We start from the raw sequence: 72,089 nt of genomic DNA, 5'->3' as shown, positions 1-72,089 counted from the left end.
CCACATTTTTATTCACTAATTTGATTGTTTATTATAAAATAGTAATTTACACCAATCAAATTAGTGAATAAAAATGATTAAAATGCATGAAAACTAACAAAATAAAAAAGTAGTAATCTAGCATAATTGAAAATAAATGCATATTTTCCAAAAAAAAACACACATAAGGCAATTTAAGTATGAAATATATAAACTTTTTAATGAAATAATTATGTTTTGACTCCCATTTGAAATAAACATTTAAACAGAGGGTGTAAAAAAAAATAGAAATATAATACATTATAATACAATATAAGACATTATAAAGGGGTTAATAAAAATATATAGGCTAATAGAAATGCATATGCAGAGCATATATGTAAAGCAGCAGTCTAAAGTTTACATCCCCTTGCTGAATCTGCAAAATGTTAATTATTTTACCCAAATAAGAGGAATCATAAAAAAAGCATGTTATTGTTTATTTAGTGGTGACATGAATATCTGAATATGTTAAGATATTTCACATAAAAGATGTTTACATGTAGTCCACAAGAGAAAATAATAGTTGAATCTATTTATATTTTGCAAAACTCTCCTTTCTAGAGCAAAAAAAAAATGAAAAAGTCTATTATTATCGGAGTTCACAAACATCGAATGAAAACTTTCCATCATGTATTGCAGGAAAGATGGATAATTATTAAGTACTTTTGTAATCTTCCAGCTATAACCTGCTCATTTCTACACAAACTACATCAAATCATGATCAAACTGGTGTCTTTGGAAGTTGACTTCATAACTTTAAGCAGCAATAGAAGTATGCCAACTTTACAAACAGAAAAAAGGGATCAGAGTTGCACCTTTTGGGGTAACTTAACAACAGCTTGTCACTGGATCAGGACATATTTGTACCTTTTTTAACCCTATTGGGTACATATTAGTTCCTTTGGTACGTGTTGTTACTTCTCTAAAATACTAATGTGTAGCTATTAAGGTAATAAAAGGGTACAGTTATGTGCTTTTAAAAGGTACTGCTCCAATGACAAGCTGTTGCACCGCAAAAAGTACACTTTGACTCTTGGTCCCCTACAGAACTTCAATATCAAATTACAGCAGTGACACACAATGACAAGTTTACAAACAGTACCATAGTAGACTATTTTTTTTATGTATTATGTTTTTATTAACTGTATCATAATACTGAAAGACACTTTTACCTGCTGGAGTATTTGAGCAGCTCGGCGTTGAGTTCCTCCTGTATTCCGGTGCGTTTCTTCTGCAGGTACTGCGGCGGCAGCGCGATGTGTTTGCGGCGCGAGTCAAGCACGAGACATGAGTATCGCGCGCTCAGCAGCTTCACCGCGTCCGCGAACGACGGGATGAGACACGGAACCTGCGCGGAGACTCCGTCACCTCTGGCTCCGACATTTCCACTGGATGTCGAGACATCCGAGGAGTTTGTGACAGGTTTCGGTGCTCCGTCCTCCTGCGTCCAGTTCGCCATGCCGTACTTGTGGAGGAGCACATGGTGCGTTCGCTCGCTGGTTCGCATTCGAAAAGTGCGGAGTGATGCGCGACCACAGGCGGAGAGGAGGAGAACTACATTTAGAAAAATAAAATAAAAGCATTTTAAAATAATATTTATTTATGTTTTTTTGGTTAATAGTAAGGAACTATTTAAAAGTTAGAAATAATAAACATTCTTAATTATAATTATATTTAACTACGCTGAAAATAAAAATTACAATTAAAAATACAAAATCTAAATAATTATAAAATAAAATATAATTCGATAAAATTAATCTCTTATGAATTTGTTTAGATTTTTCTGTTGTTTTTGCAAATAATACAGGATTATTTAAAAGTTAAAAGTTAAAAATTACAAATTAGCTTGATTAATTACACTTAACTAAAACGGAAAAAAAATTATATAAGTTGTAAATAAATAATTAAAAATAAAATAAAAATGTAAGCAATATTTTTATGTTGTTTTGATAAATAGTAGGAAAATATTTAAAAGTTAATAATTAACTTTTTTAATTATAATTATAATAAAATAAAATAAACAATAATTAAATATAAATTATAAATAATTAATCAGAAAAATAAAACTAAATAAAATTAGTGTCATGATTTTTTGATTTTTTTCTGTCGTTTTTGTAGATAGGAATCTATTAACTTCATGAATAATAATCATTTAAAATGTACAAATATTATTCAATATAAATTACTAACTTAATAAATAAATAAAACATGATTTTACTTGAGTTATTTCAGCTGTTTTTGATAAGAAGCTTCATTATTTACATGGTTAATAGTAAAGAATTATTTAAAAGAAAAATAAAGAATAATTAAAATTAAATATAATTTACAATTAATGATAAATAATCAAAAACTAAGAAAGGACTCTGTTTTTTTCTCTTTATTAATGCAATAAATAAAAAAATGGATGAAGGGGACATTGAATTAAATTAAATAATGCATCACTTCTGATTTTTTTTTTTTTTTTTCAGTTACATTACTGTGCGTTTTGGAGACATTACCACAGCTCTTCAGGATTGGGTCTGTCTCACTACAGAACTACACACTACAGAATGCACTACATATGCATAACTGACTTAAAACCATTTTTTGTTGGTGAAAATACTAGTGACCTAAGACTTTTGCACAGTACTGTATTTTAAAGATGTAGGCTATATTAAAACAAACATATTTGGTGTGTGAATTAAAAGTGTTACTGTGTGTTAATTGCTTAATCATCAGTCATAATGCCACAAATTACATTTGACATCTTTATTTCATTTTAATATGAAGCCTCTATATAAAAATACTGTCAATTAATAAATATCTTTACAGGCATCTTGCAGTGTGCATTTATACGATCAGGAAAAAAAGCATTCAGTATACCATACAATATCAGGATTACAATTTCAGATTCAACATTCCCTTTATCTAGATACAGGGAGAGAGAAAGAGATACAGAAAGAGAGAGAAGATTGTTTGCATGCTTTTTTGTACTCATATATCTGTTTTCTTTACGCTGGTCATCAAGGTCATCAGCTCTGACCTCTCCTGAGGTCATCAGGTAACTGGACACTGATTGGCTGTCTGTCTGCTCAATACTGTTATCTGACGCTCTGTCTACATTATGTCCTGTGAACGCCGTCTGTGCTTCTACTGTCAGCCCGACTCAACCAATCAGAGTGTAGAACTGTCAGCCTGACTCAGCCAATCAGAGTGTAGAACTGTCAGCCTGACTCAGCCAATCAGGTGGAAGAACTGTGCTGTTAAGAGTGAGTGGGAAGCGAGCTGTCATGGCGAAGCGCTCCGTCCGTTGTAGGAGACTTGAGAAATGCCATTGCTGGTGCTATCCAAAACCTCCTGCAAACAGACAAACACACGAGCGAGTTTGTGAGGAGGTTTCGCTATGAGATACATTCAGACAGACAGGAGAGAGAGAGAAAACCTCCATTTTTAGCTACTGTATGAGCAAGATGAGCTTGTTTCTGCGTCAGATTTGGAGGAATGTTACATTGCATAACTTCTCACAAATGGATTGTCTGCAGTGAGTGGGTGCCGACAGAATGAGAGGCCATTTGTTTGTGAGAAGCAAAGTCATCATGAAGACATTTTTAATTTCAAACAATTGCTTCCTGCTAATCAATAATAACTCATCTTACAGGGAAAAAGAGGTCTGGTCTGAATCAGGAGAGAAATCTGCACAGATCAAACACTGTTTACAAGCCAAACGAGTCCAAAACAGCTCTAAACAAATACGTGTGTGGATTTTAAGGTGAGAGACAACAGGATATGGACTTTTTTCACACATTATTATGGGTTATAGAATCGTATTTTGGATAGGTTTGATGTTAAAAATGTTTTAATGATAGATTTGTTTCTTAAAAACATTCATCTTTTGGGTTCTCAAGATGTTAACTGATGGACTGGAGTGGTGTGGATTATTGTGATGTTTTTATCTGCTGTTTGGACTCATATTCTGACGGCAACAATTCACTGCAGAGGATTTTTTGATGAACAAGTGATGCAATGCTACATTTCTCCAAATCTGACGAAGAAAAACAAACTCTCTACATTAACCTACATTAGCAAACAAAATGAGATGTTTAAAACTGGCTTCATTCAATGTTCATATTTCTGTATTAAGTATGAAAACTGAGTCAGTTTTGATGTAATGTTGACTGTGGGGGTATGAGATACACCGGCACACACAGACCGCACAAACACACCAGCTCCTAGCTTACCTTCTCTGCCATTTCTTGCGAGTGATGCAGTGAATGTTCTCTCTCCAGAAACATGCGCTGCTGTTCGCTGCTGGCCAGTCTGCAGGTCAGCCATGTGGAAAGCGTGCAGCTGCTGACGCCCAGACATGCTAGAGACATGATGGCCAAATGAAGAGAGTGCATGCCATCTGAACGCTTGACCAGTGCACGGACAAACTGGAAGTTCAGGATTCCACCGATTAACCCACAAATGCAGCAGGAGGAAAATAATATCATCTGAGAAAGAGAAAATCATACATAATGTTAGCTGTTAGTGTATGCATATTGTGTGCATACAATATTCAAATAATAATATTGCATGCATATGTCATTAAAAATAATAATGCATATTGCATGCATATATCAAAATAACAATGCACAATGCATGCAAACATTAAAATAATATTGCATATTGCATGCATACAACATTAAAATAATAAGGCATATTGAATGAATGTATCATCAAAATATTAACACATTCCATTCATCATGAGAGAGAAAAACAAAAACATACATAATGTAAGCTGTTTGTGTATGCATTTTGTGTGCATCATTCAAATAATAATGCATATTGCTTGAAAACATCAATTAAATAACAATGCATATTGCTTGCATACATCATTAAAATAATAACACATTGCATACACCATTGCATGGATGCAATATCAAAACAAATATGCATATTGCATTTTTAGAGTAAAATATTGCATATTAAATATTGCATCCATACATTATTGAAATAATGTATATTGCATGCATACAATACAAAAAAAAATAATGCATAAAACATGCATTTAAAATTGAAAATAATAATGCATATTTCATGCATTCATCATTAAAATAATGTGTATATAGTATATACACTATATACTATAACAAATGCTTTAATAGTTTAACTTTTTCTGGTGGTCTGAAATCAGTAAGTAAAATATAATCAGTAAGTAAAAATGCCTGTGTAAAAGTAACAAACAAAGTGCCCGGGGCGTTGCTATTCATTTGCTAAGGTGCTCTGATTGGTTTTCATGCTCATAAAGGTCAGAGTATATTAATCGGGAAGCGTACAGCACAGCAGAAATACTGTATACGGTGGATGAAGATGAAACCATTGTGTACTGGGAGAATGGATTGTGCTGCTCTGTGATTTTATAATTGGTCAGACCTCATCCAGACAGTGACATTATCTGCCTGCAGAAAACTGCCACCTCAACACTTCAGGACATATCTGACCTCAAATTACACAAGAGACTTTTGACTCCTCAGCACATTATCACGTTATTCCTGGATGGCACACTCCTTTTTAGTGCGCCATAACTCCAACTGTCACTGCTCGGTATTGTGCACTGCAGAAATTGTAGGCTCCTATGATAAATTACTTACAATAATAATTGTGGGCAAATTACTAAAATCTAAATATACTGTTGTATTGGTAGACACTTTGATAAAAATAGCATACCATCATACCACTTGTTTTTGAAGTATATACAGTACACTAGGAAGGTCTATAATAAAGCAGTTGCATTTCAATTCATATAAAAGGCCATTCAGCTCATCATTTATAATGATTATATTGTAAACATCCATTATTTGTGACTTTTAAAGGCACTACAGGTAAATAGGGTAAAATCTAAACAAACACTGTAAATATCACAGTACATTAAGATAATTATTTTGCATTACAAAAAAATAACAAAATATACAAATTAGGCATTATATTAATACATATGCACTAATTTGCATAAATTTCCAGACCATACATGCATACATGCTGTTTTCTTTGGGGCAACAAGCATGTTGACATACGTCTTTTACTGTAATTTACACATTAATATTGTAAAGCCAGATTACAAAATCTTGTTTCATTTTGTTGACAAATGAGAGTTAATGATTTTTACTTTAGCTTTTATTACTCTACTAATGGGGAAATACTATCAATGGGTAGAAAAATATACATTAACCATATTTTTTTGGAATAAATGTTACAAAAAAGCTTGTAATGATGGTAAAGTGGTAAGGTAAAGTGCAATTATAAAATCAGATAAATAATGTATGAACAAACCCCTCAGTAAACATTTTCAGAACATAAATAGGAATAAAACTAAATTTTGGTGTATTTAAGTGTTACTGAAGTGGAGATAAAACTCATTTTGAGAAACCGACTATAAAGATATACACTGTAAGCGAAACATGTAAAGTGCAATTATAAAATCAGGTAAATAATGTATGAACAAACCGCTCAGCAAAAACTTACAGAATATGAATAGGAATAATACTGTAAAATTTGTTGTATGTAAGTGTTACTAAAGTGGAGATAAAACTAATTTTGAGAAACCGACTTTAAAGATATGCGTTGTAACCAAAACAGGTAAAGTGCAATTATAAAATCAGATAAATAATGTATGAACAAACTGCTCAATAAAAACATACAGAATATAAATAGGAATAAAACTGTAAATTTTGGTGTATTTAAGTGTTACTGAAGTGGAGATAAAACTAATTTTGAGAAACCGACTATAATGATATACACTGTAAGCGAAACAGGTAAAGTGCAATTATATAAATCAGATAAATAATTTATGAACAAACCGCTCAGTAAAAACTTATAGAATATAAATAGGAATAAAACTGTAAATTTTGGTGTATTTAAGTGTTACTGAAGTGGAGATATAACTAGGTTTGAGAAACCGATTTTAAAGATATACAGTGTAAGCGAAACAGGTAAAGTGCAATTATATAAATCAGGTAAATAATGTATGAACAAACCTCTCAGTTAAAATTCTCAGAATATAAATAGGAATAAAACTTTACATTTTGGTGCATTTAAGTGTTACTAAAGTGGAGATAAAACTCATTTTGAGAAACCGACTATAAAGATATACACTGTAAGCGAAACAGGTAAAGTGCAATTATAAAATCAGGTAAATAATTTATGAACAAACCGCTCAGTAAAAACTTACAGAATATAAATAGGAATAAAACTGTAAATTTTGGTGTATGTAAGTGTTACTGAAGTGGAGATAAAACTCATTTTGAGAAACCAACTATAAAGATATGGACTGTAACTGAAGATGCAAATAGATGAAGTGCAATAATAAAAGTAGCAGATTGATATATGAACAAACCCCTCAGTAAAAACCTTTAGAATATAGATAGGAATAAAACTGTACATTTTGGGTGGGTGCAGGTACTGCTTTAAGAATATCATTGTAATTGAAATCTACAGATGTAAAGAGTGTAAATAAGCGATGAAAAGTGATGTCAAGTGTCATAAACACTTAAATGTGTGATTTGCATGTTTTCTTTCCATTAGTCTGAAAGAAGACATGTCCAAAATAACAATGGTTTTGCATGTAGAGTCTTGGCTTCAATCACAAAATTAGATTAAAATTAAAAATTGAAATGCATATAACCTCATTTATTTTGAAAATAATTATTGCATAATGTTTCAGATACAGTTTTAAATTACATAAGGGAACAAGCATATTCATTCCACCATTCTGTCATTTCCTTAAATGACTGCATTATCAATTCTGCTAAAACAGAATACGATCTCTCATATTTTACTATAAAAAAAATAGTATGCAGAACATACTCAGCATACTATTAAGCAGGTATTCCATTCATACAGCAGCCCATATCATGTTACACACTGAAGAGAAACAGCCAAAACACCCTTTTTACAGTATGTTGGCTGTTTAAGTATCTAAACCCTGCTGAGATGAGACTGTCCACTGGGACTACAGATAAAATACGTAAAGTGTTCTTGAGTAGCTCCTGACATTACTGTCAGGAATTCAGAACCATTACAGGCTGATGGGGAGAGTTTCCTTTTAGCCGTACAATAACATTACAAGCAAGGCATAGAGGACGGTGAAACAAAAATCAATCTGCAGGAGAGATCAAGAGATAAAACGAGAAACAGTAAAGCGTGTTTGAGGAGAAAGCTGAAAGCTTGTATACAAGAAATGAAAGGTAAACAAGGAATGATATGAAAAGAGACAAATGGAGAGTATTATGGGAGAAACGTGAAACCTCTCAGACTAGTGTTTCACTTCAGTATGGATTTGTGATTAACACTCTCCACTGGGGCGGCTCACTCCACTCGGAGGTGGCTAATTGAATCTCATCTCTCCAGTGAAGTATCCTGGGATATTTACACAAGCACACACACACACACACACACAAACACACAAACACACACTCACTATGAGCTGTAACTGCATGAATATTGCATGCATTTATAGTTAAATATGCACTAATTTGTATACATTTACAAAACAAAAATCATAACATATAAACCAGGTTCAAAATTCTTGTTTAATTTTGTTGATCTATTAAATTTTTACGGTTTTTAATGAGGAGATTGTGTGTATATAAATATTATGCTAAATGTAATATGTAACTGAAATTAGATGCAATGTAGACAAATGTGCATGCAAATAAACAACTACATTATTATTTTGGATGTTTTATTTTCACTATTCTGAAATAATGCATAGTAAGAAAACGAAATCTCAAAATTAATTAGTGCATGAAAATCCCACTGATTTTGTCTGTATAGTGTCTTGCATTAAAATCACAAATTAAGATTAAAATTAAAAATAAAAAAATAAAAAAATAAAAATAACCATGTTCATTTTCACGACATTTTTTGCATTGAATTAAACGTGCAATGTATTGAGGTCTTGACAGAAAATATAGCATACTACTGTTTGAAACATTTGTTTCATACTGTTTAACATGAAATTTGAAATAAAGAATGCATGTTGTTAACAGTTTATATTTTACAAAAACTATCTCTAAATTAAAATAGCATTTAATGTGAGTTTTTACATTCTACTTAAAAAAACACAAACAAATCATGAATATGTGTGGTGAAATGCGTAAGTACACTTAAGAGTATGTTTTAGATCTTAAACTACAGTTAAAAATCTTGTATTTCTGTTTTACATTTTAAAATATTTTAATTTGAACCAAAAACTGATTAACTTCCATTTAGACATTTTTATTAGAAAAAAACACATATGTTCTCAAGCTATAAAGACCTCAGAAACCTAAAAGTGATCTGAAGAACCTTTAAAATATAACAAAACATCATATAGCATATACAGTAAGTGTAGGAGACTAGAGAATGTGCATTAACAGTTTACAATCCTAACTTTATTGGCCGTGAACAACATTTAACATCCATGCAACCTTTTCTTTATGTGAACCAAAAAATTTTCTTTTATGGTACTGATGCAAACAAAACCCCTTTGGTACCATTTTAGGAGGGTACTAGAGTACAGCGTGTGCTCTAGAGTAGAGTATACGTACTTGCACAGCAGAATGTGTGTATGACGATACTTAAGTGCATACTCACAATCAGTCCTGTCCTTTTCCGTGCACACAGCATGCCACACAGTCCACAGACAAGAAACTATGAAACAGAATACATCATATTTGAGCATTTTACCAGAAATGAACTGAATAAAAAACATGCAGAAAACAGGGGAAATGTGACCCAATCATACTGAGTTCAGATTTAGAGTCACATCTGAACACATCTGAACTGAACTGAACACACTAATGAGGTTAAGCTATATACTGTATTAGTCAATGAAGCAAAGATCTCACATGCACCATGAAAATGTGACATATTCACAAAATAACAGATTTCTTTACAGTAAATACTGTGCAGATATAAAAATGCATTTTATGGTATTTCCATGGTACATCAAGGTATGGAATGGTATGGAATTAAAATTGTGAAAGTGTACTTAATTGTTTTGAATGTGCACTTGTAGTTCAAATCTTAAAAGTATATTTTAAATAACTTGCAGATTATATAATATTAATGAAATAAAAAACCACTTAAGTGACTTAACACTTTCATCACTATGTTTCTTAACATACTTAAGTACACTTTCAAATAAAGTGCACTTTGTAATGTCAAATTGTTGTTTGTTACATGTTATTTGATTTTACATTTATAGTTATTATATTTTTTACATTAATTATAATAACATTTCAAAGACAATTAAAGCATGAAATTACATATAAAAACATAAGTCCTATTTAAGTGGGTCAAAAATGCATTTAATGTAAATTAAAATCATGTATACGAAAACAATACATGTAGTTCTCACATTATTAACATAATAAGTACTAATTTTAAAATTAAGTACACTATAAGTACATGTAACTACATGTACTGTAAAATAAAGTGCAACCGACCTATGCTAAAGTATGATTTACTGTTTTTTTTTTTCTCAAAGGTATGTCCCCACAGAACTATCCCCTAACGTTCATTATTAAACCAAACAAGAACATCCGGGCAACGTTGTTTGTAGATTATTTTTGTAACCAGAAACTAACCTTGCCAGAACGTTCTGAGAATCAAAAATTATCAGGTGGGTAGTACATTTTAATACAAATACAAAGATTTTTAAATAAATGCTGCACAAAACTTTCATTGCTTGATTCGGATCAGTTGTTTATGCTGAAGAAGAGTAGAAAAGTGTGACGTACGCAAACTCCGCTCCATAAAGGAGAAGCGTCGCCCTGCTGGGTCTTGTGCTTCGCCTTCACCCGGAAGATGCCCACCGTGCCCAGGGCGATGCTGGACACCCCGAGCCCTATCTCCAGCACCGACAGAACCAACAAACTCGAGATGATCTTCCGGCTGGAGCACATCTTCGCTCGGACATCCTTCCTGACCGGTGCGCAAACACTTCACTCCATGTCTTCACAGATAAACCAAACGCATAAAATCCAGGAAAGTGTGCAGATGAACATCAACTTATGTGATTTCTCCAAAACACACCAGTAGTTCATGAGTCAGTGCACAGATGTGTTCTCCATCAGTTTAACTTTACCCTCCTCCTCACTCTGTTTACCATGCTCCAGCTCCTGCTCCTGCTCCATGCGGTTTCCTTCAGTCTGACGGAGGAAAAGCTCCGCCCACTGTCACCATCGAATTTTATTTTTTACAGTGCTGCAGTAGAATGGCTCTAAAATAGTTTTACAATCGTTGTTTGATCATATACCTGACGGAATTCCTTAGAACGGTAATTGTTTCAAATGTTCCAAATCTAATCTGGCGGGAAAAGTTTCGATTCTGTCGGAAAGCGGAGCAGGTGTCCTGGCGCGGTTGTGCGCAATGGTGCGTAAAAGCGCTGATTGTGGTAAACGCGCCCCGGTCAGTTTATTGCATTAAACCAGAGAGACGGACACATAACGGCACATGCCAGCACAGCGCGTTAAGACACTCAGTCACATTTTATTAGAAAGGTTTTGAGTGGAACGGATCCATAATAGTGCGCATAAAAGTTCTTTATATAGGGCAAAGCATGCTTTTTGCAATGTTTGGATGCTCTGTGATTATATTAGTGGAATTTCCAACCGGAAAAAAATGATTCCTAGAAACATTTCCAGTGACACTTGACCAAGAAACATGACCATCCAGAGAAATCTGTGTAAAAGCTGATGGAAACTGCTGTAGAGCCGAGCATTCCAGTGCATTCCCAAGAGCAATAATGAACATGATCAAGAGCATTTATCAAACTCACAGTAAATGTTTTGCTTATTTGTATTACAATATCACTTCCTCACCGACAGGCAGGAAAAGAAAATTGATTTTATTGTGGAAAAATAATCATTATTCTATGTACCCAGCTATAGTGCCTCTCTAATTAATTTATAACCAAGTTTCATATGGAGAACTTTGGAAGAATAGTAAACAAAGCATTAAAAACACTGTGCAACACACACACACACACAAATTTGTTTTTGTGACAAGTTGGTTCATCCCATAGGTGTAATGGTTTTTATACTGTACAAACTATATACTCTATGGACCTTCACCAACTCTACACCTACCCCTAACCCTCACAGGAAACTTTGTGCATTTTTACTTTCTCAAAAAAACTCATTCTGTATGATTTATAAGTGTTTTGAAAAATGGGGACATGGGTTATGTCCTCATAAGTCACCCTCTCCTTGTAATACCTGTGTCATACCCATGTCATTATACAGAGTTGTGTCCTGATATGACACAAAAACAAGAGCACACACACACACACACACACACACATACATGCGCACACACACACACACACACACAGTATATATACATATACAATTTCAATGGAATTATTTTTCCATTAGCATAGAGGTGTACATTTTAAATTAAAATATTAAAGTATATTAAATATACAACTTAAATATCTAAATTAAAAATGTTAATAACTGTTTATAATCTATTTACAATTGCATTATTTTGCAGGCATCAAACAGACTTAACATCACGCAGGTTTCATTGAGTTCAGAAATGCTGATGGTGCTGTCAGGATATCTGATCTGTTTCCTGTGGTATAATTCATCGCACCGCACATTGTCTGTGAATCAGCTCGAGAACATCAGCTGTCTGTAATCTCGCCCTTGATTCGATAACAAGACGCCCCCGTCCGTCTGCTGAGTCATCAAACTACTGCTTCTTCCCTGTCTTTCTCCCTCTCTCCCGTGTTTGCAGGGTTCGGGGGAAAGTGAAAGAGCTGGACTGATTGTCAGTTTCAAGATCTAGAAATAGCAGGAAAGAAAAGGTGGAGGTATTTTTAGGACCTGTGACCATGAATAAAGAAGGAGGAAAGTACAGGGTGTATTGTTTGCACTGCGGGTATACCTCCGTACTCTTCTGCTAGTACTGTACTGTTCAATAGTTGATCACTTCTTCTTAGTCAAATTGCCATTTTCAATGCCTTAAAAGGGTAATGAATTGCTTCTGATTTTTTATATTGTACTGTTCTTCTAAAATCAAGATTTTTACATCACAAAACCCCATAATCTAGAAGTAATAAGCTATTTTCTGTCCGGTGTTTATCCCTTATTAGACTCAGATTTCTTCTTTTTCTTATTGTATCAATATCAGCTGTTTTAGACTACTTTAGCCTATCTGTAAAAATGTGCTTGACAAATGCCTTCATCTTTACGTTTATAAAGTCATATCTTTAACAAACGAATGCAAGTTCTTTACTTTGACATAATGATGAATGCGTTTCCAAAGCAGTGCTTCGTGAAGCTTTAAATCATTAGTTTCCAAGCAGTGCTTCAGAGCACGTAGGCCATCAAACTACAAAAGTCATGTGATTTCAGCAAACCAGGCTTCATTAAGAAACACCTGTTACGAAATTTTAGTGGTTCGCCATGGGGGATCGATCTCTTGTGAACTCATGAATCATGCAAGTTCAATTAGATCACATGATTCAATCGAAACAGTAACAGGATCTTAATAGTTATAGTTTTAGTAAAAAATCACAGCACTGCTTTTAATAACCCGACTGATGTGGTTACAGCATTTAACATTCTTGTGCAGAGAACTGAGCAAAGGATTATGGGAAATGTAGTTAAGCAGTGCAAGCCTGTTGCCTCTCAATGTGGCACAAACTGCTGTGCTCTGGCACGATTAATCACTAATCTTCTAACTCCCTAAAACTACATTGTGCTGGTCTTCACATGCAATCTGATCAAATCCAGCATGAGTTGAGGGCAGCATGATTGCTCTTCAGAAAGAACAAGGAATCCCTTACAGTGCTAAAGATCAGAATGTTTTTTGGGAGGGTGTAATTTGCCTCCTGTGGCAGTCCTGTCGTGTCGTTTGTCCTCCTGTGTCTCAGTTGCTCTTTGCACCATATTACCTTCCATTAGCATCACTGCAGAAGAGCTGCTTCCTATACACACGCTCTCACATCCTCCGTCTATTTATAACCACAGCAGGGCAGTCCTTTTTCTTCCTCGCTCTTTCTCTTCATGTGAGGTGGAAGGTTCTCATACTGGAATAAATCACTGTGTTCCCATCCACTGGCAAACTCGGCTCCGTTCCAACACATTGAGCTGCCTCGCTGTTTGCTGCCTATATAGATGTCTACTAGGGACTGTAGATACTGATACTGATATTATGTCACTTTGGATGTTAAACAGGCCTACATTGAACACGATTAAAGAAAAATAATACAAAATATAACTTTTATAACATTTTCATAGAGATTGTAACTTTTTATTAATTAAAAGAACTTATTAAAATTATGGAAGCATGTTTCTACCACGGAATAAAAAAAAAGGATATGCAAATTTTTAATATAAAAATTCAGATTTAATTTAATTTGATTTATTAAAATGTATCATTTTTATCTTGAACTTCTTATTTTGCCATGGAATAAAAAATAAAAAGGTATTTTTTGTGAATCTGTAAAATTTTGTGAAAATGTGAGAAAAATAGAGATAAAAATCAGATTAAAAATACAAATTTATTCATCTTTTTAAAAATGTAATTCGTCTTTTATAACACGAAGAAATTAAGAAAAAAATACTGCCATTAATATCCATAAATATTTATTTAAAAATATTTCTTACAGCGGTTCAATAATTTTTAAATTTTTGTTTTATATATATATATATATAATATATATATATATATGGTTATAAAATTCCAAAAAAATAATTTCAAAAGTTATATACATTTAAATTAAGTTTTGATTTATTTATTTATTTATTTATTTAATCATTTTTGTAAGCATTTAACATGCTTTACACATTATGCAGGTTTCATTCATTTGGCCAAACACTGATTATATTGGAAAGTATAATGTATAAAGCTGATTATCAATCATTTGTTTGCAGATGTTGTATTGGTTTAGTTCTATCATCTAATGCAATAGCATCCATATATTTTTTAGTGTCTAAATATGGTTATGTGCCCACTGTCACATTATTTGACTGTATCCCCATGATGTTTGGTTTGGACTCTTTGCATCATTATACAAGAGCTGATTTTCAGTTCTGTCAGGCTGGAAATGTGCCCATGTCACGGATCGCCCTGGAGCCCTGTTTAATGGTCCACAAGGGAGTGCTTGAATCCGAAGGGGTCCTGCCAAAGTGTGGTGTTATTGGCACATAGTGAGAACATCAGCGCCTGTGAACGCATGGGACCCGGTTATAATGATTTGCTGCTGCTAACAACCAGGCTTAGAGTTGTAACTGTAATTTTAGTGAAAAATGGATTGGTGTATTGTATTGGTGTGTGCAATCCATGATTGTCAGTGCCTCGTTATAAAGTGAAGCTATTTCTGTGTCACTCCCAGTGGTGGACGACAACACAAACACTGTACTAGAGTTAAAATACAATACTGCAGTAAAAGTCCACTTGACTCCAAGAACAAAAGTGATTAGCCTATTATGAGTTATGTTTATCTGTCATAATCACATGCATACAATGAGTTTCTAAACAGCTCGCTCTTTCACAGCTGATTAGCACATAACCGACTTGTAGTCATTTATAACCCTTAATAATAATAAACTATACTCATTTTCAATTTCTCTTATTTTGAATTAAGCATGGCCAATTCAGTGAGTCGACTAAGATTGATTCACTGAGTCACTAATCAGATCGATTCACAAATGAATCATTATGTGCTTGGCTGTTTGTGAACCAGATCAACCGGTTCACTGAAGAATCGATTTGAACGATGAAACAAACAAATCGAAAATATGTAGCCTAATGATGTAGGCTACATATTTTTTTCCGAATTCAAATTGTTCATTAATCAAATTGGCTCATTTTTAATCGGCATAGACTCAACGAATCGCTGATTTCTTCAAATTGAGAACTGCAGCATTGAGACCAGTTCAATGAATCACTTCGTTCGATTTGTGAACTTCGATGTAAAAGAATGATTCATTTAGAAATGGACATCGTGATCAGAATATATATTTCTAAATATAAATTGCTCATCACTCAAATTTTGAATCATACTTGGTGGTTCAGTGAGTTGTTAACTCGAACTGGATCACTGAAACGAATCAAAAGAATGATTCATTACGAAATGGAAGTAGTACGTGTTAATTTCTTAAAGGGTTAGTTCATTTTTTGGTGAACTAACCCTTTAACTTTTGAAATATCAAGTATGGGATTATTGTTATTATTGTTGTTTTTCCAGCAGGGTAGTTTTATCAACAAGCAAGTAACGAGTTTTCCAGCCAAACCTGACCCAACATAATCATTGCATAGTACAACAGAATAATAATAAAAAAATATGTGCAAATGCTATTCTGAACATATTCGTATAGTGCAAGAATGATGCAAACAAGCTTGAGCAGTGTTTAATAGAGTCCAGCCTTCAATCTGTAGGCTGTAGCTGTGCAAGTTTTGTTCAAGTTTAGCTCGACTTTCTTGTCAGCATTAGCAAATTATGCAAAAATATCTTGCATCTGCAGATTCTGCCCGAAAATCCCAGCTTGCCATTGACAGTTTCCATAATTAATGCAACAACGTTGAGAAGACGTAAAACTCTTCAACACACAAGCGTTATGAAAAAGTACTATGGTATTACCACAAAAATATATAATGCACATAAACTAAAACTGATGAATTAAAAATATATAAATTTATTTTAAATGACAAAAAAAAACACATATAAAATGTCACTTAGAAGACCAGGAATGTGCATTAAGAAAGTAAATAGGATCACTTTTGGGATTGTTCTGGAGAAAACTGTTCTGGCGTCTCCATCTGATGTAACACGATTCTTCCTTTGCCACACACACATCCCTGAAGCTTTGTCTTCAGCGAGTCAGATGGACTGAAGGAGAGGATGAAGAGGAGGAGGAGGAGTGTTGAGTTACAGAAGCCTCTGTGTTTGATGATTTGGAGAAAGTCACTTAACCCGAGACGGAGGAGAGACGCCGCAGACGCACGGATTATGGCAGAGATCAATGACTCGGGTCTCTGATGGGCCAAAATCAATCCCAGCAACACCCCGAGCCTCCAGCTCAGATTAAAACACCCTCCCACTGCTTTCCCAGCTAACAAACAACACTCCAGCAAGGTTAGGAACAATAACTATCAACCGATAATATTACAGAATGAGTTATCTGCTCTTCAATAAGGTCCTCAAAACACGAGAACAAAAAAATTATCATCGTTCATGGAATGATTTATTTCTAAAAGTTTTGGTTGAACGTTCATCTGAGGTTTTTTTAAATGTTCTTTCAGAACATTCAAACATTACAGTATGAATGTTTGCAGAATTCTAAAATGGAATGTTCCCTTAACTTTCACAGAACCAAAATAAAATTGGTTTGAAATTATTATTATTATTTTTAATTATTTAAATTAAAAAAAGGACATTTTGAACATTCAGACAAATGCTGAATTTTTGTTCATAGTGTAATGGGAATGCTAATAAAATGTTCTTTAGAATATATTTTGTTAGTTTTGTTTAAACCCTTTTAAATAACAAAAAAAGGTAATTGCACCTTTTTATTTCACAACAACTTTTTACACACCAGTTGCGAGTTTATATCTCACAAATCTGAGAAAAGAAGTCAGAATTGCCAGATATAAACACAAAGACCAACCCAGCTAACAAAAATATGTTTTACAAATATTTTAAAGGGGGGGTGAAATGCTCGTTTTCACTCAATATCCTGTTAATCTTGAGTACCTATAGAGTAGTACTGCATCCTTCATAACTCCAAAAAGTCTTTAGTTTTATTATATTCATAAGAGACAAAAAGTCTGTACCGATTTTTCCCGGAACAACACGACCGGCAGGAGGCGTGGCATGTGGGCGGAGCTAAAGAATCACGCGCGCCAGTAAGCTTTTGTGTTGAGAGCGTTTGGAAGCTGTGACATTACCGTGAGGAAAAAACCAACCAAAACAAACCATGGCTAACAGTCAGATTCAGCGTATATTTATGATCAAGAATCAGATCCAGACACTGAAATTTAACAAGAGCAGCATCAGCAACGACGTCTCTGTGGTATGTACTGAAACTGTATATATTTGCTTAGCGGTTTTGGAAAATGACTAAGTTCCACTTTGTCGTCTTTTTTTTTTTTTTAAGCTGTACATGTGGAAAGTGCAGTTTGATGACAAAATCGCATGTTTACTTGATGTGCTTACGCGCCGATAGCTAAGTTAACAACACAGAGATATTTGAAGCAGTTTTACTCACCGCCTGCGGTTCCTACACACGATCGTGACCCTTTTTCGTTGGGACTGCATTATCCTTAAGAAATAAACGATGTGCAAATCCGTCGTCAAACTGGGCCTTGTTTGTAAAACAAGCATCTTCGAAATGCAGGGAACAAACACAAACACTTGCACAACTCCGTTGATGCTCTGTAAAAATACAGAGTGCCTCAGGACCCATATAAGGAAATTCCCCTCCATCTAACGTCACAAAGAACCATACTCGAAAAAAACTTTCCGATACTTGTGACAAACCGGAAGGAGTATTTTTGGAACAGAAATACTCCTTCAAACGTACAACTTAATTTTTGAAACTTTGTCCATGTTTAGCATGGGAATCCAGCTCTTTAACAGTGTAAAAAACTCAGTATGCATGAAATAGCCCCCCCCCCCCCCTTTTTAAATTACGAGAAGGTTTCTTCTTGGTTGTGTAAATGTAAGAGGAACATTCCATTCTCACAGTTTGAAAACATTCCATTAAAGCTGATCCCTCTAATAATTCAAATGTAAAAAATAATTAAATTAAAAATAGTTTAGTTTTCAGTTATTTACAATATACAATAATAAGAATTTTGTTCTAAAAACACATTTCTATTTACATTATAAGAACATATAACAATCAAGAATAACATCATATAGCCTACTGTTTATTAATAATAATAATAATAATAATTTAATTTTATGGACTTTCCATTAACCCTAAAAATACAATGGAATAAAAAATTCAATGAGGTTAAACACTGTACCCTATTTTTATGAATATTTCTTTACCTCTCAACACTCAACAAAGAATCCTTTGTTCTAACGTTTACATAACCTTTAAAAAACTTTATTGGAACGTTTTCATTGAAAGTTAAGGAAATGTTCCACGTTTAATGGATGAGTTGTACACATGAGTCAGTTGTTGTTTTGTTGATCATATAATTAGAAATATTTCAGTTCATACTGAGATCTCTGACTCAGATCGCAGACTTTGCTCTCTTGGCAAAACCTGTGCAGATTGAGAGGTGTTCCTCATGAGAAACATCTGAGAAACAGTCAATACTGCAGTTTTTCTCGACGAAGTGAATGTGAGCCAGTGTTATGATTTTGTCTGACCTCGGTTTTATGCTTTCCAAAGATCTCTTGGCAGTGAAATGGCAGTCTAGTAAAGAGCTGATGGCCTGTCAGCAGTCGTCCAGACATAAAGATATATATTTCTAATAAATGCTGCTCTTTTGAACTACCTGTAAATCCGAAAAAATAAAATGCATCACAGTATCTGAGAAAATGTTCAGCAGCACATCTGTTTTCAACATCGATAATAATCAGAAATGTTTCTTGAGCGGTAAATCATCATATTATTCTGATTTCTGAAGATCATGTGACACTGAAGACTGGAGGAATGATGCTGAAAATACAGCGGAGCATCACAGAAATAAATTACACTTTAACATAAATTCATATAGAAATCCGTTTAGTTAAATTCTAATAATATTTCACAATTTTATTGTTTTTACTATAATTTTAATCAAATAAATGAAGCCTTGGTGGACAGAAGAGACTTCTTTCAATCAATAAAATGTCTGCTGCAAATATAGCATTATAGGGAATAACAAAAAAATGAAGTACTACTAAATATAAATATTATATTATAAAATTATATTATATAAAATAACTCAAATGACTCTTTTTTTTCATGTTCCAGATTATCCAAATTTTTTTGGCAGGATTTACTTCTGTACTTTCAAAACATCATAACTGTATGCAGACACAGATGAGCTGCGCACATTAGAATGACCTTAAAGTGTCCTGTCTGATCTTGTCCATCTCATATAACTGCGGGAAGCATTAAACACAACCTGACATGGTCAAAACATGATCGGTGTCACGTAACCTGCAGAAGTGCTGAGCAGGAGGATGGTGTACGTGCTGCTCGCTCACGGCCTCGACCACAATCTCTTTCTGAAGGACAACGCCGTGACGTGCCTGTGCCGCTTCGCTGTTGCATTGAGACACTGAGGCTCCAGAAGACACGAGATTGGCAGAAGGCAAGTCCTGTCCATGACATCCTTGGCTCTGCAGTGAGAGAGTGATTGCATTCAGAGAAGCCTTGAGTCAATGCGACCCACTACCAAACTGCAGCACTGAGAGTCCAAACAGCTGATAAAAACATCACAAGAAACCACAAGTAATCCACACCACTCCAGTCCTTCAGTTAATATCCTGAGAAGACAGAAGAACTAATCATGTTTCATCATTTAATTAAGTCCTTAATCTATAATAACGCTGGAAAGTGGTCTGGTCTGAATCAGGAGAGAAATCAAAACAGCACAGTTTGATCGGAGGATGTTTGAAATGGTTTCCTCCACCGATCAGCGATCACAGATACATGCATATGCATTTATTTATCTAAATAAATGAAAGTGCAAAATAAATGCATAAATCAATAAATAAATGTGTAAATAAATGCGTAGGTGCAAATACAAGTAAATGTCAAAATAAATGCATAAAATCAACTAATAAATAAATGCATAATTTTGAATGTAAATGCATAAATAAAAAATTGAATGAGTGCAAAAATAACTCAATAGTTAAATGTATAAAAAAATGCACATGTGCTAAAATAAATGTATGAATCAATAAATGTAATAACAAATAAATACATGCATAATGTAAATAAATTAACAAGTGCAAAAATAAATGCATAAGCGCAAAGATTCATCAATAAATATTTGCATAAATAAATACATAAGTGCAACAATAAATGCATGAATCAATAAATGTATAAACAAATATATAAGATGTATAAATAAATGCACAAGTGAAAAACGAAATAAGTGCAAAAACAAATGCATAAAACGTACAATTAAATGCATAAGTGCAAAATTAGTGCAAAAATAAATTCATAAATCAATCAATAAAATTATAAACAGATAAATACAAAAATAAATAAATGCAGAAATAAATGTATAACTGATTATGTGCAAGGATAAATTCATAAATAAATAACTGCATTCATAATTAAATAAATACTGAGTATATACAGCTCAGAATGAACGAGACATAAACGTTATTATAACTCCAATTTATGAACACACAGTAGTTTGGCTTCTGGAGCCAGCAGCAGAAGAGGTTTAGGAGATTCAGTCAATGGCATCTGTTCTGATAGCTTCCTTATTGATTTCTGTGGATGTCGGTGGCCTTTTGGAGAAAATGGTGTCCTAATTTGCTCACTGGAGTCTGGAGAGATGGAGGTTGTGACTTCAGCTGTCGTCTGTGGGTCGGTCGCCGTCTGTTTGATTCACTGCGGCCCTTTACAACACTGAGACTGTTCCCCGCATCCAAGATGAGATGTAGACCTGATTAGGTCTCGTGTGACTATAAAAAGATTTTAGGTCATGGATGAGAGATGACAGGACGGGTTCTCACAAACATTTCAGATTAAACAATGAGACGCAACAGAGGTTTCCACTGTAGAGGAACAATTTCAGTCAATTTGAGGCCATTTGTAATGGCACTGAAATAAATAACATGAAATAAAATAAAATGCCTAATTGACAGAAATTGAGCTTGAAAGTTACATTCAGATAAACTGAATTGCTTGAAAATAAAAGCTAATATTTTTTATACATTTTAGTTGCAATGTGAAATATATATGAATAAATAAAAATGAAATAAAATGGTAGTAATAGTTAAAATATTGGGTGTCACTGCTGTGACTGTAAAAAATAATATTAAATGAAATAATTTGAGCTCAAAATTGCTTTTAAGTCAGTTTGAGTTTTAATCCTACTGAAATGAAACATTAAAATTAGATAAAATAAAATTCATAATAATAAATATAATTACTATTAATAAAATGATAAATGAGAGAGTGAAAGACAGAGAGAGAGCTATATTATTACTGAAATAAATACTACAATTAATTAATATATTAAATCAGTAAGTCAAGGTAAAATAAAATGGCTAGTATTTATTTCTTTTTATTAATTTAATAATTTACATTTAAAAAAATATAGACTACAAATGTTGAAATTTCAGGATCTGTCACTCCTGAGACTGTAAAAATGTAAATGAACTGAATGAAACTGAGCTCAATTCATTATGCACATCCATTTCTGTAAAAAAAATGCATTGCATAGAAAACAAAGGAAAAGAAAAGGAAATAAACTCAGAGTTATGAGTTACATGCCACCCATTTAAAAAGGGTTTTAAAAAGCAAACCCAGAGTCTAAGCAACAGTGAAGCTTTCCTTCTCGGACTGTATATGAAAGCATTTTTAAGGTTAAGGTTAAAAACATCCAGCGATGAATAAAACTGATGTAAACACTCGTCAGTGATCCTCTGAGCCGTTACGGGACTGCTGATGTATCATCTCTAAATGTGAGCACATTTGTTCCTCTCGCAGGCAGTATAGTGCTGGCATCACACTTTTCACACAGTCTGGATGCACAGAGCAAGCAAGTGCGCCCGTCCCGCTGTGACGAAGGTGAGGAAGGTGCAGAGGCTGGTCTCAGCAGGAGCTCATAATGAACTCTAATGACAGGACTGAGATGGGGCCGCTGCGCTCTACGGGACGGCTTCAGCCCACTGAGACTCTCTGACAGATCCTCAGCCGCCTGCCACGCTTCAAATGAGCCCCTTATAGCTGTAATTAATTAGCAGACAGGTATTAAATACATGGACTGAAGGTGATGAACGGCTAATGACTGCAGCGCTTCCTCACGCTGACCTCAGATCAGAATCAAATATTAACACGCAAAAAATTATAAACATTTCAGACAGCAACTAGCATGATTTATGTTCATTTTCAAAATATAATATTTTTTCCAGGGTTATTATTGTTAACTAAAACTAAAACCACAAAAAAATTTATAACTTGAAATAGAATAAAGACGGACTGAAATAAAATAGTGAGAAAAACCATAAACTTACTTTATTTCAGGTATTGTTTATGCTAGATTTCTAATTTTTTGATTAGCCGAAGCTCTAAAATATCTAAAACTAAAAATATTTAAAATATAAATGTATTATTTAAACATTTAAAATATATTCATAATAAAAAAACTAATATAATGACAAAACAAGAAGATTACTCAAACTAAAATTTTAAAAAAATAATAAAATAAATAAACTTTCTTTCCTTAAACTTTTCCCTAATCTATTTTTACTTTTTCTTCCCATTTTTGCATTATAAAATTATAAAATATTTTCCCAGTTTATTTCTTTAGTAATTTTATAAAATTAAAATTAAAATTAAGTATTAAAATAAATATAATTAGAAATAGTAACAATCTATATAATATATAAGTCATAACAAAACAATACAATGTGACAATTTTGAAATAACAGATTTTAAGAGACTTTTAATCAAATGTTTTGTAAAAATAATGATTTGAACCTAGAACTGACTCATATATACTTCCCTTGAGACAACTAGCCCCAGGAAAATCTCTCCCTTCATCTTATTTTGATGCAGTATGATTTGATCACGAACAGATTTCACAGGTCACCTCAAATAAACCCTGGAGACTCGAAGACAGTCAAATATATGTGTGTTTTTGGAAAGATTTAGAGTTAAAGAGCTAAACACACTCAATTTCCAGAATAAAACTGAAATCTCCCACAAGAACAACAAAAGAAGACTTTCCATGTTTTTCAGTCTATTTTCTCCCACTTTTATTCCCTAATCTACTCCTCCTCCTGTCTTTCCATCTCTCCACTAATCTATTGGACTTTCTTTCTTTCTGCTGGTTTTTAAATCTATTTTCTCCCAATTTCTTTCTTTCTGTCTTTTCTCTCATTGTATCCCACTTTCTTTCACACTTTCCCCCAATTTTATTTCTCCCACTTTTTTCTTCCTTCCCACTGTCTTCCTTCCATTTTCTTCATTTCTTTCCCCAATTCATTTTTTCCCAACTTGCATTTTTTTTATCTATTTCTCCTACTTTCCTTCCACTTTCCCTCCTTTTACCCAATTTCTTTCATTTCTCCAATTTATTCTATTTTCTTTCAGCCCAATTTCCCCAATTTTTATCTGTTTTCTACCACTTTTTCCCCATTTTCTCCTACTTTTCTCCCAACTTGCATTTTTCTCACTTTCCCAAATACATTTTTTCTTACTTTCTTCCCACTTTTTCCAATTTTTCTCCAAAGTTTTTCTCCCCATGCACTTTTTTCCAATATATTTTCTCATTTTCCCCAAATCTATTGCCTCCACCATTCTTTCTTCCCACTTCTTTTTCTCACAACTTTCTTTTTTCTTACTTTTTCACCCAATCCATTTGTTTTTTGATTTTCAAAACAACAACTTATTCAACAACTTCACTCATTCCTTTCATTCAATATCTCATTGTTTTGGATGCATGTTGGTAAAACTGCACCATTAGGCTGCTCGATTAATTATTAATGATTTATATTTCAATATTTTTTTATTATGCAATTATTATTATTTATTTTTGCAATTCTAATCTTCAATATCAACATTTCTCATGCATAAAACATTTTGAAGCTGAAATGCCATGCTATTTCTATTTTTTTCCCAGTTTTAATGTGGACTTGATCACACAAACGGAGTGATTCCACTGTCTACTGTCCACTAGTTTTCTGATTCTGGTGGTCAAACACACGTCGCAGTCATAAACTTCAGTCTCTGACAGCGAATGACTGTCCTATCGATACTGCTCTCCTCAGACCGGTCTGAGCTATGAAAGCCTGCCACAACACGCTTTAACTCACTTTTATCACCAGCCGTCGCTATGTGTTCATCGATAGGACATCAGACACGATCAAGCTCTGCGGAGAGACTCCAGGAGCACTTACTGCTCCTTTCTGCTTACTTTAGCACTGCCACAGAACTGCCTGCTTTAGAAAGCACAATGTGCCATTATAAATAACACTGACATTTTAATTATCTATTAAATAAGGTCACATCGCGAGGTAAAAGCAGGTGCTTTATTGAATTTAGGATGACAGCTTGAAGTCTAAAGAAGCCTGGAGGAAAAAAATATAATTGCTTGAATTCTCCTGTGAAACTCATAAGATCTCAGGAGACACAGGACGTTTCTGTCTATTTCCCCTCAGTGGTTTGTAGGAGAAACTGTTGAGATATTGAGGAGATGGTGTTTGTCGTAGCACACTGGATTTGTTCTCTGCAGCGTGACAGATTACAGTAGTGAATTTACCCAGGCGTTCACCCAGAGACTGGACTCCCCCGAAGGCAATCTGATGTGTTACTCAACACAGCTTAAGGCATCCATTAGTGATGTTTCTGTGTTTGTGAAGGGTTAATGATTTCAGCCAGGGCTGGATGTTTAATGAATGAAGCTGTCGTTAATAATTCAACGGCAGGGAACTGGCATCCAAACTCTTCCAGAGGGAGACGGGATGTGTTTCACTTTCCCTGACCTCAGGCAAACACGCTTACTGTGTGTGTGTGTGTGTGTGTGTGTGTGTGTGTGTGTGTGTGTGTGTGTGGTTGTGCGTGTGTGTGTGTGTGTGTGTGTGTGTGTGTGTGTGTGTGCGTTTTGTCTCATCTCAGACTATCTCAGGTGACATCTGCTGTGTCAGTGTCCACTCGCCGAAGTAAACAAGGCCCTCATTAACTATTTATTCCCCCACAGAAGAGAAGAGTGACCCACAGGTCTCCGGAGAGCGCAGGAAGTGCCCACTAAGGCGGTTTGGGTGAAATCGTGATGAACGGATCTGTGTAGCGTCCGAGGTTGTGGTTTATATTTCACTGAATGTAAGCGAGACGTTTGTGGCCTATTTAGCTCCACAGAAACACTGATGACAGAACTGGAACAAAACAGAGGTTAGTTAAAGAACAGACATACTGAAGTGTGTCTGATCGAGTTTAATAAATAGGCTGGAAGCTGTTACATATATTTTGGTAATAAACCATATTATTTTCTTTACACACACACACTCACTGCCCACTTTATTGTGTGTGTGCGCGTGTGCGCGCGTGTGTGTGTGCGTGCGTGCGTGTGTGCGCGTGCGCGTGTGTGTACGTGCGTGCGCGTCAGTGCGTCCGTGTGTGCGTGCGTCCGTGCGTGTGTGCGTGTGTGTGCGTGTGTGTGTGTGTGTGTGTGTGTGTGTATATACTCATAGCACAGTTTTGTGATGTTGCTCTAATGCAGAACAAGAAAAACAATGTTTTCACCACATGATGGCGCTCAAAACACTCTTAACTACAGTTTTTCAGCTGCTGACACACTAAATCTTTACTTGTAAAACAGTTTCTGCAAGGTGACACTCCACATCTGCTAAACCGTACACTCATTTCGTGGTTTACAATCTCATAAAACACTTTCTGCAAAACACACAAACATCTAACAGGATTTACTGTAATAATTTGGCAAAGCTGTTTGCTTTTGAGATGTGTTAGTGATTATTTTTTTTTAATGCAGTGCTTCATTTTGCAAGAAATGGGAGGCTTTTTGTATTTTGTGGGTGCAGCTCTTGGATTTGTGTGTAAAGTGTAAAAAAATAATAATAATTTGAAAATGTAATCAGTTGAAAAAAACTGTAAATCAGTTATTTTTAGCTAAAAAAATAAACATATAAATGAATAAAACTATACAGAGATTGGTCTAATGTTGGGGAAATGATCTGTAATTTGATCAGTTATTTAATGCAGAGTGGAATCTTACAGACCTTTGACTGTAATGTCATTAGCAGTAAAGTTGATGAAGTGTCCAGTCGTCTCCTTCCTGAGTGAAGCTGTGAATCCCCGTCCATGCATGTGTCATAGTGAAAGACCTCTAGTGGTCAGAGCTCCACACGCACCGCTGCTCGCTCCTCAAACATGCACAGGTGTCCGGGAAACCAGGAATCATTCAAGGTGCTGTCAGGGATCCACTACGAGGGAGGAAAGTCCCTCAGACTTCTGCGTGTGCCTGCTGGCGCAAGAATCACAGAAATCCCCAAAATAAATCAGACAGAGATTAGAGAGCTTACACAGTAATGAAAAACCAAAACATTTGTTTCTTCCTCAGAACTTCAGGAAGATCAAAGAGGATCTGAAGAAAGACATTTCCAGACCCCCGCTAACAGGGAATGTTCACTGTAATGTTTTTTAAAAGTCTTATGATTGTACTAAACATTCATACGGGACATTATTATAACTTTATTAATAGTGCATGGACTTTCTTATAACAGTGTTCTCAGAATGTCCACATGATGGGATCTGTACTTGATCAACACTCTAACAATGTTGAGAGAAATGTTTAATAAAATAATGTTTAAATAATGTTTTAGTGCATATAAAGTTAGTAGAACATTCTAATCACAGGGAAACTATACATTTTTTAATTTTCTTAGAACACTGTGAATAAATGTTAAAATAATGTTATGTTTTGGGAAAAAATAATGTTAGTAGAATGTGGTAAGAAGCATCTTAGGAGCCTTTAAACATTGTTTTTAGACATTTTAACGCTCTAAGGATATAAAAATAAACATACAAATCAAGTAAATAAAAAATAAAAAAATATATATGTGTGTGTGTGTGTGTGTGTGAGAGAGAGAGAGAGAGAGAGAGTGTTTGGTGAAAACAAAGTCAGAAGTATGTTTAAGAAATGTTTTTGTACTGGACATTTGAACATTCTTAGAATATTACAAATAAATGTTTAAATAATGGTGAAAATAAAGTTTGTAGAACTTTGTAAAAAAAATGTTTTAGGAACCTTTAAATAATGCTCTAATCATGAAAATAAACATAAAAAATAAACATTTAAAAAATATATTTTGGTGGGAAAAAAGTCATGTAGAATGTTGTAAAAAAAAAAAAGAAAAAAAAAGAAAAGTTCTAACATTCTAAAAACAAAAAAGGTGGCCATTTGAATATTTTGTAAAGCTGAAGGTTTGTTTAGTCAGAAGCGATAGATAAGGTCTGCGGTAGATAGATAAGTTCTCAAGCTTATTTCAGTGGGTCTGAACTCTGGAATAGTGAAGCCTTTACCTTGGGTGTGTTCCTCACACAAATCAATATTTATATCTGTCTTGTGTTGTGACCACAGGCTCTGTAATCCTACGCCAGCAGAATATCATCCGCCTCACTGCGGTGACTGTGAATTCCCACTTTATGATTTAAAGCCACTGGCTTCCTGAGTAAAAGGTACCTTGCACTCCAGCAGTCCCAGCTATAGGTCCACACGTCTAGTTTTATGTCTTGAAGTCAACAGGGGAATATTTAGAAAATTCTCTATCTATAATACAGTGTTACAGTGCACAACATACTGTATATGATTCCAGATAGCGTTTGCTTTTACTGTAAACAAAACTCATCACACAACTCATCCACTATATTTAAAGGTACAGTGTCTCATTTCTGCATCATTAGTGGGCACAGCAACTGGAATAACAAAACTACCTTAACTTCTGAAGAAAATCCGGTTAGAGTTTACTGCCATCAAGAAATTATATATTCTGTGATACTCTTTTGATATTTTCTTCAAGTGTATGGGATGAGAAAGAATTCCACGAATTCGGGGGATGGCAAGATTTTTAATGTTTTTAAAGAAGACTCTTCGGCTCACCAAAACTGCATTTATTTGATTAAAAACACAATAAAATCAGTAAAATTATGAAATATTATTACTATTTAGAATAGATATTTTCTATGTGAATATATAGTCAAATTTAATTAATTCCTGTAATGCAATGCTTAATTACTCATTCTAATACACTGATTCGCTGCTCAAGAAACATTTCTGATTATTATCGATGTTGAAAACACTTGTGCAGTAACCAATGGCAAGTGTGTTTGTATCTTCACATCTGTGCTCTTGAAATTACTTTGAAAAACAAGCAATCGACAAATGAAAACAGTCATCATAAGTCATGGTACAGTCGGATATAAACCATTGAAAGTCACACAGACTGGCCTTACATGGCTCTTATTGATAGACAGAAAATATCATGTGTATTGATCTCAAAGTCTCTCTTAGCGTGTGTTTTGTGCGCTCAGGCATTCTGGTAAGGAAAAAAACCAAGCTAAATGTCATTGATTCTTCATTATAGCTCAGCATTATTTGCCTCAGGCATCTGTTTAATTAGTTGAGGGGAATTTCTTTGAGTGAAAGCCTACGCGTCTGACTCAGTTCATCTTCTTGTTCAGTCTGAGGACTGGAGCTGCTCCTGAGCGCCATCACACCTCTCTGTGGCCTGTGATTATATGCCTTACAAGGCCACATCAGCAGAAAACCTGTTATTTTTCACGTCACAGTGTGATGAAATCGCAGTGATTCCAGAAAGTGCAGCACGGTTGACCGCTCAGCCCACGCTGATGATGTGACGGTATGCAGTCGTGAAGACCTCAATGAAAGCTGAAGGAGTGGTTTTGTGTTATTCTCAAGTCCAGCGTGTGGTTAGACCGCTGTAAAACATGCTAAATCCCTGCCACAAAACACTTGTGCAGTGGATGCAGTGCTGGGACTTTTCTGTGACATTAGATTACAGCATGACATAGACACTGAAAATATGAAAAACAACCTACAGATGTGCTGCACTTTTGAAAAATATCTTTAAACATGTGACTCTGGAGCACAAAAGCAAGTTTCCGGGGTGTATTTGTAGCAATGGTTGAAAATACACTGAATGGGTCAAAATTATAAATTTTTCTTTTATGTCAAAAACAATTAGGATATTAAGTAAAGATCATGTTCCATGAAGATATGTTGAAAATTTCCTACCGTAAATATATCAGAACTTTTTTTTTAGTAGTAATTTGCATTGCTAAGAATTCATTTGGACAAGTTTAAGGGTGATTTTCTCAATATTTGGAATATTTTTAACCAAAAATATTTTATTCTGCTAAATATTGTCCGATGCTAACAAACCACACATCAATGGAAAGCTTGTTTATTCAGCTTATTCAGCAAATCGACCCTTTTTTGACTGGTTTTGTGGTCCAGGGTCACATGTCATCTTAACATAAATAAAATAAAACAAAAAACAAATCTGCAATTTTTTTCATATTATATTTGTCATGTCTGGGTCTTATTTCACCCCAAAATCAAATCATTTATATTAATATTGCATTATATTTAAGAATTTTTAAAGCCTGTTTATTTTTTATTATTATTATTTTTTTATATTGTTTTGCTTTGTTTTGCATTGTCACATTATTTTCTCAACAAGAATTCTTTCCATATTGTAAAAAATAAATTAAAAAAATAGAATAACCATACTGCACAACATATATATATTTCACCCCAAAATCAAATCAGAATTTATATTAATATAATATTTGTGTTATTTATTTATTTTGCATTGTGACATGATTTTCTCAATAATTATTTTTAATAACACACTATTTGAATGATATCATTCTCATTACTGTATTTAAAAAAAAAAACTATACTAATATATTGTTGGTATAGGATGTAAATTATTTTCTGTGCAGTGCAGTATGATAATTGAAAAAGTCTGCATTGAGATTAAAAAAACAAGTAAAATCTTCAGATGCACACGGTAAGAAAACAGATATGTAGATAAATCCAAAATGATTTGTCAGGACAGTACATTTGCATATTTTAACCCTAAAATAATTGCATAATTTGATTATATAAACACTAGGTTTTTACAGACATTGCATTTATAAGACATGCATGGGACATGGAACATGCATGTGCCTTATTGGCATGAAAATAATGTTACAGTTACAAAGGCTTTCTTTTCTCAATGCAGAATATAATTTCATTTGAATATGAGGTGTAATGTGACATTTGTTGCTCTGAGGCTATATTCGTACTTGTTGAAACCATGTGACGATGCTTTAATCAATCACTAGAGAAGAATCGCTGCGTGGGTGTTTCCATTTTCAGAACTATAAATACGTGTTTAGTTGGTTTCACAGCTTGATAAACACAGAAGCATCTTAGGGGAATTCAGTACATCTTCCCCTTTCTAAAGGTAAAGTGGAAAGGTTGTGATAACATTTAAAATGATGATGCAAACTTGATCTTAAGGCCACATGAAGGAAAGCAAAATGCCACAAAGGTTCCTCTAGATTTACTGATGCACGGCTAATTCATTTTCTTTGTGATGGGCTGCTAATCTGCATATTAATGCAACCAAGTGTATTTATATAAATATTAAGTTATCGGTAATTAATCAAATTTGCAATATTTTGAATTTGCTAATAAATGTTTGGTGCAATGTTTAATATGAAAATAAACACAATTTGTTTATATTTATAAAAAATATAAAAGACATTTATTACATTTATTACTCAGTTTATGAAAATAAACATAATTGTGTCATATTATATGTGTATTTTATCAAATAAAAAACATCTAATGCAATCAAATTACGTTTATTTTCATAAATTTCATTATTCATTATTTCCATACGTTTATTTTCCGGGTTATTATAGTCAACTTAAGATAATAAAATAAAATAAAATAAAATACAATTAAATTAAATTAAATTAAATTAAATTAAATTAAATTAAATTAAATTAAATTAAATTAAATTAAATTAAATTAAATTAAATTAAATATTCAGCAAGTTGCCAAGCCAGAATTTCTCATTTTAATTTAATTTGATGTATTAAAAAAACTAAATTGTTACTTTAAATAAAATAAATGTTAACTGAAATAAAATATAAAAAGCAACATTTAGCTTAACTTGATATACTAAAACAATTAAAATTTAATAATTTATAAAAACTATATAAACATATTTAAAAGAAGAATTTGGAAGAATTTTAAATAAGAACTGAAACAAACTTTTTATAAAAACTATAATAGTATCTCAGTTATACTAACATAACACTTCAACAGACATTTATCCATCAGTTTAGCCATTTAAAATGGCAATTGTTATTAAATAAATTCATATTTTAATATTTACTTTACTTAATTTCTTTAACTAAAACATCCTAACAAATATTTAGCAACACACTTAAAACCAGTAGAACGTAACTTTTTGCTTATAAAAGCTCTTAAGTGATGTGCAAAATTGTAAGAAGCCTCTAGAGATGGCTGGTGCTTTTTAGCAAGTGTTTATGGCATTAACCTGCAGCAGTTTTCCTTTGACCTGTGACCCCTGATTGATGAGTCAAGTGACCTCTGATGCATCCGCCATGTGCGGTATGGCAGCCGAGTTAGAATGACCTTTGACCTTTATGTAGAACATTCTTAAGTTTGTCTGTTCCAAAACTTAGTGTGTGAGTGTGACATTAGCATGTTGATAATGCTCCAATAAGCATAAAAATACACAAATATTAAGTAAAGTAGAACCATATTAGTGGTAGTTTCCCATGTAAATGAAGAAGTACATTTAAAATTGAGCATTTCAAATTCTGAATTTAAATTCTAAATGCTTAAATTCCATTGAGGTCAAATTGAGAGTTCTAAAAACTTAAATTGTAAACGCTTTTGCATTTTTAAATTGAGTCAGTTGAAGTTAAAATCGAGAGTTCTAAATTTTTAATTTAAATTCTAAATCCGTTTGTGTTCTAAAAATCAAAAGCATTCGAAAATGCTTTAGAATTCCCAAACCTTGATGGTTGCTATGATGCCTTCGAATGGTATCTAAGTAGGCAGCTCACTAGCTTTTAAAATAGAGCGTCTGATTTACTGAAGTCATCATGCCAAAAAGTGTTTTCCAGCATGCAAAGCAAGTCCAATATTGAAGTCACTGGCCTTTTAAGGCTTTAACCAAAACATGTCACGGCAGAGAAAATAACTGTGATGCTATCCAGAGAGAAGCGTTTGTTTGGGAGTTTGACAAAAAGCCCCGTTGGGTCAGCGGGCAGCCCGAGCGGAGAGACCCGCGGTCCAGGCAGGGGAACGTGATATATTGTGGCAGGAAGATTAAACCAGACCAGCGTGGCCTCAAGCCCAACCGACCAGCAAGAAAAACACCGGTCACAGAAGAACATACGATGGGGGAGGAAACCTTACAGTCACACTGGATACACGGCCTGCCAGTCCTCATTATTAATACAGACCACATTTTAGAGGAATAAAAGACTCAAAAACTAAAACAGAACAAGTATTGAAAGTATGATTGTCAGGCATTGAAGTAGCTTTGTCAAAAAATAGTAACCCAATAATGAATTTCCAGTTAGTTATTTACCTTTATGTTATTTTTAACCCATATGAGAGTTATTCTTTAAGGAAATTTACGATTTTATTCAGCAAGTGACAGTAAAGACATTTCCACTAAAATATTTAGCAGCACAACTGTTTTCAACATTGATAATAATCAGCAAATCAGCATATTAGAATGATTTCTGAAGAATCATGTGACACTGAATACTGGAGCAATGATGCTGGAAATACAGCTTTAAACATTAATGACATTTTAACAGTTATTCACATGGAGAACGGTTATTTTAAATAATAATAATAATATTTCACAATAATACTGTTTTTAAAATACTTATGATCAAATAAATGCAGCTTTGGTAAGCAGAAGAGACTTCTTCCAAAAACATTTAAAAAAACTCAACCTTTTAATTCTATTATATAAAAATTAAATTATATTATAGAAATCATATTTTATTAAAATACATAAGCTGCATTTTTTTGAAATACATAAAAAATACATAAGTACAGTTAAAAACAGGAACATTTATATTTTAAAAAATCTTACAGACCCCAAAATTTTTATTCTACTATATAAATATACAATAATATTAGAGAAATTATATTTTATTCAACACACTTTTTTTTTTTTTATTTTTTTTTTTTTTATTTTGGGACAACATGTGAGCAAGTAAATAATGGCCAGATTCGTATTTTTCAGTGACATAACAATTATGGAAAACATACACTGTATATATCTGCCATGCGCTGGAGAAAAGTCTAGCATAAAGCCTAATTAAACTTATTCAAAACAAGGACAGCATCATCAGTGTCATGACCTACATTACAGCATGCTGACAGTGATATCAGATCAGATTTACCGTGCTTTCTCTCTGTTCCTCACAGTTTGTCTCTGTGACAGCCGCGGCGTCCCTCCGCCGGGACACGTCCCAATCCTTCTACTGAGCTGTTATCTGGAGAATAGGAGACGCCATTGTCCTTCTCCTCCACCCTTGGTGAAACACACATTGTGGCCTGGTTATTTGTTGTCCTGGTTTTTCACAGTCTGTAGTGAAGAAGTGAAATAAACAGTTGTGCCTGGCCTTAATAAATGTCTCACAATGACGTCTGATCTGTTTGTTAAATGAAAACACAAATACCTTTGACTGTATTCGTACTGACACATCTAATTGGAAGGGTATTGCATCTAATGCATTGCTACATGCTTCTGAAGAGACTGCAGTAACAGCCTTTTTCTTAAAGCTACAGTACACGAATCAGTATATTAGAATGATTTCTGAAGATCATGTTTTTTTTTTAAAGCTCAGCAGCTCGAGTCCTCATTCACTTACACTGTACGACAAAGAGCATCATAGTAAACGACTTTACTAATCAGTGATTGGCTGTTTTAGTCAGAAGGCGGGGCTATTCCATTGCAGTTTCTCCCATTCATAAGTGAAAAGAGTGAGCTGTTTTTATATACATATAGTCTTTGGTCATTTATTTTACTACTTTCAAAACTGTTTTATGGGGTTTTGTTTTCTTTTGTCAGCTGAACTGTCTGTTTGTTGTAAAACTACAGTACTTTATTCACTCACTGTAGATGGGTCCCTCTCTTAATCCTGCTCCCGCAAACATTATAATATTGTATTATATAATTTCCATACATCAGGGAGCTGCTATCAATAAGCGAGGTGTTGAAATCCTGTTTTAAATCTGCACGCACTGTTCGATTTTGCACTTACACACACTCTGTGTAAAGGGAACGCTTTTTACGAGGAAATTAATTTGTCAATGAGCTCAGGATCTGTTGAGCACCACATAAAACGATGTAAAACCCTATATCGCTATAATATATAATGTGGTGAAATTTAATCCAGTCTTGATTTCTCTTAGGAAACAGAAAAAGATAAATTAATCACCTCAAAGACTTTTATCTAATTGCTGTTTCATTTGCTGTGACAAGGATATTTCTATCAGCGAAATAAGACAATCAGCCTTGCATGAACAAACAAATTTACTCGGGCTAAACAAAGTATTCTTGCTGAGAAGAACCAAAAACTATTGTGGACAGAAGTCAAAAGTCTTCCTTATTTTTGTATTTTTATTTTTTCTCAACTAGCCTATTTCTTTCTTTCAGTAGCCTACGTCACGGATTCGAATCCCGAGAAGTGCACCTTTCCTGATCCCATTCCCTCTCGCACTTCCGGTTACTCTTCCTTTTCTGAATAATCAAAAACAAATTTTTGTTTGTTTGTTTTTTCTTTTCTTTTTTTTTTCTTTTTTGGGGAAATTAACAGTGGCGTTACCTTCCTTGGCTGCTGTTAATAAACTGCGCGCTTTTATCTCACAACTCTGACTTTTCCCGTAATTCCAAGAACATTTATATTATTGTAATTATCGTAACTGCGAGAGAAAAACGTCGTAATTGTGAGGGACTCAGAAACACTAGGGAAAAAGTCTAAAAAGCCATGCACTCGTCATTGTTTAAATTCCAGGCTGACGTAGAGACGTTCAATACAACCCCTGTCGAGAGTTTTCCTCAACAACCTCTCATTCTCAAAAAGGGAGAAAGGGGGGAAGAGTGGAATTCCTGCTCCTCCTCTGTACAGTACCAGACCACTGCCGGAGTGACTCAGTTCACACAGAGGTGGGCGTTCATCAGCTCCACTTTCAAAATCACTGCAATGAACAGCAGTGAATGCAGTCTTTTACGTCGCCGAGCACCTTTCAGGGATGACGCGCGGACGGTGACCTTTCCGCGAGGATACGGGGAGAGAGAGCGCGCATGCCGAACGCGGCGCGTCACCTGCGCGTCCGATGCGTAAAAGCGCGCGCACTGCGGTTCCGCCGCGCTTCTTCTGAATCTGGAAATTAGGATCAGGAGGTTATTGGGTGAAGCGAATTGCCCTCCTTTGTTCGCGCGGATGAGGGTCTGACGCGTTCCCGGGGGACTTTCAGTCGCGGTTCACACACACACACACACACACACACACACACGCTCTCTCTATGCTGCTATGACTCCCTGCATGCGTCTGTATTGTGATCTGGTTGCTCTTCGCAAGCTGCTGCTGCTGCTGTTCTTCATCTCGGTGCTGCTCGTGTGTGTCAGGTCCGATTCGGGTGAGTTTGGCCGTCGATTGTGACCCGTCCACTGTGCGTTTCATTGTGTGCATGTTGTCATGGTGTAGAGATCGCGAGCTCGTGGGAATGAATGGAAATGTCAGTCAGGGGTTTACACACGGGGCAAGTTGTCACGCGGCTCTCAGCTTCTTTTAATAACCTATAATACATTTTAAATACATATAGCTAGTATATGTGGCCCTGGACCACAAAGTCTTAAGTGTGTTAAGCTGAATGAATCATCATTCCATTGATGTATGTTTTTTTTATGATCAGACAATATTTGCTATTTGAAAATCTGGAATGTGAGTATGCAAAAAATCGAAATATTGAGAAAATAAGCTTTAAAGTTGTCCAAATGAAGATTTTAGCAATGCATATTACTAAACAAAAAATAAGTGTTGTTATATTTACAGTAGGACATTTACAAAATATAGAATACAATCTTTACTTAATATCATAATGATTTTTTAGGATAACATTTTCTTGTGTCATTTTAAACCATACAATGTATTTTTGGCTATTGCTACAAATATACCTCAGAGACTTAAGACTGCTTTTGTGCTCCATTATGTTTGTGTGAGATAGTATTCAGCAGAATTCAAACAGGATTTGTACGATCAGTGTCAGTAGCCCACAGGTTCCTATTGTGACAACTTGCCCCATACTGTATAGTGGCACAACAGGAGCTGCTTCATTAGCAGGTTTCCCAACTAAGAGCAGACTGACCTGCTAAAGAAGGAGTCAAACCCCCTCTATAACCAAAAATGTTAAGTTTATTCATAAGTTTGTCTTAACCAAACCAATGGCATTTAATAGGCTGTATGCATACATGTTCTGTTAACATGTTAATATTCTAACTGAGGTTAATATTCAGTGGCGTGATTAGTTTTATTCATTATTTGTGATGTTTCTGAGGCCGTGTCTTTCCAAACAGAGCGCTGATCTGTCCTGATAGGGTCTGTGTTGGACACAAAGGAGCGCTGAGGATCTGAACGCTCGCTCATTCATGTGTAAATGTCTCTGTCTCTGTGTTCAGCGGATAACCGATGCTTGTCATCCCTCATCTTCACATGTGAAGACTGTCTGAGACGCGGCCCTGAATGTGCCTGGTGCTCTCAGGAGGTAATGTGTGTGTGTGTGTGTGTGAGTGAGAGAGAGAGAGAGTGAGCTCAGCTGCTATTGTTGTATCTCGACACACTGCTCTGGGTCTGAGTGTGTGAAGTGCTCTTGATTGGTGATAAAGCACCAGAGCCCTAATCCCCAGAATGCACCAGTGATCGTGGGAACCCATAAAACATCCTTTGTGCCCTATTTACCCCAATACTAGTCTGAAAGCACACATTAGTCACTGATGTGTACATGCAAGTGACAGGGTTGTACCTTTTTAGTGTAGTGGAGATGAATTGCATAATGTAAACATAAGTATTGGACAGAAAATAAAAAGAAAAAAAATTGAAAAGTTGCAGTGGCAACAAACTGAAATAAGTTTAAGTACAAAAATGATTCAAATAATAAATAGATTAAAGCTAATTAGAAGTGCAACAAAAAAACATAACAAAATGACTAAAACTTAGAATATAGAAATAAAAGCTAATTCAAAATATTATAATTATTTGTTTTTAATTATAAAAGTACATGACAAAATTATTAAACCTTAAAATATAGAACTATTTCAAAAATATTAATAAATAAAATAATAGTATTTAAAAAATAATAAAATGACACTGGTTTAAGCAGGAAAAGGATTTTAGAAATATTTTAGTGATTATATTAAATATTTTCACTTTATAAATTAAAAGAATTAAAAGTCCTTCCAAAGATTAGTAAATTAAATACTGTAATGCTCGTTCATTAAAGTACGGTTGCGGATTAGTAAAGAACACTAACATTATATCATTATGTATTAAATAAAATAAATGAAATGGAAAAATACGTATATATTTAACATAATTAAGTCAACTTAAAATTAAAACTGAAAAGATCAATTTTAAATTTAAAAGCCAATTATAAATATGAATAAATACTATAATAATAATAATAATATTTTTTCACACTATTAATCAAAAGTTAGTCCTTCCAAAAAGTAGTAAATGAAATATGTAAATTCTTGTCCATTAAAGTCCGGTCGTGGTTTGGTCAAGCATTAGCAGTTTATACTTTTAACTTTCTCCATCACTGACGTGTTTATTTTCTTGTGACGAACAATTGATTTAAATGTTTTCTTTGTATAAAAAGTCGTGCGAATTCCCAGGATTGTGGTTCAGATCATTAAGTGTCTGCGGTGCTCGGCACCAGTCAAACTAATCCCTGACCGACATCTCTGAGCTAAAGAGCTTTCAATAATGCCAAGCTACACAACAGGCATTAGCCGTGACCCTTGACCTGTCTGACGGCTTGTTTACACTGACAGAGGTTTCTGGACGGGGCTCATGTGAGTCAGCGATGCGGATCTGTGTCTGACCTGCGAGTGCGGGGCTGTGAAGAGGCTTTTATCCAGAACCCGAATGTGAAAGTGAAAGTAAACGCCACTGTCGGCAGCTCACAGGTGTCACCGAGAGAGATCGACATCCACCTGCGACCAGGTAACGTCTGACCGTCACAGGTGCACACTAGCAACCTATAGCACCTTAGAGATAGTTCATGTTGCATTGTGGTGATGTCACTTCCTGTGTCAGGCGGCGAGGCGTCGTTCGTGGTGGAGGTGCAGCAGCTGGAGCGCTATCCTGTGGATCTGTACTATCTAGTGGACGTCTCGGCCTCCATGCAGGTTTATCTGGACCGGCTGAAGACGGCGGGTCTGGCTCTGTCTCATCTGATGAAGGAACACTCCAGCGACTTCAGAGTCGGCTTCGGCTCGTTCGTGGATAAACCGCTGTCTCCTTACATCGACGTCCATCCCTCCAAACTCCTGAACCCCTGCAGGTGAACACACCCGACCCAAAACTGTAGCACAGCAAGCCAAAGAATGAATGACGACTTAATAGTAATAATTCAGAGAAAACTATTCTCAAAATGAATTAAAATATTTTTTATATTTATATATTTATATTTTGTAAATGTAATATTATTATTTAACATGAGTAAATAAGTTATTAAATAATAATGCATTGATAAAATTAATATTTTATGTAATTACAATTCTAATAATGAATAATTACAATTATATTTAAATAATTACAAATACTTGTCATTTCACCTAATAATAGTGTGTTTTAAATATGCAATTAAGTCAAATATTTATTTAAAGATTATCTAACATAATGAGAAAATAAAAAAATAAAAAAATAATAACAGTTGAACAATAATAATAATAATATTAATAATAATAGTAGTTATTATAATAATAATAATTATTATTATTATTATTATTATTATTATTATTATTATTATTAGTATTTAACTAATACATATTAAGTTATCAAATAATAATAAATTAATAATCTATTGTTTATTTTTAAATAATAAAAATAATTATTATTATTGTTATTAATAATAAAAAATAATAATTTTACTTAAATTAATAATTAGTAATTAAAAATTATGATAATAATAATATTAATTATTATTATTATTATTAATTATATATAATTAAATTACTTTTTTAATTATAATAGATTCATAAATTATTTATTTTATTACATTAATAGTTTATTTTTTTTATTAATTTTAATATCGAATTATAATAATTCTATTTAAATAATAAAAACGGAGTGATTTCAAATGTGCAGTAAAAAAAAAAATCTTAAAGGAACACTCCACTATTTTTGAAAATAGGCTAATTATCCAACTCCCCTAGAGTTAAACTACTTGACTATTCTCTAGTTACATTGTGATGTGATGTTACAAAATCAAAGTTGCACAAACTAGCTGGGAACTATTTTATTTTGATATTACACTGCGCCTGCTGCACTCAAAGATCCTTGATTATTACACCAGAATGAGAGTATAGCTCCTAGCCTTATCAGCCTAGAAAATGTGTCATTTTCCGTCGGTCTTAGTACACGATGTAACTACAGAAGAGTCCAGATTTAAATAGGAAAAATATCTAAACTCTTTGGTCATTTTTGAGCGAGATGCTAACGGTCTAATCAGATTCAATGATCTATGCTAAGCTAAGCTTAAAGTGCTAGCGCCAGACCCGGAGATGGGCTGAATGGATTCAGAAACGGTAAAACTCAGCTGTTTAACTCAAGGAGAGTGTTCCTTTAACAAATCATCTAAACAGCTACAGCATTTTACAGCTCTATTCTCTTCAGTTTTGACTCGTATGCATCTACTTTTTCTTTTGGAAAGGGATTTTAGGAGGAACATGCGAGCTGATACTTGAGTTCTTTTGTAAACAGTGTCACTGTGTGCTTCATGTTTCTGAACTGAGATTGGCACAGAATCACACAGCTCAGTTTTCTGGAGGAGAACAAGGTTGTTTTGTCCACATTGTTCAGATTGTATCTCTTGTGAAACCTCTTGTTGCCTTTTTATGAAGGACATCGTTTTTTTTTTATTATTATTTATTATTATATCTTTGTTCCCTGGAAGCTCTTGACCTTAAAAATCATTCATTAAAGTGCAAATAGAAAAATCCAACAGTATATTTAATATTTATTTTCTGAATAAACTGCGCAAGATATGCATGCTTATGAGTATTTACTTTATCGCAAATATTTCCCCTAAAACTCTTCAGAAGAATAAATAAATGTACAAATTAAATTCATTTCAGTTTTAGTCATTTTAGGACTATAATAATGATGATGATGATGATGATGATGATGATGAAGTACTAAATGACTAAAACAACAATTGCATACATTTTTATTATTACATAATTATATTTACATAATAATAATAATATTGAATTATAATTGCATAATTACATAATTATACAAAAACAAATACAATAAATAAATAATAATAATAATAGTGATAATATTCCTCAAGTATTGTTATTTACTTAATTACGTAAATTTAAGTAATTTTAGTACTTTTCAATTTTGTTTTTGTAATTTTTTATTATTTTATATCTTTAGTATTTCTATTTTTATTTATATAATTTTATAATTATGTATTTATAATTATAATTTTTTAATTATATAATTTTATAATACTAGTATTTCTAGTATTTTATTTATTTTATTTCATATATTTTATTTGTTATTATTGTCATTAATATTTTTATTTTTTTGCATTTTGTATTTTCTCTTTTATATAATCTATTTTATTTTGATTTCAGTTTTACTTCTACTCATTTTAGTTGTTGTAATTATTATTATTATTATGAACAAAATTATAATTAGTTGTTTAAAGGGGGATTTTTTTGTGCTTTTTTGTTTGCATTTCTCTATTTAGCATTTATCTTTTTGCTTTATTTTTATTGCAGTTTTAGCTCGAGTGATTTTAGTGCTTCAACATTTTTCCATCTAATGGTCATGTTTTATTTCAATGACCAAGGTTTAGTTCACAGGAGGCAGAACTGACTGAAGCTGTAGAGCAGACTGATGTGTTCAGAGACACAGATGAGACTCTGAAGTTGTCTGTGTGTGTCTCAGTGATTACGAGGTGAACTGCAGACCGGCTCACGGCTTCATCCACGTCCTCCCCATCACACACAACATGACGGAGTTCACGAGGGTCATCCAGGAGCAGAGGATCTCTGGGAACATGGACACGCCGGAGGGAGGCTTCGACGCCATGCTGCAGGCCGCTGTCTGCCAGGTAAACACACCTGAGACACACACCACACACTGATGAGGTTTGGGTGATTGCAGGGTGTTGCTGTGTAGTTTCTGTGTGTTTTGTAGCATGTTGCAATATGGTGGTTGAGACGAAAAATAATAAACTAAAACAAAACCGTGCTTCTCCATTTATCCAGGATTGTTGAGCTCTAGTTCTGAGATGCTCAAATCAAAGGAGTTCACTATTACATGTGATTATTTAAAATGTTTCATTGTTTATGTATTTATTTATTTATTAGTATTTATCTTTTTAATAATAATGACACTTTTATGTCAGAGGTGATTGCTGGAACATTCCTTACTCGCTTGAGTAAAAAACGCTAGTATTCATTTTAGTAATATTATAGATTAATTTATTTTTAAATGAGCATTTATTTGTTGCATATACTTATCATTTCTTTTTTGTATTATGACTTTATTTGCTTTTTGTTGTGTATTTATTTATTTTTAGTATTTCTAGTAATTTATTACGTTTGTTTATTTGTTTTTTGTTATGTATTTATTTATTATTATGTTTTTATTTTATTTATTTATTTGTGTTTGTTTAAATATTTTCTTCCTTTTTTTGTCGTTAATGGTGATTGCTGGATCATATTACAGTTTTATTTATTTTTATATTAGTATTTATTTATTTATTTTAGTATTATGAATTTATTTACTTTTTTGGTATTTATTAATTCATTTTATTATTATTTTTATTTTAGTATTATAACTTTTTTTATATATATATATATATATATATTTTTTTTTTTTCTTAGTATTTTCTTGTAATTTTATGACGGATTTATTCATTTTTATTATATATATTTTTTTAATTTATAATATATATGCTAGTGGTGATTGCAAGGTTGTCTTCATTTAATTAGTTTTTGGTTCATTTATATATTTAATAGTGCTGTCAAGCGATTAATCACTATTAATCACATACAAAATAAAAGTTTGTTTACATAAAATATGCGTGTGTTATGTGTATATTTATTATGTATATATAAATACACACACAAAGTATATATTTTTACATAACATATCTTCTGAAATATTCATGCATGTGTGTGTATTTATTTATACATAATAAATATGCAAAAAAAACACATGCATATATTATGTAAAAAAAAAATATATTAATCTATAATAAATGTATTTATTTTTTCTAGTTAATAGTGGTTGATTGGAATTTTTTTTTATTGGCTTAAATCACCCTAAAATATTTCATGCATGATATAATAATAATAATATGGTGATTATGGTAGTATTATGGCTAATATTAATTAATTAATAGCTTTTTAATTGTGTTTTTTATTGCATTTATTTATTTATGCATGCATGTTTTTTCTTCAACCAAGCAAAATTATAAACCAGCAAAGTCAGATCTGAAGAATGATTAAAGTCTACAGCGCAGGGTGCTTTACATGACACATCTCATCTCGTCTCGTCTCAGCTCAGAGCAGCTCTGAAGCAAAACAATGCCTCTTTATGGGATCCGGCCGCTGGGATGTTTCCCGGGAATGATAAGCGGATGCTTTCTGAGCCGTGGGCTTGAAAGGTTTTGTGACCTTGACTGAGTTTCAGTCTTCGTATGTGCCTCTGCGAGTCAGAGAGAAACCAAGCGTTGGCTCTCAGGTGATCTAGCGCTTGTCGTCATGCATGACTTACACAGATGCCGCGCTGCTGTAGCTTTAACAGATAGCTCCTGTCGGCATCTCGTCGGGGTTTTCAGTGAAACATTACTCATTACTCCTGGCAGCTGAAAACACCGGACTCGGACGGTTCGTGTTTAATTAGTAACACAGGCTCAGGTCACAAGAGTCCACTCACAGTCTCTCATGAGGGAAATTATCACCTTTTAATTTTTGGATTAATGATTATTGTATATAACCGTTAGTGTTTTAAGTATTAAATAATTAATTCATTTATTTATGTATTATTATCTGTCAAGCAAAGGTCATTTAAGCACCTCATCCCTAAGATATGATTTAAGGAATGATGAATGAATTCAGTCGTTTCTCATCCTGGCAGATAAACCCTCAGCTAGCGCTCTTTGTCTTGTATTAGTAACTCGTATAGTTTGTTTATTTGATAGTATTTGTTTACATTCTTTTTATTTATTTTATATTTATTTATTTCTACTAACAAATATATATATTTGAGTTTGGGTGTTTCTGACAGAAATCTGTCTGTTTTGCAACAGTGATTTCAAGAACGCTGGCAGTGATTTATGGGAACACACACAGCGACTCGTTCAATCCGTGATTAAAGCGCTGGTTAACAAATATGTGCATGAAAGATGCTCGAGTTAACTAAAGGCTCTGGATTAAATGCAACATCTGTGGTTACAAGCAAAAATGCAAATTAATGTGCACATATCAAAAAATTCAAAAAATGCTAAACTCCAAAAAATAAACTACATTACCCATGATGCTGTGCAGAAAATTCCACCAATCAGAGGTCGGCGAGGAATGCTGCAAATTATGTAATTGTGTCAGTCTCGATAAGTTCTAAAAATTCTTATTAAAAATATCTATTTTGCTATAAATATAAAATATATTGCTCAAAACCAAATTAACGTTAGTTTTTCTCTCATTTAAATAGAGATATTATATATACTCTATCTTGTTTAGCTAGGTTAGGTATTTTTTTTCCTGCATGTTATATTTTTGTGGGGTTTTTTTATGTTTTTTTTTATTCTTTCTTTGTTTCGTTCCCAGTTTGTTTTTTTTATTTTATTTTTTATGTTCCTTTAAATTTTTTGCTTTATTAAATTTTTGTATCTATTTATTGTTTTTATTTTTGCATGCTCTATCATCTCTTTCATGGAAATTTTTAATTCCGCGCTCTTTTTCTCAAAGCATGATTCAGGGGATGATCAGTCCAAGCATTGCTCATCCTGGCATCTGAACAGCTAAACACACTCTCCTGCAGGTTAGTAACGCTTGCTTCCTCTCTGCAGAAAGACGTGGGATGGCGTCCCGAAGCGAAGCACCTGCTGCTGGTGATGACAGACCAGCCGTCTCATCTGGCTCTGGACAGTAAACTGGCTGGGATCGTGGTTCCTCACGACGGCCGCTGCCATCTCGAGGATAACATCTACTCCCAAACCACCACCATGGTACCATTAACCAGAAGTTAATTCAGCAGCTGCATTGTTATTATTGTAATATACCACAGTATGCACATGATGTTTGTACAGACGTGTTGTCGTTGTTGTTGTTTAGGAGCACCCAACAATCGCTCAGCTGGCCGAGAAGCTTCTGGAGAACAGCGTTTACTCCATCTTTGCAGTGGACCAGGTGCAATACCGGTGGTATGAGGTAATGTCTCTAACGCACCATGAGTTTGAGTGTTTCTGACAGAAATCTGTCTGTTTTGCAACAGTGATTTCAAAAATACTGGCAGTGATTTATGGGAACACACACAGCGACTTGTTCAATCAGTTATTAAAGCGCTGGTTTAACAAATATGTGCATGAAAGATGCTCGAGTTATCTAAAGGCTCTGGATTGAAAATGCAAGTAAAAATGCTAATTAATGTGCACATATCAAAAAATTCAAAAAATGCTAAACTCCACCCAAATGAATTACCAGAGGTTCATGAATAAATGGTTCCACCTCGAAATTATTATGAATGATGGCTTGACAGCTCAGATTGACTTGATTTTACTCATATATTCATGTTTAAAAACAAAAAAAATAAAATACAGTAGCTTCACATTTCTGCTGTTAAAGCCATGTGCATCTGCTTATTTTATTTCGACTTATTTTTCGTATTATTCTGTTTAGCGCCTGAATTTATGTAAAAAAAAACACTAAAAAAAACTACATTACCCATGATGCTGTGCAGAAAATTCCACCAATCAGAGGTCGGCGAGGAATGCCGCAAATTATGTAACTGTCTCGATAAATTCAAAAAAATTTTATTACAAATATCTATTTTGCTATAAATATAAAATATATTGCTCAAAACCAAATGAACCTTTGTTTTTCTCTCATTTAAATAGAGATATTTTATACAATAAAAGTTCATGGTGACCAGTAGCTGACAAACAAAAAAAAAATACTTAATTAAATAAATACTTTTAATCAGCAAGGATGCATTAACTTGATCAAAAGTGACAGTGAAGACATTTATAATGTTACAGAAGATTTCTATTTCAAATAAATGCTGCTCTTTTAAACTTTCTATTCATCTCTGAATCCTGAAAAATTAAATGTATCACAGTTTCCACAAAAATATGAGGCAAACACAACTGTTTTCAGAAATGTTTCTTCGTCTGCAAATCATTATATTAGAATGATAGTTGTCGAGACCAAAAAAGTAATATAGAAATATTACATACACTATTATTACATACTATTTTATTTTATTTTATTTTATTTTATACAATGTAAGTTCATGTTGACCAGTGGCTGTATCCTAAAAGTAGTGTTTTATTTTATTTCATTTCATTTCATTTCATTTCATTTCATTTCATTTCATTTTATTTTATTTTATTTTATTTTATTTTATTTTATTTTATTTTATTTTATACAATGTAAGTTCATGGTGACCAGTGGCTGTATCCTAAAAGTAGTATTTAATTTATTTGTTTATTTATTTATTTATTTATTTATTTTTATATATATATATACAATGTAAGTTCATGGTGACCAGTGGCTGTAACATAAAAGTAGTATTTTATTTATTTATTATTATTTGTTTTGTTTTTATTTTATTTTTTATTTTATTTTTTTATTTCCAATGATACTGTACAAGACAATTCCACCAATCAGAGCTCGGCAAGGAACGCTGCTAACGATGTAACTGAGTCCGTCTCAATACAAACTCAAAATGCTAAAAAGTTTTTACTTACAACTTTAAATGAAGTTTTATTTTTCAAAATCATGTCTAATTCAGTTATGTCCTTTACAATGCTTAATGGGATTGTAGTTCTTTCCCTCATTAAAGCCGTCTTGTCCTTTTATCCTATTTTCACATGCTTTTTTGCTTCATGACGCTCAAAGTTCATAATGCTGTGATTCCCCTCAGAGCGTGTTGGTTCAGTTCATAACTCATAACGCTTTAACAAAGTTTTTTTTTTTTTATCCATCTGGTGAAAAATTAATAGAAACAGAACCAACGGCGCTGAGTAAGTGGGTGGCACAGATGCACTCAATTACTGTAAGCACATTTGTTTTGAGCAGCAGAGGCATGACTCAGTATTCGTTTTCTGTCGAGCTGTATTTTAAACATGCTTCATCTTTCCTCTGAACAGGATCTGCTGGACCTGATTCCTGGAAGTTACGTGGGCCCACTCGTTTCCAAAGCATCAAATCTAAAAGACTTAGTAGTGCAAGCCTACAAGGTAAACAGCTTGACTTTCTCTTTTGCTCCGCTCTCTCTCTCTCTCTCTCTCTCTATCTCTGTCCACTCAAGGACAATTTGATTAGAAGTGCAAGAGGTCCCAAACATTTCAGAGCACTCGCTTTCGGTTTAACGGGAAAAGCATCGGCTGTAATGCCAGAATCTGTTCCAACATGTGTTTAACAAGAGCAAGCACAACAATGCATTCTCCTTCCCCAAATCCTGTGATCCCAGCGAACAGAAGCCTGCATTATAAAGGGCCTGTTCCGGAGACAAAGGGCTCTTTCTGAGCTGTTCTCCGCTCTTCTCTTGCAGAGGCTGCTGTCGGATGTGGAGGTGCAGATCGGGCTGGAGGACGGCCAGGCTCAGCGCTTCCAGGTGAACGTCTCGGCTCTCTGTCCCGACGGATCCACTGTCTCTGGAAACACAAAGTGCTCCGGCGTTCGGCCCACACAAACAGTACGTCTAATTCAGCACGGTGCACAGAGATTAAATGTGCTCCAATTATAAGACTTAGCTCGGCCAAAAATAATGTTTGCTCACCTGCATGTTGCTCAAAACCGTATGATTTTAATTTTCTCTCATTTTAAAAGGAAATGTTTTCATGCAAAGAAAGTTCATGGTAGCTGTCAAGACCAAAAAAGTGACGGAAATATTTTATTTATTATTTTATTATTATACAATGTAGGTTCATGGTGACCAGTGGCTGTTACATAAAATAGTGAATATTTAATTTAATTTAATTTAATTTAATTTAATTTAATTTAATTTAATTTAATTTAATTTAATTTATAAAACTCCATGGTGAAGAACAGCTATCAAAGCTAAAAAAAAAAAAAAAAAAAGTACATGCACTTCTATATTTATTTTATTTCATGTCATTTTCTTTTATTAAACAAATACTTTTATTCAGCAAGGGTGCATTAAATCGATCAAAAATGAAAGTAAAGACATTTATAATGTTACAAAAATATTTATATTTAAAATATATGCTTTCTATTCATCTGTGAATCTGACAAATAAAATGTATCACAGTTTTAAAAAAAAAATAGTGACCTGCACAACTTTTTTCAACACAGATAATAATCAGAAATGTTTCTTTAGCAGCAAATCAGTATATCAGAATGATTTCTGAAGATCATGTGTCACTGAAGACTGGAGGAATGATGCTGAAAATACAGCTGTGCATCAAAGAAATAAATTACATTTTGCTATATGTTCATATAAAAAACTGCTATTTTAAACATAATAATATTTCCTATTTTTATGTACTTTTTTGGAGCTTGACAGCCTATTTACATTTGTTGCATGGAGAAAAACCGCCTTCTTTATGCATCTCCATTTGTGTTTCAAAGGAAAACATCATGTTGGTTTTAGTGGATGATGATATAATTGATATTATGAATAGTATTTTTGTTTGAACTGTCATTTTAAGGTTATACATGCCTTGGAGTTTAGTTTAAAGTAAAGGTTTACAGTATCTTCGGTTTATTTTGTCCCATGAGAAAATAGTTCAAGCTAAGTAATTACTCTGTGCTGCACTGTTTATAATGCCACACATTTATAAACTGTTTTATATGATCATGTGACCTGTGTTGAAATCTCCAGCACATTAGGAACATAGCAGAGAGGCCACAAACCCAAATGTAATGCTGTTGCACCACAGTTAGATTTTGACATTTTCTGAAGAAAACACTCTTAACATCTCGGTGGTGGGTTTTGCACGGAAAAACACAATTCACATTTTCTTCAAGAAATATTGAAAAATCTTGGTTTACATACAGTACCATTTAAAAGTTTGGGCATTTATTAAAGAAATTAACACTTTTAATAAGCAAGCATTCGTTCAAAACATTTTTTTTAAATTCTCCTTTTGTGTTTACAGAAGAAAATAATACAGATCTGTGTTATTGTTAACTGAAACTTATGCTAAAACTATTAAAATGAATTTTGTCAAAACGAAATAAAGGTGAAATAAAATACAAATCATGAAATAAAATCACGAATCATTTGAGTCAGTTTGGGGATCGCAAATTATTTGAATCAGTTTGGGAGTTCGGAGCGGGATCGCGAATCATTTGAGTCAATTTGGGAGTTCGGAGCGGAATCGCGAATCATTTGAGTCACTTTGGGTATCGCAAATCATTTGAATCAGTTCGGGAGTTCGGAGTGGCTTCGCGGATCATTTGAATCAGTTCGAGAGTTCAAAACGGGTTCGCGAATCATTTGAGTCAGTTCCGGAGTTCAAAATGGGTTCGCGAATCTATTGAGTCAGTTCGGGAGTTCGTAGCGTGTTCGCGAATCATTTGAGTCAGTTTGGGGATCGCAAATCATTTGATTCAGTTCGGGAGTTCGGAGTGACTTCCTGGATCATTTGAATCAGTTCGAGAGTTTGGAGCGGGTTCGCGAATCATGTGAGTTAGTTCGGGAGTTCGTGGCGGGATCGCGAATCATTTGAATCAGTTCGGGAGTTCGTAGCGGGTTCGCGAATCATTTGAGTCAGCTAGTCAGGGCTTGGGCGCCGAGTTGCATTCTGGGACGTGGCGGCCATGTTACTAGCCTCGCGAATGTAAACATACAGCAAGTTGAAGGAGAAGAGAAGAGTTGGGAGAAAGAAAAAAAATTTAAAATCACGAAAAGGTTGTGGGATTTATAATAGGGACCGGTATATGGACAAAATCGGCACTATTAACGGTCTGGATCCATATGAAATTCCCGACAAATAGTGGAGTACCGACGAAGACTTGCTGCCACACTTTTGCAATACAGATATCTTCGGCTACCTTGTTTGTTTTGTGAGCGCCTACACTTCAGAATAGTTCCGAAGCTACAATTCATTGAACCCTCATGTACAGTTCACAAATGGATGGGTTCAGGAGCTGCAAATCAAAGAACCGGAACAGCGGCAAACAGTATACAGTAATCCGGTAAGCTGTGCTCTACCTAGCTGCTAGTTTAATAACTGTTGGTGCTAACAACCATTCACAGATTTACTTTTAACTGTGTTTCAAAAGTGTAGTTAGTAGCTGTCAACCCTCCCATTTTTTCCGGGGTTCTCACGTATTTTAGCTTTTCCCGATGTCTTTCCGGTTTAGTATTTTCCTGTAAAATATCCCGTTAGCCCTTCAGTCGCACCTGTTAGTCTCCGTGCACTTGTTTCAGAATCTGTAACTAAAGTCACATTAGACCTAGCTTCACAAATCGCTTAACGTTAGTCAATGCAGCAGTTTTGTAGTACGACTTTTTGCTGTCAGCAGAGGGATAGCAACAAAAAGAAAAGTATTTTGGATGAGTAACCTGAGAAATTTCTCTTATTTTCAATGTTGACTTAAGCTATATAAATAAATATTCATATGTTATGGTCTCAGTGTTCGCGCCTCCAAGCAGGAAAGCGGTGCAAAGTGAATCCATTCTCATTTTGCGCTATTACACCCCACAATGTACATACAATCCCTACCTTGCATTCATATTTATATTCTGTATATACTCTGCTCAATACTGTATATAGCAACTCCACTGTACATTCTGTATATTTACTTACTCTGCACTTTTATGTATATAAAACACTATATTCTTGCACTTCTGGTTAAATGCTAACTGTATTTCATTAGCTCTGTACTTCTACTCTGCATAATGACAATAAAGTTGAATCTAATCTAATCTAATAAACCATGGTTGCAAACTAAGAAGAAGAACTAACGTCATTGACAGGCGACTGCACTGCCCCGTGTCGCTGTTTAAAATGGGAATTTTCTCATGATTTAAAATTAGTTTAAAACATTAGAGATATGGTTAGTAATCAGCTGGACAAAATATATAGTGGTTTTTGAATATTTTACTGCAAGTATCTTACGAATTGCCCCTTTATTTGTAAGAGTGTAGGTCAGAATGAGATCTGAACTGTGGTCGGTGGGGTCTGCTCTGTGTTTGTCCCGTCTCAAGGTCTCCTTCAAGGTGACTGTAGGAATGATGGGGTGTCCGGAGGACGGCGGCGATCGAGATGTTGTGATGTCCGTCAGGCCCGTGGGCTTTAACGAGTCGGTGAGCGTCCGGATCCGTCAGAGCTGTGTCTGCGGCTGTGCTCAGACGGGCCTCTGTCGGGATGACCCCTCGTCCTCGGACTGTCCCGCGGACACCAGCTCCTGTAGAGCGCACCGGGGCGCAGCCGTCTGCAGCGGACGAGGGCTCTGTAAGTGCGGGACGTGTGTGTGTGACTCCAGCAGACTGGGACACATCTACGGGAAGTTCTGTGAGATGGACGACTTCTCCTGTCCGTATGTGAAGGGCCGGGTGTGTGGAGGTGAGCGGTTTAAAGCGTTAGTTCACCCAAACATGAATATTCGGTCATTACATTGCAAACTTGTAAGAGCTCTGTTCATCTTCAGAACACAAATTAAGATGTTTTTGATGAAATCCGAGAGCTTTCTGACTCTACGTATCCGCGTGCATACATTGCATTCGTATATACGTCATATAAATAGTTTCCTTTTCGACGTTTCAGGACACGGCCGGTGTGTTTCGGGTGAATGTGTGTGTCTCTCTGACTGGACGGGTGAGTCCTGCGACTGTCCCGTCTCCACCGAGAGCTGCGTGTCGGACGACGGCTTGATTTGCAGCGGCTGGGGAAAGTGTGTGTGCGGCAAGTGTGTGTGTGACGACGCTCGGCGATCTGGAGCCTTCTGTGAGAAATGCCCCATCTGCTACAGCTCCTGTCAATCACACTGGTAACCGCTCGCACTGATTGGCTAATACAGCTGTCAATCACACAGTTAAACACGCACTGAAGCTGCATACCTTTCTAAAGGGGCTTCACACTAGACTTTGCCCTCCATTCACTTTCATTCATGCGCATGTGAACGCAGGAATGCAAGAGAAAAGGTTTTGTCTTCAGCTGCACACCAGAGTTAAACTGCCAATTTATAAAGAAAAACACGTTTGACCAATAGAGGATGTAACCGTCCTGAAAAATGGAGTAGATCAGAGATATTTATTGATTAAACTATTTTAAAGCTTTATTAAATGAATGGTTACACTTTATTTTAAATTGTCCTTGTTACAGAGTAATTATACATATAGGTAATAATTAACTACATTTGTTGGGTTACTTGAAATGCACATTTTATTGTTATTACACTGTATTCAATTAATAATTAATAAATAAATAATTATAATTAATTATATCAATCATAATTACATTTGCTAAAGTTTTACTTTATTTTAAATTAATTGAATAATATTTTTTATATTTATTAAAAACAGACAGGGAATATGACATCATATCCTGTTGCCCATATTTTTTGTATAAAATAATTTTTCATGCTGAATTTTGTTGGACTGGCACTTTAGGTTTTGTTTTTAATGGAAAACAAGTGTACTGTATACTGCACAGTACATGCTGTATGCTATTATTGATTTTGCATTTGGTGTACTTGAAGAATACTAGTGTACTACAGAATGCACAGCATTTAATGTATATAACTTTTAAGAGTTGCAAGTAAAATAGTATGCAGTATTCAATAATGAAGTACACAACCTTATCACATTGCATGTGTTATTTCAATTCTTAAATATTTTTGCATACTTAAAGTTTAGCATGATCACCCATTTATACAATCTTCTGAATTAAAATCCAAGTATTCTTTATAATACATGTTAAATGTCTCCACTGTTTGTGCTGAAATGAAATAATGAGCCACTGATAACGTTCCCAGCTCGTTCCTCCGACTGGAAATTGAAGGTCAGATCGATCACATTGCATTGTGGGATGCTGTATTCAATGCAGTGTGCTCTGGCTTTGTGCCAAACATTGGCAAATGTCATAGAAATAGAATGAGCCGCTCTGAACATTGCCTAAATTCACAACATAATCTAAAGTGTCGGTCACGTGAAAGTTGTTAGGGATGCATGATCGCTCACTTAGCACATGCATCATATGGATTAAGACTACATCATGAATAAAAACATTTAAATTATAATGCACTATATTATTATAATATATTCTAATAAAATTATAATACACTATAAACAATATATATATATATATATATATGCATAAACAAATAATTATGTACAGTATGTATGTCTGTATAGTTCTTATTCATTTTTAATTAATGCATCTTATTACATCTGGTTAGACTAAATTAAAATAAGAAATTTTGCTTCGGCAACTAGCTGAAAAAAACATGCATTTATTTATTTATTTCATTTTAGTTATTGTTTATTTTAATTCAAGTAAGAAAGAAATGTTTAATTGGTTTACCTTTTTAGTTTTGGCAAATTACCCTGATTTATATACTCAATCATAATTCTTAATTTATTATTTATTAATTTAAGGTTATTCAAAAAAATGCAAACAATATGTTAGAAAACTTGAAATATGAAATAATAATTTTATAAATGTATATGATCTACTCCACTTTTCTGCAACAACTTGCAGCTTGGCTAAGAGTTCAATCCGTGTTATCTGCATCCTAAAAGTGTTCTGTCCTAATAATGGTGTAATCCTCAGGAGCTGTGTGAGGTGTCACCTGTCTAAGGGCCTGGGGTCAGACGCTGTGCAGCTCTGTAATCACAGCTGTGCTCCGGCGGTGCAGTATGTGGACGACGTCTCAGGTACTACAGCACAAACACAGAGAGAAACACAGGAGGCTGCGGTGCGTCTGAATGAACTGTGCTGTTGTTCAGATCTGCTGCGGGGGAAACACTGCCTGTATCCCAGCAGTGAGAAGTGTCAGCACCGATTCCTGGTGGACTTGGCTTCGGATCGGCCTCAGCTGCACATCAGTCCACATCCTGGTGAGGAAACCAGTCCTTCTCTGCATCCGCTCCTCCTCCGCTTTTCCCTTCTCTGTTCCACAGCACTGAGAATCTACAAATCATGTTTCACTCGCAGTGAATGAAGTTTATTTTAAGACTGTTCGTGACATTATTTTCAGCACATTTTCCCAGCTAATTCTCATTGCTGTAATGTGTCGAGTCCTGATGTTTAAGTTAGGAGTTGATTTTTCTCATTTGATCCTTATTCCCGTATACATTTTTTTTTTTTTTTTTGGTATTTACATTTTATTTAAATTTAATCAAATGCAATTCAACAGTGACTGCTGTTCCATGACGTATACATACTTTATAGTTTTATGCTAATATATAAATATTTTACAGTCAGTCAACATTACATAATGTTAAAGTGAATTTTTGCATTACAGTAGTGAATTTTTTTTTTTTTTGCCTAATTGTAGTTAATTGATTATTTCATTGTTTTTAAGATTTATTATTTTATTTTATTTACATTTATTTTATTTTCATTTATATTTTATTTATTTTATTTTGTAGTAAATCAAAGTGAATCGCAGGCTATTTTGTAAATTAATGTAAATTATGAAAAAATGTTGTTTATTTGGGATTTTATATTGTATCTCTTTATATTTTTATGTTTTATTTATTTATTTTGTATTTTCATTTATTTATATTTAATTTATTAATGTATTGATTTATTTTATTTTATGATGAATACAAGCTATTTATTTATTTTTCATTATTTATGGTTTGTTTATTTAATTAGTATATTATCATTTATTAGTTATTAAATTATTAGTTATTAGTTTTTTTGTGAATTTTCAAAGGTCAAAATTTATTTTTATTTATTATTTTATATAACTATTTATTAATTTACCTTTATTTATTTAATCATTAATGTATTTAATTTGTGGTGATTTGTAAGCTGTTTTCCTTTGTTTATTTATTTATTTTCGTTTTTAAATTTGTATTAATTTTGTATTTTATCTATTAATTTTTATTTACATTTTTGTAGTGGCAACATTCAGGAGATTCACTCCTCTTCATGCTGATTTCTTGCCAAAAGGATTCTTCATTGATGTCTAGAAAGAACCTCTGATATATTAAGCAGATGCATTTTTAATGCATTTAAAAAATTTTATTTCTTTCAAAATCTTCACTGTGCTGGTTCAGTCGTGTCAGGAAGATACAGAGGTTCAGGGAAAGGGTTTGTTTAAGACAAAAGCATCCAATAATTCATTCTTAAGCTAAACAGCGGCCAGATGTTTCTGTTGTGTGCTGTTACGACATCAGCAGCAGCTGAACTACACACATCCAGTCCTCCTGTTCTCAGTGGCTCCCATCCACTCACACACTGACATTTAGCAGGTTTCCATGGTGATCTGGAAGCAGCACACACACACACACACACACACACACACACACAAAGGCTCGTGCTGTTTCAGTGCAGCACTGAGGGGGCGTGGGGTGTGTCCCAAACGCCATTCAGAAGAGTGGCTTTAAGAGAGAGAATGTGCAGGAGAGCAAAACAACACTATTGAGATCTCCACAGTGTCTCTGTTGCTCTGATGTGACAGTAATGCGATTAAACGGAGAGTCTACTGCTTTATTAAGCCTCGTTCACACCACAGATGATCCTTACAACTTCAGGTGCTGCTCGTGTGGCGCTCAAAAATAACCCATATTTACTTCAATAAAATTAATGTACTATATTTTTGCTTAGTATTTGTTAGCCACTTTTTGAGCATAGTAAATTACATTTCTGACTGAAATCCTGAATGCACTGATTTAAGTTTGGTCTCTTTTGAAAGAAGGCACTATTGGCTACTATTTTCAAGGTTTATATGAAATATATATTCTCCAAATCATGTTTTACTCTGAAACGGCATGAAAGTCAAACCCATGAATCAAAACAAATTTGAGGTTGATACGACAAACAAATCAGCTTTCGGTAAGATTTTGTTTTGGGCGCAGTACCAAATGCTTCCACTAGATTAAATTGGCTTCCTATTCATTTCCGATACGCTCATTTTTGTCACTAAAACTACAAGTATGACTGTTTTTTCCAGGACCATTTAACCTTTCAGAAGCGTCCATGTATATACGTCCACTTCCGACTATAGACAATAACAACACATGAACGATATCGTTGGAATCTTTTCTTTTTCTTTTCGGCTGAAAGAGAATTAAAAACACTGAGAGCCAATAAGAATCCATCCTGCTTTAATGAGCTTTAATAGTATGGATTGTTTTGAATTATTATTTTTTTGTTAATATTTTGAATTAGATCATATTTTTACATTTCTCTTTTCATTTTAATTTTTATTAATGTTTTAGGCATTTTGTCTGTATAGATATAAATATTTTGTTTATTTCGTTTTCTCTTTTTTTAATCATTTTTTTCAATATAATTTTTAATATTTCTATTTATCTGTAATTTAACTTTTTCAGTTTTACTTTATTATATTTAATAATTTATTACTGTAAGTGAAACCTTTCTAATCTAACATTTCTATTCTATTCTATTTAGCTTTAATTGTTTTATTCATTTTAGTACTTCAGTATTGCCAGCTTAATATTTCTAATTTTCAGTGAAGTTTTATATAAGTTCAAGATCTAACATTGCTATTCTAGTCTAGCATATCAGCTTTATAAATTGCTATTCTATTCTTTTCCATTCTATTCTATTTCCTTTTAGTTTAGTCTTATACATTTTTGTACTTAAGTATTGTCAGCAAAATATATAATTGTTAGTGAAGTTATATACGTTCAAGATCTAACATTGCAATTCTATTCCATTCTATTCTAGTCTAGTCTATTCGACTTTATAAATTGCTATTCTATTCTATTCTATTTCGTTTTAATTTAGTTTTATAAATTTTTATACTTTGGTTTTGCCAGCAATATTTAGAATTTTTTTGTGAAGTTGTATAAGTTTAAGTTGATCTTACATTGCTATTATATTCTATTCTGCTTTAATTTAGTTTGATTAATTTTAGTACTTTAGTACTCCCAGCAAAATATGTATCATTTTCAGTGAAGTTGTATAAGTTGAAGTTTATCTAACATTCTATTCTATTCTGTTCTATTCTATTCTATTCAGCTTTAATTTAGTTTTGTTAATTTTAGTAGTATAGTATTGCCAGTAAAATATTCATTTAAGTTTTATAAGTTAAAGTTTATCTAACATTTCTATTCTATTCTATTCTATTCTATTATGTCCTATTCTATTCTTTTCTATTCAACTTTAATATAGTTTTGTTATTTTTATTGATTTAGTATTGCCAGCAAAATATTAATAATTTTCAGTGAAGTTTTATATTCAAGTTTATTTAACATTTCTATTCTATTCTATTCAGCATTAATTTAGTTTTATTAATTTTAGCAGTTTAGTATTGCCAGCAAAATATCAATAATTTTCAGTGAAGTTGTATAAGTTTAAGTTTATCTAACATTGTTATTCTGTTCTGTCCTATTCTATTCAGCTTTCATTTAGTTTTATTAATTTTAGTACTTTAGTATTGTACTTTATACTTTTCATTCAAGTTTTATGTTCAAGTTTGTCTAACATTTCCATTTCTGTTATATTCTATAATATTTCTATGCGGCAACTCAAGCATTTCTCATCCAATCTGCTCCACATTTATTTATCTTCCTCTGCTCGTTCTTACTGTATGTCTGCTGTTGACTAAACACTAACATTTTACGAGAACTGATGGTTTGTTTGAAGGGCGACTTCTGAGCAGGATGTCCTCCTGTGGGATCAGAGATGAGCACAGTGCAGTCATGTGTGGACTTTGGCTGTTGTTGGTGTTGTTTATGATCTGGTCTCTGTTGTGTAACAGTGTGTGTTTGGAGTCGGCGGTACTTAAAGACGTTCCTCAGCACCTTCCTTCTGACCGTCACGCTGGGGATCGGTATGCTGGCCGTCGTCCGACAGCTGCTGAGAGCTGGAAACTGTTCGTGGCAGTCCAACCCTGATCCACAGTTTGACCACAGCCGCAAGGTAATGTGAGTTCATGTGTGTGTGTTCAGTAAGAGACAACCACAGCAGAGCTCAAAAAAACGAATAATATTTATATATTGACCTAATCAATGTTATTTTAGTCTATGTATAAAATATATATATTTTTTCCAGTTTTATTCAAAGTAATTTTAGTATTTTTATTTATTTTATTCTATTTTATTATTTATTTTTATTATATTTATTTTTTATTTTCAATAAGTGTATTTTTTTATTTCTGTCTTATTCTATTAAGCTTATATTTATTTCAGTTTTTGTTTTACTAAAATTGTTTAAATTCATTTAGTACTGCACACAATTCATCTCAAATTTCTAGTTACATTTTATAAGTTAGTTTTTTTATGTAATATCTTTTTTCTGTTATATTTATTTCACTTTAATTTACATATTTAAATTTCACTTCTATACATTTTTTATATTTTGTACTGCCAGCTGAAAATACATACATATATACATTATTTCACAAAAAAAACCTTTGAATACTTTGTGTTAGTTTTAGTGTCTGTGGAGCACAAAAGCCTGCTCGCCAAGGCTGCATTTATTTCTTTTAAACACAGTAAAAATCGGTAAAATTGTGAAATATTATTACAATTTAAAATAACTGTTTTCTATGTGAATATATTTTAAAATGTAATTTATTCTGTGATTTAAAACGCCTTTTTCAGCATCATTCCTCCAGTCTCCAGCGTCACATGATCTTCAGAAATCATTCTGATATGATGATTTACTGCACAAGATACATTTCTGATTATTATTATTAGTATTGAAAACAGTTGTGATACTTCATATTTTTGTGTGATCGATTTAATTTTTCAGGATTCTCTGATGAATAGTTCAAAAGAATAGCATTTATTTGTAATAAATCTTTTGTTGCATTATAAATGTCCTTATTGACACTTTTGATCAATTTAATGCTTGCTTCCATAATAAAAGATGCATTTCTCTTCCTGTCTGAATGCAGAACTCATACGTCCCCACGACCAACGAGAAGACGATCACGTACAGGCGGGACAGTCTGCCGAATCTCCCCGTGGAGATGCACGCACACATGCCCAAGAAGCCCCTGAGCGACGCCTGGCAGTGATGACCAGGGTCAAAGGTCGTCTAGAACCAAAGCACTACCTGAATGAAAACACAATCTTTCTCTTTAAGCACTTACTTCACGAGAGCAATATCCAGCGTGGGTTTTCTGACGGTGTTTTTCATTCAGTTTCTCATTTGTGATGTTGAATGGCATTAAATCTCTTGTCCTGAAGCCACACAGAAAAAGAGATGATACGGTAAACCCTTAATGACGCGTTCACCTCAATAGGCCAGTTTTCTGCTGAGTTACTGTTTGCTTGTGTCTGTGAGCGGATGTGTAGGTGTGTTTGTGATATTTGTACTTGTTTTATTTTATTCGTATATATGGTACAGACTCTGGCTGTGTTCAGAATAGCGTACTTACATACTGCGCATACTATTTCTGCAGGACGCATGCAGGAAATACACAGACCAATGCAACAGGCTTGACACTTCCAGTGTAATGATGCTTTGTTTGGACTTAATAACTATATTATCAATTAATCAAGTAATCAATTAAATTAAATATTTTTTAGATTTATATGATTTTCATTTCAGTTTACAATTTAGTAATTTTACGTGCTTTTATTATGTTTGAATATGAATAGATGAAAGCTAAATAGAAATATTACATATAAATGTGATGTTTTACATTTATTTTTACATTTTTTATTTTTATTTTATTTTAGTAGGCTACTTTAAATTCTGTAATGATAATTTGAGCAGATTATTATTATATTACTTTTTTAATAGCAGTGTTCACAGTATGCACCTTATTTTGCGACACGGAAATAAACTATTTTATGTGTGTAGTCCAGTAAAAGTAAAACTAATTTACTATTTTAGACTACAAAATAGTGTTTATGATTATGGTAATATGTTAAAATAATATGATAAGCAATAATACAGCTAAAATAACTGGACGCGACTGATACCGGAAGTCTCGCGAATTCAAATTAAAAATGGCGCGCCGAGCTGATCCTGTATAGTATGCAGTATGCAGTACTCACTTCTGAACTTAGTGTTTAGGAAACCCTGTAGTGCTGACTGGGATGAGTACCCCACCTAGTGTTCAACACACGCTTAACCACTTTTTAAGGGTTTTTTTTTTCTGATTAATTTTATTTATTTATTCTGTAATGAACATGGCATTGGGGTTTTATTGAATGTGTTCATATTTAAGCAGATTTCTCAGAACTGTAGCCTAAGTTATTTTCCAGCACTCTTCCCAGCTCAACTTGTTTCCTTATACAACTGGAGTTTTGAGGAAGTTTCTTCCTACACTAGTTTACTGTATGTGCAGATCTGTGCTTAGCTGCTGGTCGGTATTTAAATCTGTTGTCGTGTACTACTGAGGGCCCTTGTGTCCCGGACAGCGGCCCTGTAAGGCAGTGATGGTACGAACCCTCGAGGTATCCATAGCATTCCTGTGGCTCTAATAAATCCTGTTTTAACACACTGTTTACATTGGGAGAACATATTTATTTTTAGTATTTGTTTTACTCTCTCTTTTGTTAGAATTTTTGTTTTTGAACAGATCTGGGGTGCATTTCTCAAAAGCATAGCAACTTTGTTGGTTGCAATACAATTTCCCATTACCAACCAACTAAGTTGCTAACAGGTTAGCAACTATGCTTTTGGGAAACGCACCCCTGGTTGCCTACAGAGCAATATTGTTAGCATGTGTACCCGCACATTTCTGACTGATATGTGAATGTACCTGTGTAAAGCAAACGTCACACCAGCCATTCTGGTTATGCTTTGTAGCCTGTGTAATGAAATAAATAAATGAATAAATAGAAATCATAACACTGTTCTTCAGTTGCATGGTGTCATCATTCAGGTTCATTATCTTGAGTTTATAAAAATAAAAGAAAAAATAAGATTGCATATCAAATTATTTAAAAGGTACGCTATTCAATTGATTTATCTTGACATGGTGTACCTAGTCTAAAAATACTGACCATTTTTAATTGTTTTTAAAATCAGCACATCAATAAATGTTTGTATAACTACTAATATTTATATACTATATACTAATATATTAATATATACATTTAATTTTCAGCAAACACGTATAAATATCGTTCCCATATTTAATTCGACATACTCTCGAGTTTTGCTACTCTTTTACCTTCATACCACCTTTAAACGTAAGAGCGAGAGCGCCATTTTTTTTTCTTATACGTGCGCGACTTCCGGTTTCACTATAAAGCAGTCCAACTGGTGTTTCTTGTCATTTTTTTTTTTTATTTACTGTCGTAATCATGAACCTATTGGTTTGTATGGTAATTTTACAACACTTTGTTTGATATTTAGCCTATTTATTCATATTCCATATGAATCGGAAGTCTCGCACATTCACAGAATATGCTTCCGCGTTGAAAAAAGCGGTGAACACGATAAATACTGTCTCCTAATATTATTCCTAACAGATTTCATTTCGATTCTGGCAAAGCAGAGGATAAATAATAGACTAATTAAACTAGAGCTGCAATTCCGCCAGGGACCACTGAGAGGCGCCAAATAGTAATAAAAGCGCTTCTCCATGAATTGAGATGTCAGAGATGAGAGATTTGAAACTAAAACTTTAATCTTTTTTTATTAATTTATTTTAAGTTAGCAATGACTACTGTAGTGTTAGTATGTTCTGAAGTAAAGTCACTTCCAAATGCACAGCCTCTTTTAGATCAAGATTATTTTTTTAAAACTTAAACTTTGGTAGAAGTGGATCATAATTATAAATAAATAATTTTATTATATTATATATAATGCAATTTTTTTTTACTTAATTATGTTAAAAAGAAAACAATGTCTAAGTTCATTTCTAATCATTTCTGTTTGTTTTCAATTATTAAATCATTTAAAACAATCAACATCCTTGCTTTGATTCTTCACAGCATGTGACGTACGTTTTTAATGATCTCATACCTTGCGTATTGTATAATATGTGCACGTCAACAGCGTTAAAACACACACTTTTTGTGGTAAACCATCATTATTTTTACACATACTTCCCCCAAAAACAGTCCAAAATAGCCAAGTCATGTTTGACTTTATTACCTTAAAGTAAACGGTCAGTAAATACAAACACACATGCTCAATTAAATAATAATAATAATAAAAAAGATAAACCAATACCTGATCGACTCGACTCGATCCTGAAATTATAAATATAGCGACTCTGATAGACTTCAAAGCACAAATCAAACTCGATGATAAATAGAGTTTCGAGACAATCCTATGTACAATTTCACTTTGCATTGAGAAGAGTTCAGATTCACCGTCATAGACATCAACTGCACGACTAATGTACAAAAACACACTTGTCATCTCCGAAATAGGCGTAATATTAGAGACTCTCCGTTTCCAAATCAAGAAGCACAAAATAAACCAGTTCAGTTGACAAGTACAGAATAATAAGACACGTGTGCAGCTGATGAGGAATAAACCCCTTGATTTTCTTAATTAGTTTAATAAAGTGCCTCAATAGACATGTGTGAAGAGAATCTGTAGATGCAGCGAAGTTCTGCAGTTTGTTTCATCTTTATCTGCAAGACGAGGTTATTATCCAGAAAGGACTATTTCAAATATCCAAGAACACCTGAGAGAGACCTTCTGCTGATTTAAAAATCAGTCTAGAATTCAGTCTAAATATTCAAATCAGTAGTCAAATATAATCAAAAGTGGCGTCTGATAAACTGAGATCAGTGTTCACACGTGCACACTCTTAAAAACACAGCTTCTTTAATGAACACTCATGGTTCTCTGAAGACAAGAAACACTTCAGTTCTTGAGTTGCCACACTCTTGAAAATAAAAGTTCTTTACTGGCATCAGTGGTTCCAAAACGAACCTTTAGCATCCGTTACGCAGAATGTTGTTTGTTATGGGAAAAAAATAGGCTACTTTTAGATTTTCCAAACGTTCTTTACACTGAGAAAAAAATGCTTTTTAGAACTTTTCACTGAAAGGTTCTTTGAAGAACCAAAAACGCTGGTTCTATCGCATCGCAGCGAAAAACACCATTTGGAACGTTTCGTTTTATTAAGTGTGTTTATGTACTCTGAAAAATGGTGGGTTGTATTTTTTTTATATATATAGTGGAGGCATGTTTTATAAGTTTTCAGATCAGTGTTATGGGTTCTTTAAAATACCAAGGTATTTGAGAATAAAAAGCTATTTAGAGGACCCTTTATCTTTAAGAGCACGTGTTATCTCTGTCTCTTCTCAGAGGCCGTTCTGTGCGGGTGACTGGCAGGCCGGGCTGCCCGGTACACTCTGTTCGCTGTCGGTGTCGCTGCCCTTCTTGACCCCGCTGGAGCCGGGCTCTCCCGCGCTGTGCGTCTTCACGTGTTTACTGAGATGGTCGCTGCGCATGAAGCGCTTGTTGCACACCGGACAGGCGAATCTCTTTTCCCCGGTGTGTGTGCGTAAATGCCGCTGGAGCTCGTCGGACCTGGTGAAGCGCTTCCCGCAGAACAGCCAGTTACAGACGAACGGCCTCTCGCCGGTGTGCCAACGCAAATGCGCTTTGAGGTGCGATGTCTTTCCGTATACTTTTCCGCAGCCCGGGATGTGGCAGCTGTGGAGGCCCTTTCTGCGCAAACTGGCCCCCGAGGGCCCCAGGCGCTCCGCCTCATGGCAGTTCGGACAGTCGCAGGTTGCTCTGCCGGAGTACCGCCGGCTGGATGAGCGCGGAGACCCGGCTAGCACTGCGCCGTTAGGACCTGGGCTGGTTTCTGGGTACGTGGCAGATAAAACCGGTTTGAATCCGTCCATCAGGTGCTGGCCTCCTGTGAGGAGATGCGGAGACGGACTGGCGCTGAACGCGGTGTGAGTGAGGGAGGAATACTCTGAGTTGTATCCACCCAAGGGTGAATGCAAAGAGCTCTGGAGCGCGGCGCCGTTCGCGTTTTGAACATCAATCCAACCGGTGCCCACATCCCACCAGGAGGAGCCGCCACCGGCGCTCACGTCCCCGGCGGAGATGCCACCGTGCGCGGATTTGAACCACGTCTCATACGGGTGCGCGACGCTCATCCGCGGGTAAATCCCCTGCAGAGTGTCCACTTTGGAGATGAACACCGACTGCGCGCTCGCGTCCGGAGAACTGTTGGCCACTGAAGTTTGAAACACGGGATAGTCGTTTCCAAACGGGCTGGTGGAGGCGTTGGTGCCCGTTAATGAGAACGAGCTGTTGGCGCTGAACGAGTCGTTGCGCTGCGCGCCGTACGGAGAGAGAGAACAGCTGCTGGGCGCTGCGCGTCTCCACGGGTGAAATCCTCCTTTCCCAAACGAGCCGCTGTCCGACGAGGGACTCGAGCTCCCGATTTTGTTACAGGTCGCTGCTAACATGGCCAATGGAGTGGATCCAACCCTCGGTTCCTCCTGTGACCATAAAAACATTCACATTTTCACTAAAGGCGATATTTAAAAGAAGAGCAATAAATGTCATAATCCCAAACACATTGTTTATAAAACTGATAAGAGATCAAGGACTTTTCCCTTTGCCGCATGCATATCTAAATATGCTCAATTTTACACGTGAAATAAAGAGTTGCAATACTTTAAACGCAGGCCGTTTGGCAAATTTTCCTTAAACTTTTCCTAGACAATTGATTTGTTCACTGAAACAATTCAATCGAAGTAATATAATCATAAAGAACTGATATATTACCCTTTGCATTAAATGGATTTGCTTTGCGACACTTTAAGCTATAGTTCTTCTACAAAGCAAAGAGTTGAACTTGTTTAAACTCAATCCGTTGTACTAATATTCTTGCAAACTGTTCAGAATCTGCATTGCCATTAGCAGTCCTTTTAATAAAAATAAAGCTTCCACATAGAACCAAAACTAGTTTCGGCGTTTTATAGAAGTTAGTAATGAATGCCATTTAATTTAATTTAACCTTCTGTTTTTGGTGTTTTTAAAAAACCCAGGAACCAAAACACCGATCTGATCTGAATAACCTAATGAAACATCAGTAATTATTATTGTATAATTACAGGATTCTTTGTTGAATATTATTTTCAAAGAACACTTATTTTTAAGATTGTAGCCTACTATTTGCTCCTCGAGCGCATTTCAGCATTACGCATGATTACGCACAAACACGCTTGAAGCCTAAAGAAAGTATAAAGCAAATAAAGTTTAAGCAATATTAGATTGTTCTAAAGAGCTGTATCTATACTCACCCCAAGAAGTGAAGTTGCCATCACCTGTGAAAGGTCTTTGCATTTATAAGTCCCTCGGCTGTTTTGGAGCCTTTCACCGCCCACCGCTGCACAATGCGCTCGGCTCGGGCTTTGAAGAGCCGGCGGAGCCCGCGCGACCAATCAGATCTGCGTTCTCCGGTGACGTCACCGGCGGAGCGCTCGGTGACGTGTAGCGTGGGTAAAAGTGGGAGGAGCGGGAGGCCTAGTGAACCTTTCCAGGACCCTTTTCTTAATTGTTGGGGAAACCCATGTAAGGATAACTAATATTTCAACCACTTTCAATTTAAACATCTGAATATGACATCTGAAAGAAATATTGAACAGTGCATGATTCATTTTTTTATTCTTCAGGGTCTGTGTTTTTATTCGTCAGGACTGTTGAATTGTGGGTCGGTGGGCGTGGCGGGAAACTCGAGGGGGTGGAGGTGGGTGTTGCACGTGGTGCACAAACAAGACGAGATGAACTTGCACGAGCTCTTTCCTCTTTCATCTCGTTCACAGCAGAGAGTCGTGTGTGCGTAATCCACAGGCAGGTTCTGGTCTGATTTACTCCTGTTTGTGTGGATCATTAGATCCGGTAAAATCATCTACACTTCTGTCACTGTTGTGCACATTTCCAGATAAATATAATTGCAAGCGTTGCGAAGTATAGTGGGATGCAAAAAGTCTGATTTCCATGAATGCTTTCGTTATGTAGCCTATTAGTTTCTCATTCTAATGCCTTCATTACAGATTATAATTTTAATCTTAAGAAGATATGAATTTGAGATTCACTGCATGATTTGAGAAGGTCACAAAGAGCATTTTGGCCTTTAATGCAAGCAAGAAAATCTGCCCATTCGTACAACACAGACTACAGTTCATCTATTCACGCTCACACATGTAGCCTGGGCTATACTTATTTTGTGATTTAGAAATAGCCTAAAGCCTATATATTTGTTCTGCATGTTTAAATATTTATATGTATTTTTCTAGGCTACCTAAAACTTTCTATTTATTTCCAGGTGACATGTCTATTTTTAGAGTTTGACTTGCAGATAATCGGTGTAAGCAGATTTTGTATTTTTTGGCCAGGATATCAAATGCATATGCCTATGCAGTTTCACACGAGCGTGCATCAGCATTCAGTGCACGTGGATATCGTGCGTTTAATTTGACTTTCAAATTTAATAAAGAGGTGAGCATTAATTACATGCGATTTTATTTGTTTGATTTAACGTTAGCGGGATCAGTGCAGTTTTCCGTTCATCACAATCAGTCTATAGATTATTAACCAGAATAAGACACTCTTTTGGTATTATATAATGAAATTACGTATAATTTTGTCGGCTAAGTGTATTTATCTCATTTCAGTGAGCACTTCGTATTAATTTCGCTTTAATTTTCTTTAAATCTTTTAATTTCAGGAAATGCGATATATAAATATTTCCGCAGCGATAAACTGTCAAAATAAATAAATAAATAGCCTAAATACTAAAGCATTTTTCACATGGAACCATTTTTTCCCTCCTTATACAAAATACAGAATAATCCGTCAAAAACATACAGGCTATCAACTGAGCGCATTTTTGTTTTTAAATAAAATAAATAAATAAAAATAAAGTGCGATATGGTCGTATTCGATCAGTGGTAAAGTTAACCAGAGTTCAGAGGTCATGATACAGTAGAGCTGCACATATGTGTGTGTAGAACAGATGTCTCTCTCTCTCTCTCTCTCTCTCTCTCTCTCTCTCTCTTCTTTCCCACACGAGGAAGCTGTTCTTATAATAAGCGCGTTAACACGGTCCACCGAGCAGCGACAAAACGAACCGAGAGAGAGAGGGAGGGGTACTTGAACTGTTTGCTTGTTGGTTTTTAAGGGAACTTAAGATACCTCTCTAGAAATACACAGAGAACCCGTTTAATATCCTGCAATTAAAGCCAATTGAAGACAAACCAAATAAGAAAAAATCTATGTCCGTATGCATGGTGCGGTTTGTGATCAGCAGTAGTCTACTCAATTTAAGACCAAAATTCAACCGAGATTCAATCATAACAATTAAATACAAAATGTGAAAACAAAATTAAATATGAAACATTTTATATCAGGTTTTATAGTGTAGCGCCATGTGTGTGTTTATTGGACTTGACTGTAGTTTAACAGTTCCGATGCTCAGCTGACGAAAGTAGACAAAAACTCCACAAAGTTGGGAATTCCGAAAATAACAGGATCCAGGACATTCCACTGTAAACACTGCACTTTTATCCCTCAGCATCCTTTTCATCCGCGTTAAACACAGCATATCCCGATTAAGGTCTTCTTCAGATTGTGGACGTTGCTTTGAGTAGGCTTTATTTTATTTTCAAGCAGTATTTGTCTTATAAACTCGATCTAATTCTAGTAAATTGAAATAATTTATTCACATAGTCTTTATATTCATATATAGGCTCTAAACTGTATACACACAAACATAGATGTTTCAAGAGCTCATAAAAGTATTTTCATCCTCACTGTATTGTTGACACTGTTGTGATCAGATGCATTTTAGACACTCTTATGTCTTGTCTGCCAGTCAGTGTGTGTGTGTGTGTGTGTGTGTGTGTGTGGATTGTTAAACAGGTTTGACAGGTGTGTGCTTTTGTGCATGCATTCACACACGCATAAGTTTGAAGACTGTAGCTATACACATGTTAACTCCAGAAGTGAGCCAAATATTAAATCTCTCTTTGAGTTTGATGAGTTTTTCTTTAACATTTGTTGAGTTTTATTTAATAAAATCTTTTGGGGGGGTGGGTCTAGTGTTTTTAATTCACGAAAACAGTTGCATGTTTTCTGATTTAGAAGCTGAGTAAATGTGTGTTTGTATATTTGCATGTGTGTGTGTGTGTGTGTGTGCAGTATCTGAGCAGGATTGACAGCTCTTCTCTTCTCTTATTATCCTCTTGTCTCATCCCGAGGACATGCTGCTGGAAGTTATTCTGTCTGTCATCATGAGAGAACGAGTGTGTGAAGTTTGTGAGATGACAGAAAAGTTTTACAGTAACAACAACCGATTGCATTCATAAAGTAAAAATAACACAACTTTAAGTGTGAGAAAGGTGAATGAATATTTCCGCTGCTCATTTCGATATGATAAATATACAAGGCACATGAAGATTTCCTAGATTATAATGTCTCAAATTAACTCTGTTCCACACACAAAGCCGTTGTATTACTGCATTAGTGTTTTATGATATGTTCATGGTGCTTTTGAAGCTTAATTGCATCTGTCATCTTTCAAAAATAAAGTTTTGATATATTTACAGTAATACATTTACAAAATATCTTCATGGAACATGATCTTAACTTAATATCCTATCGATTTTTGGCATAACAGAAAAATCTATAATTTTGACCGGTACAGTGTTTTGTTGGCTATTGTTACAAATATACCCCAGAGACTTAGGACTGCTCTTGTGCTCCAGGGACACGTTTTATTTCAACTAAATGAAAATAAGAAATGCTGCAACTTGACGTTTAATTTCTTAAATGTGCATTCAAATGAATTTCACCTAAAAACAAATGAATATTTCTAGTTAACTACATTAGACAGTCTGCTAGATCAGATGTAAACGTCTGCTCGTTCTCCTGCTGTCTGTCTGACTCTGAACATCCACCAGAGAGCCACACACACACTTCATCAGCGCTCAGACCTGCAGATTTCCCACAGGAGTCCGGCTCTCTCTCTCTATTAGGTTGATTTGTCGTACGCTAAACACACTCTGCATTGTTTTTAATCAACCTGTTGTCCGTCAGCAGACGTGATAATCTATGCCGATCGACAGAAAAGACGGAGACGGATTTCACAAGCATCCTCGAGGTCAGAGGTCAGGCGTCATCATCGTGTGTCTTCCCGAGTGAATGTAATTCGTTTGCCTGAGAGGTCTAGACTCTAATTGCTTAAGTTTATTTATGTGCATTTAAGCTTGTGCACTCTTACACAATGAGATTGCATGATTATGGAGCGTTTTGAAAGTCAAAGGGGTCCAGTGTTGTGTGCTGTGTATATATGTGTGTGTATATGAGTCTATATAAGCCTGTTGAATCCTGAGTGAATCTAAGAGCGAGAAAGACGGATCTCCAGGGAATCGTAGAGATGACAGGTTGAATTATGGGTCAGCGTGCACAATCACATCCCCGTTCATAACATGATCATCTAAATCAGGAGCGCTGATACCACTTCCAGTCAATGACTGCCTGCGTCCTTCCACGACGCTAAAGTACGTGTGTAGCCTGTGGAAGTTTATTATTATAGGTCTGAGTGTGATTTGAGGCTCTAGCGTATCAAACTGTGTGTGTGTGTGTGTGTTGCACTGGTTTAATCAAAGCTCTCTTATTGACCGTCCTTCTGTGGATGTTGTAAGCAGTTGCTGTCCAAGGTTAAATGAAATTGCAGTACGTCAGATGTTCTTTGTGAACCGGGCAAAAGAGAAAGATGGATAGATGTGTGTAGAGAGAGAGAGAGGGAGGTGAATGTGATAGAGACAGAGAAAGTGAATCTTCCTGTGATAAATGTGAACAGTGATCAACACAAGTGCACCGTTAAGTCGTTCATCACAGGCTTAATTTCAGCGCTCGTCACATCCGCGGTGCACACGTGTGTTTGGTTGTGTGTGTAGTAAGGAAGAATCAATAACGGTTCAGATTCGATGTGTCGGTAGGCCTAGACAGTGTTATGTAACAAGAGAAGCATAATTAAATAGCTGGCTGCTTTGGAAAGGCTTGAGTGGATGAGTGAGTCTAGTGGCTTTATTAATTAAGGAAACTAAATGATGTAATAATTAGAGATTAAGGATATTAAGCGCCCAAGTTTGCGGGTTTAATGTAGCCTAAGATTTCCCTCAAAATTCGCCGCACTGGCCAACAGAAAGCTGCTTTCTTATGACTCTGTGTGAGATGCAAACAGTTTTACTGCACGTTGTTATTCTTCTCGTTATTTCCCTAATGAACCGGAAGTATCGCACATTGACAGAAAACGGCTTCCTTATGCATTGCAAAATAAGGTGGAATAAGATCAAAATAAAAATAAAGAAGCTGGACGCTTGAGATCACGTAAACGTTTTGAAGTAACTATAGTTGCTTTTTCAAATAAATGAAGCTAGGTACATTGTTTTGCTAGTTATTGACTGACTGACGGCTCTCCTGTGTACATGTTAAGAGAAATCGAGAGGCGTTGTGTGAACATGATGCTTTCTGTAATTCTAGACTAAATGTCAGCATGCATTTACTCATCTCAGCTGCACAAAAACAGATCAAATATTCCTCTAAATGAATAAAAACATGCAAACTCAGAATCCAGATCCAGTTCAACCATAATAATAATAAGCAATGACTTTAGTTAAACATCATGACTGAGTTTCATTTTTATTAATAGCTGAAGAGTGTCAGTTTTGGTGTGAAAGAGCTTTGACTATTTTTTAAATATGAAAAACAAACAGGCAAGCCCTGCCCGGATTTCAAAAGTAAGAAACAATGCATTACCTTTCATAAAAAGTAACTAAGTAATGTAATCAGTTACTTTTTAGGAAGTGAGGCAATATTGTAATGCATTACTTTTAAAAGTAAATTTTCCCAACACGAATCAATCACACATTTAATCAGCTGGGCTATTATTTTGCCATCGAAATTGTCCCAATCAACCTGAATTTACCATTTATGTATAAGCGTAATGCTGACACATCAAAATATCACGGCTCTCATCATAAACCCTTATGTCATTGACACCTCAAAATCACTTTCAGACTCACGGCAGAGGTCTTTTTGTTTTCTCACACTCTTAATTAAAGCACGTTATTTATTCTCGTTCGGACGGATGAATTTACGGTCGGTCTGATCGATGGAGGGTTGGATTAATAGTCTGATTGAAACAGTTCTTCCCGTCACATTGGTTTTACAGTAACATCAATGCTGGGCGGTTCATGCACAGCTCGACACGTCTACAGTCCTGCTGTCACGCTCCTCAAACAATAAACTCCACCTGAGGTCAGCAGACGGGTCGCTTGACCACCTCTAAATTAGCCGGAGCCTTTTATGTGTCTTTATGTGTCCTCAGGGATGTGCGGTCTGGTTAGGACGGTGTTTAGGACAGTAGTGGACAGTAAGTAGACGATGGTCCCTTTGGGATCCTTTCAGCCATTAATACAGCCTCTCCTCTCCTCCTATGCCCCATTGACCTCTGGGTAATAAAACAATATTATCTGTCAGCTAAATGAAGGAGGGGGGCAATTAGCGGCTTTTCTCCCAGCGGCGTGTTTAGAGACGGACCCCGAGAGGTTAAAGTCTCTGATTAAAGACCCACATGAAGAAGACAAGCGCTGCCTGGCGGTCACACACATGTTTTAGCATCTGTGTGTTTATCCCACCCGGACGTGTTTATCAAAAGGGGTTAAATGACATAAGTGGGTTAATCGGTGAAAAGCTTTGGTTTTTCACATGTGCTCTTTGGCTCATTCAGCTCAGGCCCGTGAAAGGAAACGCTTATGAATAGAAGAGATTCTCAC

The 72,089-nt window shown here is 34.7% G+C and overlaps 4 protein-coding genes across 5 annotated transcripts in view; 1 reads left to right on the top strand and 3 right to left on the bottom strand.

Annotated features, from left to right (window-relative positions):
• LOC113119759 (DNA-directed RNA polymerase I subunit RPA43) overlaps positions 1-1,519 on the bottom strand; it is a 3,885-nt gene extending 2,366 nt beyond the window's left edge. Inside the window, exon 1 of the mRNA XM_026289402.1 lies at positions 1,194-1,519. Within this exon, the coding sequence (XP_026145187.1) occupies positions 1,194-1,480 (287 nt within the window). The 5' untranslated portion in view covers positions 1,481-1,519. The remainder of the gene's footprint in view (positions 1-1,193) is intronic.
• A 1,254-nt stretch (positions 1,520-2,773) lies between these two features.
• On the bottom strand, positions 2,774-11,152 carry LOC113119772 (transmembrane protein 196-like). Its single transcript, XM_026289425.1, has 4 exons — positions 10,764-11,152; positions 9,616-9,672; positions 4,239-4,493; positions 2,774-3,357 (listed from the first exon to the last, which is right to left on the bottom strand). Exons 1-4 carry the CDS (start codon positions 10,926-10,928, stop codon positions 3,289-3,291), a joined length of 546 nt encoding a protein of 181 aa, XP_026145210.1. The 5' UTR covers positions 10,929-11,152; the 3' UTR covers positions 2,774-3,288.
• Positions 11,153-35,688: 24,536 nt separating this feature from the next.
• On the top strand, positions 35,689-61,168 carry LOC113119738 (integrin beta-8). 2 transcript variants are annotated; one of them, XM_026289371.1, is made up of 15 exons: positions 35,691-36,405; positions 37,445-37,530; positions 38,819-38,990; positions 39,084-39,330; positions 41,952-42,117; positions 45,085-45,243; positions 45,350-45,445; positions 47,386-47,475; positions 47,790-47,933; positions 51,417-51,774; positions 51,976-52,198; positions 53,983-54,086; positions 54,159-54,269; positions 58,112-58,272; positions 59,252-61,168. In XM_026289371.1, the coding sequence occupies exons 1-15, from the start codon at positions 36,300-36,302 to the stop codon at positions 59,372-59,374; spliced, it is 2,346 nt and encodes a 781-aa protein (XP_026145156.1). In that variant the 5' UTR covers positions 35,691-36,299; the 3' UTR covers positions 59,375-61,168. The 2 variants fall into 2 exon arrangements, with proteins under 2 accessions (XP_026145155.1, XP_026145156.1); XM_026289370.1 differs by having other exon boundaries at positions 35,689-36,405; positions 53,983-54,269.
• A 1,220-nt stretch (positions 61,169-62,388) lies between these two features.
• On the bottom strand, positions 62,389-65,626 carry LOC113119757 (transcription factor Sp8-like). Its single transcript, XM_026289400.1, has 2 exons — positions 65,550-65,626; positions 62,389-64,742 (listed from the first exon to the last, which is right to left on the bottom strand). Exons 1-2 carry the CDS (start codon positions 65,568-65,570, stop codon positions 63,582-63,584), a joined length of 1,182 nt encoding a protein of 393 aa, XP_026145185.1. The 5' UTR covers positions 65,571-65,626; the 3' UTR covers positions 62,389-63,581.
• Between the last annotated feature and the right edge of the window lie 6,463 nt (positions 65,627-72,089).

The sequence above is a fragment of the Carassius auratus genome, chromosome 19 (genome assembly GCF_003368295.1).
Source record: "Carassius auratus strain Wakin chromosome 19, ASM336829v1, whole genome shotgun sequence".
In the NCBI taxonomy this organism is placed as follows: Eukaryota; Metazoa; Chordata; class Actinopteri; order Cypriniformes; family Cyprinidae; genus Carassius; species Carassius auratus.
This window is presented reverse-complemented; position numbering and strand designations above follow the sequence as displayed.

Coding starts and splice junctions, on each gene's coding strand:
- LOC113119757 (XM_026289400.1), bottom strand. CDS start 65,570: ATGGCAACTTCACTTCTTGGG. Junction 64,743..65,549: donor TGGCAACTTCACTTCTTGGG/GTGAGTATAGAT, acceptor TTATGGTCACAG/GAGGAACCGAGGGTTGGATC.
- LOC113119738 (XM_026289370.1), top strand. CDS start 36,300: ATGACTCCCTGCATGCGTCTGTATTGTGATCTGGTTGCTCTTCGCAAG. Junction 45,244..45,349: donor ACTCCCAAACCACCACCATG/GTACCATTAACC, acceptor GTTGTTGTTTAG/GAGCACCCAACAATCGCTCA. Junction 58,273..59,251: donor AGTTTGACCACAGCCGCAAG/GTAATGTGAGTT, acceptor GTCTGAATGCAG/AACTCATACGTCCCCACGAC.
- LOC113119772 (XM_026289425.1), bottom strand. CDS start 10,928: ATGTGCTCCAGCCGGAAGATCATCTCGAGTTTGTTGGTTCTGTCGGTG. Junction 9,673..10,763: donor CTTTATGGAGCGGAGTTTGC/GTACGTCACACT, acceptor TCTGTTTCATAG/TTTCTTGTCTGTGGACTGTG. Junction 3,358..4,238: donor CGCAAGAAATGGCAGAGAAG/GTAAGCTAGGAG, acceptor GTCTGTTTGCAG/GAGGTTTTGGATAGCACCAG.